Source organism: Triturus cristatus, chromosome 4_2 (assembly GCF_964204655.1).
Source record: "Triturus cristatus chromosome 4_2, aTriCri1.1, whole genome shotgun sequence".
Taxonomy (NCBI): Eukaryota; Metazoa; Chordata; class Amphibia; order Caudata; family Salamandridae; genus Triturus; species Triturus cristatus.
The window spans coordinates 732,786,686-732,858,774 of record NC_140586.1 but is presented as its reverse complement, the minus strand read 5'-3'; the positions used below and the strand labels follow the sequence as shown (position 1 = coordinate 732,858,774).

Genomic DNA, 72,089 nt, shown 5'->3' with positions numbered 1-72,089 from the left:
TCCTTTCAATCACATTACCTGTCCTGGTGGGTGGTGCGTTGTACCGCAGCTACAGTTGGGCGCCTGGGTTCAACAATGGAGTCATGAAATAGTACCTCACCGCGCATGCACTGTCACCTACAGGGTAGTGTGGAATGTGTATGTGTCAGGTTAGCATTGCCTTTACAGTATGCTTTAGTGTGCATGAGTATATTGTCTGACCTAGCAGGTGTCCCTCGCCATGTCTCCCCCTGGGCAGGCATGTGTGAATGCCAATGTATCTGAAGATGTGTGGATCATTGATGCTCCAAGGAGATTGCGCTGCGATGTCCGACATGATGTCATCCACATTGCACATTGGTTGGACGTTGATGGAGTGATAACAAGTCCGGTTACAGAAGCTCTCCTCATTGCCTGATGGTGGACATATGGGTCGTGTGTGCTATCCAGCCATTCATATCGCAATAGGGAACTGTGCAATCCTATATGAATGGAGTCTGGGTGGATTCCAATCCATTTGGGTTTTGGGGAGGCTGCTGTGGTCGTGGGTCTGAGTCATCATGGCAGCCAAGGAGGTCATCTGAACACGTGAGTGGGAGCCTAGTGATACCCCTCCCACTACTGCCACTACCCCCTGGACACCTTTGGATGCAAGTAGGTGCAAGCAACATTGCACCTGGACACGGGGACGGTGTTCATGGGTCCTCTGTGTTTGGCGCAGCATTGTTGTTTCCAATTAGGCTATGTGGTTGAGTTGTATCGCAGCGTTGCTCAAGTACTACTCATATGTGTCCTCTTGGGTGTGTCACATCTGACTGATGCGCAGGCAGAAGGCCATCTCCTGGACTCTCCTCCTGCCCTGGCCTGCTGCATGGGTCCTCATCCTCCTATCACACAAGTAGAGTGTCGCCTTTGTGAGCGTCCTGTATGGACTAATTGGTTATTTGCAATGACCCTCTCCAGCTCCATGTATTGTAATCAAAATATTTTTTGAAAAAATTATTTACCACCTGCTTATGTTTCTCCTTATTCTGCTCTTGCTAAATAGCGATTTTTGAGAAATTCGCTATTAGCGATTTTTGATGCATCCATTTGCGGGTAGATTCTGCGATTCCTTATTTGCTCCCGCTGATCTGGGTGCCGCTGATTCCGAATCGCTATATCTGGGATCCCGGTATTTGCGATTCGGTAATTTTGCGATTTTCATTTTTTTCCTTGATGCATGGGGATTCGCTTGCATGCGCTCGCAAATAGCTATTCGCTATTTTTGCGAGCTGCTTTTGGCTTGATGCATGTGCCAGTAAGAGTTTGAAAAATAAAGCAAGATGTATTATGATCCACCTGAAAAGGAGAAAAAGTGATGGTTTGGAAAAATCAAAGACCTATTTAAGAAAGATAAGTGGATTGTAACTAGAGAAGGACTAATACTTCCTCCGCTGAAAACGCCTGCATCCTTTATGGTGGCGAAATAAGGTTATCATACATGCATTTAGTTGGAAAATTGGGTAAAGTATACCAAAGATGATGGGAGTACTAGCGTTTCTGGAAAATAGTTAATTTAGCCTAGCTGTACTACGAAATTTAAGAGATCGAATGATGAGATTAGACCCGAAACCCAGACCTACCCAATTTGAGGCATTGACTGAATTGGAGGAAGAGATGTATGAAAGAGAAAGGCATTGGAGTGGTAGAAGGTATAATTATGTATTTGGTAGACATTATGGTCAAGAAAGTCATGATGACAGAATGAGAAGATGGCGAAATGCGAGCATGACTGAAGGCATGTTTCCTTTGAGAAGTGCTACAGATACAAGTGATAGAAAATGTACGGAAAAAAGAAATAATACAGAGTCAGAAGGTTATAGATATGGAGTGAGTGAATCTGAGGATGAAGTGCTGGAGGACATTTTTTATAAAAAAACACCTCCATATCAACAGGATTCTGTGATGGTGATGCCAAGTGCACCGCCAAAGGAAACTGTTACAAATAAAAGTTTTGAACAAATGCAGAATAATTTTGGGAAGACTAATCCATTTAATGATTCAGAAATGTCACAAACAATAAGATCTGATAATGAAAAGTCAGTCAAATTAGCTAGAACAACACAGGAATTAACTGAAAAGATTAGAGAATTAACAAAGAATATGGAAGCAGGGACTGTGCCTGTAACTATAGGACCAGTGATACCAGTTTTTGATAAACGAAAGGATAATGAGCATTGTCCCATATAATGGTGGTATGCAAAAGGAGAAAGAAAGGAGTAGTTCAGGAGAGAATGAATGGAAGATTACTGCAGGAATATCAGGATTAAGTACACCTAAAAATCTGACTGTAAACCAGAGTCCAGCAAATAAAACCACAGAAACCCCAGAGAAAATGGTAGATAAAATGAGATTAGCGACAACCCCTGTAGGACCAACAGCTGAAGAATTAAGTGATTGGTTAAGAAGTTTGCAGAAAAAGGACACAGAACCACAACCTTTAGATGTGACAAAATTAAAAGTAACTTTAGAAGAATTAATTGTAGGAACTATTCCCACTGAAAAATTAAAAGCATATCAAGATGAGGAATTAATGTTTTTATGTAAAAGTATTACTTGGAGAGCAAAGGACTTCGCATGAAAAGTTAGAAGAGACAGCAAGTGAAATGGGAATATATTTTGAAAAAATAAGGTCATTACAGAAGCCATACAGAGTAGATTTTACTGAGAAAGACATTGAAAATTTGAATACTGCAGGAAGGTTAACCCAAATTAAAGAGTTAATTGCATTATTGAGAAAATTGGGTAATGTGGACCGATGGAAAAGTAGATGGTTTAGAAAGAGAGAAGAAACTACAGACAAAGCCTCTCTAGCTTTCCCAATGAGAGAGAAAGAGCCAGTTGTAACAGAATGTCCCATGAGAGAGATTCCTGGAGGAGGATATGTACATGTTCCGTGGACTAGACAGGATATTTTGTCATTTACAAATGATTTTCCAAGGTTGAGAGAGAAACCAGTTGAATTGTATAGACAGGTAGATAGGTTTGTCAAACTTTCAAAAGTATTATGGATAGATCTGAATGGTCTTTTTGACATAATTGTACCTGCAGATTTATTGACAGAATGTAAGATCACTATAGATTGGCCAACACAAGAGTACCCTAGGGATCCTAAGACAGGAGCCCCAGATCCAGAAGTAGTGAAAAATACCATCAGGTAATTATGTTTTTGAAAAATAAAGTACCTCCGAAAGAAACTGATTGGGTAACAATTGACAGAACTCATCAGGAGGCTAAAGAATCAGTGCCTGCATATTACGAGAAGCTACTGTTAGCTTTTAAGCAATACAGTGGAGATGAGAAACTAAGTGAAAAGGATTTGAGTCATTTTGTTTACAGATTCGTTTATGGTTTAAGGCCTGAAGTTAGCGAAATGATTAAACAACATACAGTAGATTGGCAAAATAAAAAGATAGACGAAGTGTTGCGTCATGCAAAATATTTTAGTGATGAAATTGAAGCCAAACAACGCAAGTTGAAAGAAAAGGCAATGTGGGCACAGGTTAAAGTAGCGGAGCGACAAGAAGCCCAGTTAATCGAACAAGCCAATGGAACAGGGCAAGCAGGACCAAAACCTAATATTGGAAAGGGAAAAGGGCAAATTAGCATAGATGAAGCTAAAAAGAAGTGGCCATGTCATAATTGCGGAAAGTTAGGACATTGGAAGTCCAAGTGTAAATTGCTACCGAAAGCTAATGGTGATAATTCATCATTAAATCCACAGGTGCAGAGTGAGGTGAGTTGCCAACCGCCGCGACAGCAGCAGGTTGTTACCCAACAGTGTCAGGTGCCAAAGCCACCTTTTCCACAGAACCGAAATCCTCAAAGATACAGTAATGAGACAAGATTCTACAATGAAGAACAGGTAACAAAGCTACCGCGCGCTGGTGCCATTTCGCAGTATTGGCTGCAACGCAATGAAAGTGAGTCAGAGGAGAGCTATTGACGGTGCCTAGGAGAGGAAGCGGAGTGCGTACTTGGCGCAACTCTAGAAGTAGACCAGACTGGACCCTTTGTGGATGGAAAGGTGAATGAAGTAAATGTTACTTTCCTAGTGGACACTGGTGCTACTTGTTCAACTGTTAGATCAGCTGAAGTGAAAAATCTTCCTCTCTCAGGTGAGACAATCCAAGTGGTTGGAGTTTCTAATAAACAGATAAAAGCCCATCTTACCGAACCTGTCAAGGTTAGAATGGGGAAATGTGCTGATATGCATCGTTTCGTAGTGTGTGACACTAGTCCTGTAAATCTGTTAGGAAGGGACTTACTTTGTAAAATAAATTGCACCATCTTTTGTACACCTGATGGTATAGCTTTTGAAATGCCAGATGACGATGTTCTTTATAGAATGACAATGGCTAATCTAGAACCAGAACTTACTGATGCATTTGTTGTATTTCACCCAGAAGGAATACCTAAAGAATTGAAAGAAACAGTGAAAACAGAAGTGTGGGATTTCACAGGAGAAGATGTCGGATTAATGAAAAGGGTAGATCCTGTGAAAATAACTGTAAAAGAAGGAGTGAATTATCCGAATATTCCTCAGTATAAATTAACACCAGAAATAGTTGCAGGAGTAACACCTGTAATAGACAGAATGATTGAACAAGGAATTCTAAGAGAGATAATGAACAGTCCATGTAATTCACCGATCATGAGTTTGAAGAAGCCAAATGGGACATTTAGAATAGTGCAAGATTTGAGAAAGGTGAATAAAATTGTTAATCTTTGCTGTCCCATTGTGCCAAACCCTTCAGTAATCCCTATATCAGATTCCCTATGATGCAGAATGGTACACAGTCATTGATTTGTGTCATGCTTTCTTTTCTATTCCATTGCACCCTGATAGCCAACCAATTTTTGTGTTCCGGTTTGGCGAGCGGATTTTGGCATGGTGCCGTATCCCTCAAGGGTATACAGAAAGTCCTACAATATTTAACCAGATCTTAAAGAAATCATTGGATGATTTAAAAATGCCAGAAAGTTCAGTGCTATTCCAATATATCTATAACCTGTTAGTGGCATCAAAGACGCAAGAAGCTTATGGTGTTGACACAATTGCACTGTTAAATCATTTGGCCGATGGAGGACTTAAGGTATCACCATCGAAATTACAGTTTTGTCAGAAAGAAGTACAATACTTAGGTCATAAGATTGAAAAAGGCCTGAGGAAAGTAACATTGGATAGGATTAAAATCATTAAAGGAATGAGAGCCCCAATGACACAGAGAGAAGTCAGAATGTTTCTTGGAATGGTTGGGTACTGTCGCCAGTGGATTAGTAATTTTTCTTTGATTGCAAAACCATTGGTACGTCTGACAAAGAGTGATGTGAGAGATCCAATTGAGCTGAATAAAGAAGAGATGAAATCTTTTAAACAATTGAGAGGCAGCTTGTGTGAAGCACCGGCTCTTGGAATGTCTGATTATGAAAAAGAATTTGAGCTTTTTTGCAGTGAAAGAGATGGGTGCGCTCTTTCCGTATTAGTGCAGAGACATGGAAAATTGAGATGACCTATTGCCTATTTTTCAGCTGTATTATATCCAGTAGCTGTGGCATTGCCTGGATGTTTGAAAGCAGTAGCTGCAACATGTAAGAGTTTAGAACAAAGTGAAGGAATTATAATGGGATATCCTGTGAGAGTGTTTGTTCCACATGATGTGGAAATCCTTTTGTCAAGAAGTAAAACACAGTTCATGACGCATATTTGTCTAGCAAAATCTGAAAAAGGTGGTTTTGGGTGCTACAAATGTGAATCTTGTAAGATGCACTAATGTGAACCCATCGACATTACTGCCTGATGCTGTGGATGCGGAAGTGAAGGATGATGTTGATCATGATTGTTTGGAAGTGCTTGATGTTTGCACCAAACCACGTCCTGATATAAACGATATGCCTCTGAAAGAGTCTGACTATGTGATGTTTATAGATGGGTCATGCCTAAGAACTGTAGAAGGGATTTTAAGTGCTGCAAATGCTGTGTGCACTGTAGCAAGCGTTTTGGAAGCATCTTATTTGAAAGGAGTACGATCTGCTCAAGTTGCTGAGTTGTTTGCACTGATTAGAGCATGCAAGTTGGGAAAGAATTTGCGAGTCACTGTGGTTACTGACAGTCAGTATGGGTTTGGAGTGGTGCATGACTTTGGGCAAATTTGGTCCCAAAGAGGTTTCTTGATGTCGAGTGGAACTCCAATTAGAAATGCAGAAATAGTTGGCAAGTTGCTTGAGGCGATACAGCTGCCTAAAGAAATAGCTGTCGTGAAATGTATAGCACACAAGAAAGGAACAGATTATGTGTCAGCCGGAAACGAGTTTGCAAATGACATAGCTCAATACTGTGCTCGAAATTTGACTTCATTGAATCGTAACAGGGAAAAGGAAATGGATTTATGTCCCTTGCTTTTTACTAACACAGTAAGTACATGGGATGAAGTGAAACAGTTACAGGAAGAAGCAGGGGAAGAGGAGAAAAAATTTTTGATAAAATCAGGATGCACACAACGAGAAGTAGACAGAGTTTGGGTTTACAGAGATGGAAGACCAGTAATGCCTTATAGCATGATCTCTACCATGGCACGGATGTACCATGTGCAGGCACACATAGGAAGGGATGCCATGATTAGACTTTTCAAACAAACTTGGTATAATGCCAAATTTCAGCTTATAGCTGAGAGCCTTTGCCAGAGATGTCTCATATGCCAGCAATTTAATCCAGGAAGGAAAACTGTGGTGAGCTTGGGAACCATAGGATGAGAGGGAGGTCCTTTCACTTGTATGCAGCTTGATTTCATTGAAATGCCTTCATGCAACAGGTTAAGATATGTACTGTTGATTGTTTGTCTGTTTTCTCGATGGGTTGAGGCTTACCCGACCAGAAGAAGTGATGGAGTTACTGTCGCAAAACTCCTACTGAGAGAGTTTGTTCCTAGGTTTGGTTTACCAGTAACTATTGAAACAGATAGAGGGACACATTTCCAGAATGAAATTATAAAATTAATTTGTGAAGCGTTAAATATACAACAAAAATTGCATTGTGCCTACCGACCAGAGGCTTCTGGAGTGGTGGAACAAATGAATAGCACCATAAATAACAGACTGGGAAAAATGTGTTTGGCCACAGGTCTCAAAGGCCAGATGTCTTGCCTCTTGTCTTACTGAGCATTAGATCAATTCCTGATAGGAAGACTGATCTGAGCCCCCATGAAATAATAATGGGCAGAGCAATGAGACATGTTTTCATTCCTGTCAACAAACTGCTGCCTATATCTGATGACTTAATCTTGGATTATTGTAAAGGATTGGCTGATATGGTACATCCTGTGTTTCATCAGGTTGGACCAGATGTGACCACTCTGGAAAGGAAGTCAGCTCATGACTTGAGTCCTGGAGATTGGGTCCGCACAAAAGTACACCGAAGAAGAAATTGTCTGGTTCCACGCTGGGGAAGACCACGTCAAGTGATTCTGACAACAACAACTGCTGTGAAGTGTGCAGGGGTGAAGAACTGGATTCATGCCAGTTACACTCTTCGAGTCCCAGATCCGGAAGATCAATCTGAAGACCAACATCGGGAAGTATCAGATACCAGTTCAGAATCAAAATCAGAAGAAGCAAAAACAAGACAAAAATCAGGAACAAATGAACAAGGCCGAAGTCAAATTATTGGGCAGGAAAATGTACCACTGAGACGACGCCTTGAAATTTCAGATACTAGTTCTGAATCTGAGACGGAGCAAGCAGGAATACGAAAAAGAACGAATCATGAAACTGGAGAAACTGAACAAGTAATCTTTGACCAAGAAATCCCGAGTACAAGTACAAGAGAAATTCCTCCAGAAATTATAGAGATAGAAGGAGAGGAAATAGATACAGAGAGTGAGGGTGAGGTGATTGCGGAAGAACCCCGAGGAGGTTTAGGGACACAACCGAAACAGATAGAAAAAGGGTCAGATAGTCAGCAGGAAGATTGTATGAAAGAAACACGAGGAGGGATAGATTCAGACAGTGAACCTGAAATATTGAGGATAAAATCAAAGGAAAGCGATATCCAAACAGAGACTGATTCAGAAGAAACTGAAACAGGACATGAAGGGGGAAGACATTTCAGAAAAAGGGAGTGGAAATCCGAACGAGAAGCGAAAGGATCAAAATTGAAAAGGCCATTGAAAGAAGACATTTGGCCCAACAAAATCAAGAAACTGAGATACCGATTGACAAGAATAAAGCATGATAATGCTGAACAAGTGGATGAAGTGTCCAGTCAAGAAAAACAAGAAGACACGGATCAGAAGCACTTGCAATGTACAAAGAGGATAAAAAGGCCTAACCAGAAGTACAAGTCACCGGAATGGACATGTGTGGCCCTTCTTTATATACAAGAGGAAGCTGATAGCCAGGAAAGTCCGAGAGGGACTGTGCAGGAGGCTGACAAGGAAGAAGAAGGTTCAGAAATCTTGAGAGTAATAGTGTCTGACACTAGAGAAGAAACGGATGACCAAGAAATTCTGAACAAAGACTGTGAGCCCATGAATAAGGATGATTCATACATGAATTAAGAGACAAAAGAACTCTGAAAGGAATTGAAAAGCCCGGATAAGACACAAGACCAGAAAGAACCAAATAGGCAACTAAAGTTTTAGGTTTAGACAAAGGTAAGTTTTTGAAGAAAGAGGCTAAGTCAAAAGACACTGATCATTCACAAAATGGAAAACACCGTGAAAAGAAATCCAACATGTGGATTTTTTCGGAGATGGTGTAAAATGTGTTTTTGTTGTACAGGATTATTAATGCTTGTTTGGATTATATTAGCAATGACAATTTCATTTAGAGTAACATTTGAAAATATAGACAGACGCTCAGTGAATGGAACTATTAACCAAAATTCTGATCACAATCATATCACAAAACTGGTAGATAGAACAGAACTTCATAAAGATAAATCTATAAATGATTTTTCTAAGAATGTTTTCGCAAAGTTATTATATGACTATGTAGAAACAATGGATGTTAGAGATTGTTATGTCTGTATGCAGTTACCTGCATCTGTATCTGAAAGTGTCACTTATCATCACCTTCCTTTAACATATGGAATAACTTGTAGTGTACTGGCCAGTTTGTCTTATAAAACAGGCAAATTAGAATATTATTACACTGACATAGATAATATTTTCTAACAAATTCCTGTAGTTCCTGAATTAAACAAGGTGAAGCCTGGTAAAACTCTTGGTGAATTTTTCTTAGAAACAAGAGAACTAACTTTAGAAGAAGTGTTTAAGAATAACCGTACTTGTAGTTTAAGAAAAGAAGAGAAACTTTCCTGAATATGGTAGAGGAGAGGAGAATTAAAATGCAAAAGAAGGTGACTGGGGAAAAGATGGACACATCATTTTGGGATTTTGGGAAGGACAATCATTTAAAATGAGAAATAAACCCGGCAATGGCTTTAGATTGGCCCCAGAAAGGGAAATTATGCATAAATAGAGATAATACTGTATATGATATTTATTTTGTAGGTGCAAGTGAGTGCCATGATTTATACAAAATCGTGGGAGGATGGGGATTTAAAGGAGGAAAAGATCCAGTATTCCCTGGAGTATATTACATTTGTGGAAACAAAGCTTATTATAGGTTGCCGGACCATTGGTGCGGAACTTGCTACGTAGGCCTGGTCTTTCCAAAAATAGTTCATGTGGAAAGGGGAGAAAATGGATTGCACGAAATAGGTAGACAGCTAACACGTAGAAGAAGGGAGAATTGGTCAGAAATTATTGGTGATATTTTTGGAGCACTGATACCAGCAGTTGGAATATCTATGAATGCACATAAAATCAGAAAATTGTCTACAGTTGTGGATCGTTTATCAACAAGCAGAGCTGGAGGGTTCTTAATGGTAAATACCGAAATGGTTGCCATGTGAGCTATGGTAATGCAAAATCGACTTGCCCTTGACATTATATTGGCAACAGAGGAAGGACTCTGTGGAATGCTGAAAGTACAACATTGCTGTACTTACATTCCTGACGAAAGTCAGAATATAAAGAAATATATTAAGAATATAACTGAATTGCATGAAGAAATTGTTCCAATGGCGGTTGACAGAGTATGGGAGAAACTTGGTAAGGGTTTTTCCATTATTAAGAATTTATTAACAAAATTAGGTAGCTCCTTTGTTGGAAAAATACTAATACCTGTGACTTTCGTGATTATTCTAGTGTTAATATTGAGATTAGGTTGTCTGTGCATAAAAAGAAGAAAACTACAAAATAAGATAAAAAGAGAAAACAAGAAAAAGAAAGAGAAAGAAATAAGGGAAAGAGAAATAGAAGAAATAGAATTAGAAGAATTTAAGGAGAATGTGCACAAGAAAACAAAAGAGAACGGTATGGAAAACACTATTGTTTAAACTAACAAATGCAAGTGGATTCGAATAAAACCATTTCCTTAGATAAATGTAGTGAAATTAGTGAGTAGTGGTGATGTTTAAAAATCACCAAAGGGGGGATTGATGGAGCAGGTAAAACACAATTTTATATACCTCCACTAATTTGCATGAAATTAGTTACGTAATCATTCTAAAATTAATTTACATAACATGTTGGCAGTGGAAGTAGTATTAATCAATATTTGCACCTTGATAAACACAGATACACGTGGGACTAAATTTCAAATTGCATGGCAAAATTAAATAATTAACAATGGTACGCAAACTAACCTTAGATTGTGATGAAATAGTAAAATTGCATGATTTATATTGCTTTGTGATTGTGTTGTGGCTTAAAGTTATCGTATGGTAAGTATTACCGCTTTAAATGTTGCTGCAGCTAGGAAAATACTAATATATAATGGGATTAGTGCAGGTTTGAACATCAGAATCTTCATTTCTACATTTTAATTGTTGCTATATCTATTTTGCTCAGTTAATGTTCAGGTCTACTAGGCCGCAGGACTCAAGATGGCGTTCTCTGAAGCCGATGCCACCCTGTGCGCGCGATGATTTCTGCGCATGCCCAGATAGCTTTGGAGATCACTAGGCGACATGAACTCCTGACATCGTGTTCCTTGACAAGGACGATGTGATGTGGATTTGACTGCGAGCCAGAAGATGACAGATTGTGAACTAAAGAAAAGACAAAGAATGAACCTGTCAATAAGACCCTTCTTCCTTGAAAAGTTACATATACTGTTCCATGTATGAGAACCAGAGGGAAAGTGACAATTTATGAACTTTGTGCAAAGTCACTATGCAGAACCAGTTTGCTCTGGGAAAAGTGCAATGAACTATTGATAACCCCGGACTGTCCAATCAGAACATTTGGTCTGCCCCTAAAGTTGCCATATTTTCTATGAAGTAAGAGACAAGAGGGTATAATAACCCCTCATCAGTTTCAGTGGCGAGTTCGGCTTCTAGGTTAAGTTTGGAGTTTAGAGCTCAGTTCGGTGTTGGAGTTTTCCAGAAGTCGCAGTCGTAGTGGGTTGGAGATAGTGGGTTTGGAAAGAGTTTGAGAGCTGCAGTTTGGAGTTGTGGCTACGTTTGTCTTTGGTTTATTCTTATGTGGACGACCTGAAGCTATTCGTCATCTATTTCTTTGTTAAATGATTTACTGAAATTTTCTAAAAATTCATGCTTTAATGTGATTTTTAAATGTTCAATTATTCTTTAATAAATCTGAATTAAAATTATGAATTGCCGTACATAGATGTAAGGATAAAAGAATTGCTAAAAGATTTAGATAAACAAAATTGTAATAACAAGAAATGAGTTTGTGGTTCTTAAATCAATCGCTGAAGATATCAAATGTTTTCTAGACTTTAATTGTATTTTAGCTGGTTCCAATTCACCATCAAGCAATCCAACTAGTTGGTCCATCGACCAAACAGTGGAGTACCTTGATGATAAAGTCAGGATTCTGAAGACTGTAAATAGGATGTATATATCATTTAGTAGAAATTGAGTCCTGACAGGTAATAAGGTACCCACTTGGTCCAGCAGCCTTTCTCCTGTGTACAGATTTGAGTGAGTTGTGTGGATGAGAAGCGTGTTGGTGTTATGGGCCCCACGAATGAATGAATGTATGAATGAACTGTTGTGAATTAGAATCTGTGACATAAGGAGATCATGTAAATGTTGTCCTCCTCGCTGGATCATCACACATAAGCAAACTGAAAACTTGGCAGCTACGGAGAGACCGTGACAAACATGTTGTGCACTGGCCTGCAGGAGCAGGTTACTGGCAGTGCATACTCTGAATCACACAAGATCAGTCCCTGTCGGCTGAAGTCTGCCGAGGAATTGGGTTTTGCATGCAGGAATTGGGAGGTGGGAGACTATCCTTGAAATCGGTAATCTCCCGTCTGAATTGGGAGGGTTGGCATGTATGAGTAATTGACTGTGATAAGGATGGTGTAGCGTCCTCCCCAGCTTCAGAGCATGTAAATTATTATGCCACCCACGGAGCTTGATATTACGTGTCTTTATTCCTCATCGTGTAACCGTTAATTGAACATTCTACATCATGAATTCTATCACCAACACCCAAACACTATTCTATGGAGTCCGTCGGGAACCATCAGGGTTACGTCGTCTCTAACTCACAGGATACTACAACACCCCTAAGTCATTTTGGTGATAGAATCAATCACCCAGATTTTGTCATGTGAGGTTGCAGAGATACAGGAGAAGTGTCCATGAATGACATTGGTTTACAGAGACACAAGTGCAGTCGTTGGGCTCTCAGGATTCTGAGGGGGAGAAGTCTCACTTAAGACATCTGGGGCCATATGTAGGTAGGGTCACATTTACCGACTCATAAATACCGAATTTTACCGATTCGGTATTTATGAATCGGTAAATGTGATGTAGGTAATCAATCGGTAATATTTACCGATTCGGAAAGGGTCGGTAATTTAGAATCTGTATTTACCGATTCGGTAATGATGCATACCTTCCCATTGATTCCTATGGGCCAGGAGGCCCATAGGAATGAATGGGAAGCCAGTTACCATTACCGAATCGGTCAATACCGAATCGGTAATGGGGGAGGCAGTATCATGGGTGGCAGGGTGTCACATTGACACCCTGTTGCTCCCCTGATTCGTCCATGTGTGCACATGTGGTGCACATACATGCCCTAAGGGCATGTATGTCTGCCACATGGCACTTTGACATCAGCAAAATATCACGTTTTGCTAGGTATTCGGTATTTATCACTAACCTATATTTGGTTGTAAATACCGAATTCTTTTTCCTAGTCATCACTCATTTGAGTGTTACCTACATATCATTTCAGGATTCGGTATTTACCGAATCGGTATATTTACCGATTCGGTAATTTTACCGATTCGGTAAATTACCGAATCCTGGAATATGCCCCCTACATAGCAAATGCCTAAATACCGGTCGGTAACGGGATATTTACCGAAAATCGGCCGTTACCGACCGGTATTTGGCTTCCTACATATGGCCCCTGGAGTTGGCAAAGTTCGAGGTTGTTGTTTGAAATGTGATGAATCTCGCGTAATGGACTTTCCGGGACTGTGAGCAGTCACCATGTGTCCTTTACTAGTCATAAACATCAGTGGAACAGCGTCAAAAGGAGCATCAGACTTGCGTTTTCGTTTCTGTCTGACAAGGACTCGGTCTCCTGTAAAGAAAGTATTCCTAGCACATCACCGTTTGTCTGCATAGGTCTTCATTTTGCGTGTGTGGTATGAATCTGTTTGACGAAGTTCACCATCATTAACCAATCTTGTAGTGTTCCATTGTAGCAACTTGGTATGCAGCGCTCTCAGGAACTTCAGGGTTGAGGTACTTTCACCCATAATTGAATGGGAAGTTGACCAGTAGGCACGAAGAGTAGAATGAAGAGCTGATTTTATTTCAAGCTTTTCCAGTGCAGCACGCTGAACAGTCTTTTTAGGGAGCTCTTAAAACACTCAACAATGCCTTTTGCTTGTGGCCGAAGAGGTGTGCTTTTCTGATGCTTGATGTTCAATGAGTAAAAAAGTCTTTGAATTCTCGACTGTTGAGGGGGGGCATTGTTGAACTTCAGAACTGCAGGAACACCCCATGTTGCAAAAATACCATCTAGCCTCTCAATGACTTTTTTCTGAGTAATTGATGAGAGGTCTTCTACCAAGGGAAAGCGAGAATACTCATCAATGACTACCATTAAATGATGTCCATTGTCAAGGGGCCCAAAGAAGTCAACAATGATTTTCTCCCACAAGTTTTTGAAGACCAGACATGATCAATGAATGCTGGGTTGCTTTGGGAGATAAACAGTTGCACAAATGACAGGCCTCTAATTCCCTTTAAACGCTTTTAAGATGAGAAAACCAAACTTGGCCTCAGAGAGCTCACTTAGTGGTGACAATTCCACGATGTCTCTCATGTACCACTTTAACTAATTGCTGGCTCAGACTCTCTGGTATGACATTTCACGAACCTTGTGAGACGATCCCTTCTTGTATAATGGAAAGTTTATTTTTCACATTTAGGAACTTCTGATGTTCACTGTCATTTGTAAGACATTGAGTGTGCTGATTCCAGGTTTGATGTGCAATAATGTCTTTGAGTATTAGCATATCACTGTCTGTGCTCATGGCAGCAATGATCTGTTCCACTGATATAGCGGCAGGTGTAACTGGGCTTTATGATGAAGTTAATGTAGGCTTCAGATGTTTTGGAAGTGGTGCTCTGATAGTTTACAGGCACCCATGAAAAGTAGTCAGCAGGGGTTTGATCTTTCCCTGGTCGGTGCACAATAGTGTAGTCATATTCCTGCAATCGCAACCCCCACCTCACATTGCGAAGGGGCATCTTGGTTTTAATATTGCCAAAGATGATAAGCAACGCTTGATGATCTGTGACATTAGTGAAATGCTTTCCATATAGAAACACATGAAAATGTCCACAAGCCCATACCACAGCTAGGCTTTCTTTTCCAGATTGTGAATAGGCACGTCCAGTTTGTTCAAACCTCTGCTAGCATAAGCCACAATATGCCTTTGAGCATTTGGATTTCCATTGTGTTGGGCGAGAATTGCGCCCAACCCTACCGTGCTAGCTTTAACAATTATTTCTGTATGTAGCTTTGGGTCAAAGTAGGCTATTTGAGTGGCATTCTCTGTTGCATGTTTGATTTTCTTGAAGCTTTGCTTACATTCATGAGTTTCTTGAATGTGAATTTACCTTGAAAAAATAAAAGACAAGAGGCGTTTGGTAAAACAGGAACAGTTGGTTTAATTAAACGCAGTGGATGGAGAGCAGGCAGCATAGTCGGGGTATGAAGACTGTCTCAAAGAACATTGGTTTCAGCAGTCATTTTATACATTACATGTTAATTCCTTTGGAGACAGAAATCTGGGCCTAGTCTCAGGGCCATAAATCTGGCCATTTGATAAGAAGCTCAGGTAGGTCTCGACCTTGTGTGGACACAATGTGGGCCCAGTGGATACGTGTCCAGTTGTCTTGCATGGGGAGCATGTGATCACTGCGTTCTGATTGGCCCAGTGTTCCTAACTTAGTGTGGCGTCTGACTTTATGGTGTTTTGGGAACGTGCGCCCCTCCGGCCAAATGTGTTTTATTGGGGCCAATCTCCTGAGACGATTGTTGTGTCGCTGCCTATCTGTGGGATCAATCTGGGTTTTCCTGTTTGCACATTTGTCTATAGGTTACATGTCACCCCACCTGTGATCTGTTCCTCAGTTGCTTCAGGTCTAGGTTACAGGGCCTGCCTGACCATGTACTTCTGACTCAGGGTTGAAATGGAGGTCATATCAGGTGAATATATCCTGACATGCATTGATATCGTATTTTCCAATAATAACACATCACCATTGAAATAAAGCATTTGGTTATGTTAAGTCTCTTAATAGGGCACTTACTGTGGCAAAATCACAGATGTACCTAGAGCAGTAGCTGACCATGCCAAGAAAAGAGAGTAACACGGTAACATCTTCTGGGGGACAGGTGGCTGATAAAGCCTGTACTTTAGCTGGATCTGGAGTAATTATCCCATCAGAGAAAATATGGCCAAAGAATTTGAGTTTTGTTTTGTGGAACTCACACTTCTCTGCATTCAAAGTGAGACCTGCATCAGCAAGTAAACGGCACACTTTTTGGTGACTCCAAATATTAATATATCATCACTGTAATTGAAAGCATGTGTGACAGGCTGTATTATATGGTGAATTACAGCTTGAAACAGTTCTTTAGCTGATGACACGCCGAAACGTAATCTCTTATGTCTGAACAAACCAATATGGGTAGAAAATGAATAATGTACCTGCAATCTTCTTCTAATATTCTTTGTTCAGATCAAGGATAGAAAAAACACTGGCACCATTCAGCTGGGTGATCATATCGGCAATGTGTGGACCTGGAAGTCATTCTCTCTACATTGCCTTGTTAGCTTGACGCATATCAACACAGATGTATACAGTTCCTTCACTGTCCTTTTTAGGCACTACTACTATGGGTGAAACCCATAGTGTCGGACCAGTAGATCGCTCAATGAACATGCTTTCCTAATATCGCAAGTTATTTTTCAACAGCTGCCTATAAATGAAATGGAATTCGACAACGTCACTGAGCAACAGGATGAATGTACTCATTAATATGCAGCTGCACTTTCATTGTCTTACGTTTCCTGGTCCATAAAAAAACAATGGAAACTGACTCACTATTTCATGACGAGCATTTATGTTGTAAATTACAGATAGAAGTTCCATTTCAGTAGCAGTACTGAAACTGATGTACATGCATTAGTGCTTGTACTTTCGTCTTTTTGTGCTTCATGGTTACTACAAATGAACCTTGACTTTTTAATAGCATAGGTGTAGCCCATGTATACAATTAAATCTTCGACGATGTGAGACGGGGCACTGGAGCTAGTTTGTTGTATTTCTCCTCAAGTGTGATGTTTATCAATGCACCAATGTCTATGAAAAAAGATAAGGAACAGATATTCACCTTTAGCGTGATTTTAGGACAGTATCTAAATAAATTGTGTGAATTCAAATGTCGATCTTTCTTCGACTTACATTTTTTCTTGCATGCATCCAATCCGACATGCGCATGTTTCTCTTTAGTTAACATCGATATCGCACATCCATCTGCTTCACTGTCGCTTGACAATGATCAACTTCGTTTAGTTTCCATTTGCCTCAACTGATATGGCCACTTGGCCTTGTGAGGGTGAGTATAACATTGCTTCTGGAACGTTTGGCATCCATTTTGTTTTCTCAACGTAACACATTTCGTTTTTCCTTTGCTTTGCAGACCATTACAAAATGGTTCTCTTTCCCTCAGTCCTTGTATACTTGTCCAATGGCAGGACAATTTCCTTCTTGTGGAAAATAAAAGCCACGTCAGAAGCATAGTTTCTTTTTCTTTGGCGACATCACTTTGTGGCCCTCAACATTGTGTCTCTTCTTCCTTTTCATGTTCAGTGCTGACTCACTCAGGCACCTCCACACTCCATGTCAGTAGCTTGTCGATCTGCATGCTCTTTGGCTCATTGGCGGCTACCATGTATGTCTTTAGCAGCACATCAACCTCATCTGAATGCCTCATGTGGCCCTGACACAGCTCCTTTCCAGCAAAGACACCTGTCCCCATAACCATGGCATGCAGTGTGATTGGCCTCCTAGGCTGTTGTTTTCTTTTCCTATGCCTTGAGCACGTTGACCTCAAAATGTGACTTTGCTACAGGGATCTCATCATATTCAGTTTAGTGATGCCTTCTGTTTCCCCCAGTAACTGTGTGGATGAGGATGGTAAAGGGGAACAGCATGAGAGAAATCTTGGCCGAAACACTCTGTAGATTGAAAAAACATGAGTTTAAAGATTTCAAAAATAAATTGCCTACTAAGAGATATTTCGACACAACTCCTATAAGCACATTTAGAGCGATTTGAGCAAAAGAGTCTTTCGAGGTTTTGGAGTTCTTAACCTCACAGTTCCTGGACAATGAAGTGGAAGTCAGGGCTTGAATCTTACGAGGCATTAAGATGAACAACTTGGTGCGGCGCATGATTTACAAGCGCTTTACCTGGTAGCTTTTTTTCATGTGGATGAAGTTACGTCACCTTTGAACCGGCAGAGATAGTGCACCAAAACTCTACTCCCTGGTTGCACCCACGAGAGGTAATGGACTACGTTCAATCACACCTCAGACAAGCATTTGATAAAAACGTGAGAGCGTGGTTGCGCTCAGAGTGGCCAAGACACCAGAGGTGGATCCCACTATGGTGACATTCTTAAAAAAGTATTCTAAGGACCCCAAAAAGGGCATTGATGGGGCATGGAGTACATGCCAGGATAAGCCCGTAGAAATGGCTGGACCCCTGACAAAGATCCTTGACCAGGAAGAACTGATTGGCTAGGCTCAACGGGCTATATGCCAACTCAGCAGTATTGGATTGGGATTAAAAATCGGCCAGGGCAAGCTAAAAAAAAGTGGCCCACATTTGCATATTGCCTTTCTGCAAAACACTGCCTCGGACACATTTTATTAAAAAAAGGGGTTGAAGGAGGGGTGGTAAAAACAAATGCACGGATTAGTTTACACTGGTGAAACACACCTGAAAGTGAGGCCACTTTTGCTCAGACCCCCTGCCCTGCTCAATATGCATATATTAATGGGCCAACCCAGCGAGAGAAAGGGAGTGACACCTCTGCCATTGATAAAAGGGAGGTAATGGACGCCCATTTACCTCCAGAAAGGCCACTCAGGCACCCACTGGGACGCTGGCGGCATCAAACAACTCAGAAACCGCCCACATTGGCCCCCCAGGCTGCTCTAAAAAGCAGCCCACAGCTGGGATTCGGATACCGGCCCCTCGGGAATTGCCCAAGTGCCCGCGTTATCAATCCGACGCTGCAACTCGGCAATGCGAATTGCGCCATTTCAAGCAAAATGTCTCAATTCTTTTAAAATTGGATCCAAAACTGGCAGAGCTTTCCACTTCAGAGTCCGGCCCCTTGGCTCAGGGCCTTCTTTTTGGGCACCCGCTTCTCAAAGAACTCACCAAGTTCATGGCTACTTTTAGCGGACTTGACAAGGCGCAGGGGTCCCTAAGACGTACCTTCCATCCAGTTTTTGGCAGGGCCGGACGATATCAGGGACGATCATTCGGCTGTGGCTACAATCAGGCTGCCCCTCGTGGCCAGTACCACCAACAACGCGGAGGTTACCAAGACCCCCAACAATGGCCCCTCCTTCTACCCGACTAGATGGTCCAGAAACCGCTTTAATAAAGCCAATTATGGGGGAAATCAGGGTTGAAACCAAGACACCGGAACCACAGGTGAGACTGATTTTGCGTTCAGCGGTGAGGTTGGGGGGCAGGATCCAGCTTTTTTTTAAAGAATGGCAGGCAATCTCTCAGGATGCTTGGATCCTGGAGACGGTTCAGGGATACAAGTTAGAACTCTACAGTTCCCTCTCCCAGACGTCCTATCCCCTTCACATGTATTTTTCCCAACAAGGTCAAGACTTGATTTCTGCCTAAATACAATCTCTTGTAGAGAAGAGAGCCATAGTCCCCACAGATTCTCACCCCAGGGGGTTCATCAGCAGCATCTTCTTAGTCAAGAAGAAAGGGGGTGGATCCAGACTAGTTTTGAATTTCAAGGAGTTCAATGGTTGGTTGGTCTATAGGCACTTCAAGATGGAGGGGATCTCTCTTCTTCACAACCTTCTTCAAGGAGGAGACTGGATGGTCCATTTGGCCCTGAAGGACACATATCTGTCCGTTCCCATTTTCGCGCCACATCGGCGATTTTGGTCACTCCTCTATGGAGAGCACAAGCATGAAAATGTTGTGCGCTCCCCCGATCCTTCTTCCACATCAGTGGAATCTGTTGCTGGACCCTCAGGGATCTCCGCATCCATTGATAGAGTCAGGTCAACTATCTCTGGTAGCGTGGCGAGTCCCTGGCCTTTCGAGTGGCGCTCACAGGTTTATCAATGAGGCATGGTCAGCCAATACCCACAAGCGATACTCTTCAGCTTGGAATCAATGGTGCGGCTGGTGCAGTGAACAGGAGGTTGATTCCGTTAACGCACATTTTTCCCTAATTGTCAACTTTCTATCCTCCATCGCCTCTTCTTAAATGGCTTATAGGACGGTGAATAATTTCAGGTCAGCTATTTCGGCAGGTCATGGACTAGTAGATGGTAAACCAGTGGGTGAACATCCCTTAGTATGCACACTTCTTAGAGGTATCCGAATGGTAGACCCCCTTCTCCGAAATACTCGATTTTATGGGATGTATCCATTCTTCTAAGATTTTTGGAATCTTGGCCTTCCAAGTATCTATCTAGGAAACAATTATCAGTCAAGTTGACCATGTTGCTGTGTCTGGTCTCTTGTAAACGATTATCTGATGTCCGTGCACTGTTTGCACATTTTTAATTTCTCTTCCCCGGTGTCAAGACAGCCTCTCCATGAAGCAACTAACCAGCAGCATGACTGAGGCCATTAACATGTGAACAACTGGACTGATACCTGACTTGCAGGGCTGGTTGACTTGTAGCTGCCCTGACTGTGCCCCAAGCAACTGAGAAAGTGCCTCTGCCAATGCCCCTGCCTACGTTATGACGGATGCCAGCAGCATTTAATGGAGACAACAAGCAGCACTGAGACTACTCTGACACCGCCAGCATTTTCTACTGAATAGTACGGTTGCCGCAATTTCCAAAGAAATGCCTGCCATTTGTTTATATAGTTTTAAGGCTCAAGTGTGGCATAGTAAGTTATAAAAATAGTCTTTATAAGGTGTATTCATTTTTATGATGCCCTTTCTGTCTTTGTTTACTCCAATTATCACCCACAGATCATTAACTTTGCAACTCCAAAACATTGCAAGATGCCTTCCGCTTATTATTATTTTTTAATTTTTTTATTTGAAAGTACAAAAGCCGATACAAAGGTAGAGAACAGTATCAAAAACAACTTGACCCTGCCCTCCCCTTCCTCCCCTTCCTCCCCTCCCCCCCCCCGTGCTAAAAACAGCAGGATTGGCTCATGGTGAAGAAAATCCTAATTCATACAAACAGTTTCTAGTTATTTCTAAAGTAGTCAAAAAAATAAAAAGAGAAAGAAATAAAAGTTGCATTGTACAAGGCATAGTCTCATGACAAAGGCTATCAATTTAGTAGCTATACATTTAAGCACTACATGGCATGAACAATGTTAACAGAATAGTGTCCCTATCATAAATTCCCTAAGAGTCAAACGGAAAGAGCTTTCCTATCCTCGGGTGTCACATACATTCCAGATTCGTAGAATTAGTAGGTCATCCTTAGTAAACCAGGGAGTACTAAAAAGAATGAGAAACATGAATTAATTCTTACTTTTCAGAGACCCCAATAATTGTATCTTTCCAAGCCAAGCAGTTAAAGGTTCCCAGATAGTGAGGCCCTTCCTTTTTTCCTGGTTACCCTTCCTGGAAAATATAGCCTTCTCCATATGGCAAGTCAATATCAGTCCGGCCAGCCAGTGAGAGAATAATAGGGGATTTGGGTCTATCCAGGATGAAGCTATACAGATACGTAATATGGTCTGGTCATTGCCACAAAGATGAGTGCACCTCCGCTCTTTCTACTGATCTTATCTTGCATTCCTAGTAGAACACTCGTGGGAGTTAACTGGATATCCTAAGAAAGGACTTTGGTAAAAAAAAGTCTTGTATCTGTCCCAGCAAAGGTGTGAGTTAGGGACATGTTGTGAACATGTGTATTGAGTCTGCGCCATACTCTGAGCATCTAGGGCAGAACGTTCCTGTCCCCGTTCCCCATTTGGCAACTCTGCTAGGTGTGGTATATAAAAAAAATGTGGTCTTATAAAATTGTGCCTGCAATTTAGCAGATAGTAGATTGCCCTTGGCGGATTGCACGGCCTGATTAAAGATGTTATAAGGAATATTCAATTTTGCCTGCCATTTATTAGCTATGATAAGTATATCATCGGGCATTAGACTAATTAATGTAGTATAGATAAATCCAATCCTAGGTAAAGTGGGATTTTTTTAATTTATTGATAAGGTCCACCTTTGAGAATCCAGCAGGCCCCCCAGCCTTGCGGGTCAGAAAGTCTCTTATGGCAATGTATTTAAAAGTCTCTTGTTCCCTCAGATGATATTCAGTTTTGAGTTCAAGGAATATTTTAATACCATCAGTAATTATCAGGTCTCCCAATTTTAGGATTCCTGCTCTGACCATTCTTGAAGTTAGGAGGTCTCAAAAATTGCTGGTAGATTAACATTTTTATTAATGGGAGAGTAACAGTTTAGTCTACCCAGCCCTACGGTTTTACGGATGTTGCAAAAACCTTTATAAGTACTCATCAAGGTCTTAAATCTTACCCGTTTATAATATCCAAATAAGAGTTGCCGCCAGAGACATCCACGGGTCTCTTCCCCAAATAACAATTGGAAGGGAGACGAGAGACCTGCATTTGGAGTGTATGATTGTTATTGAAGCAGCTCCGCGCTATACTGTAGGACTGAGGCCCAATAATAAAATCTTAAATTTGGGAGCGCCCAACCGCCTCTTTCCCTGGGAAGGGAAAGCTGCTTGAAAGCTTGCCTTGGTCGCGAGTATGCCCAAACAAATTGGGAGAAAATCTGGTCAAATCTCTGAAACATTGCTTTGCCAATCTCTAAAGGGATAGCCCTAAAAAAGTATAGTAGTTTAGGGAAGTAGGTCATTTTAATGACATTAACACCACTTCACGATAGTTAGGTGCAAATTATTTAACCGTTTGAGCGCCCGTTTAGTTTCTGTCACCAGCGGTATCAGATTTTCCTCTACTATCTGGTTGTTGTTAGCAGCTAAAGTAACCCCCAAATATTTCGCTTTCTGAACCACCCAACAATCCACCTAGTTAATTTCATTGTTTACAATAACCTGGGTTTTGCCTTGGTTAAGGGCATACCTCGAGATTTTTTCAAACAGTTTTGCCTCTTGTTCTAGTGCATTAACTGCGCTTAGAGGGTCAGGGGTCACTACCGCCAGGTCGTCAGAGTAGGCCATGATTTTAGAATCTAGCCCAAGTCTGCTCACTGCACGAATAGATTGATTGTTTTCTATTACCTTTATAAAAGGATCTATATATAGTGCGAAGAGCAGAGGTGAGCACGGACAACCTTGGCGAGTCTCCTGTGAGATTTTGATCTTCTCCGTCAGTATCCCATTGATAGATATGATAGCTGTGGGATTGAGATAGAGAGCTTGTATGGCTTGGATTGCCTTAGGCCCAAAGCACATCTTTCTCATGACGACCCAGAGGAATACCCAGGAGACCCGATCAAACGCTTTTACAGCGTCGAGCATAATTAATGAAATCGGGTCTCCTGATACCTGAGCTGCGTCCATTAAGGTGATGGCCCTACAGATGTGTTCCGTCGTACTTTTTTGGGGGGAGAAACCTGTGTTGCCACTGCGACACCAGGGGCTCTATTCTTAGGGATAGTCTCATTGCGAAGATCTTAGCATTAAATTTAGAGTCGCAATTGATTAAAATTAATGGTCTATAAGATCCCATTTCAAGTGGTCCTTCTTAGTGAATATTATATTCTTGGCGTTGGACCAGGAAGCGGGCGGGGGTGCCCCGTTCAAAATAGAAACTACCAATAATGTAAGAAGAGTATTTAATTGAGAGGCGAATATTTTGTAGAACTCAACCGGGATGTAGTCAGCACCAACCGCTTTCCCATCAGGTAAGCTTGCCAGGGCTTTAGCCATCTCATCCCATGCGGGAGGTTCCTCTAGTTGATCATGATCTTCTACACTGAGCTCTGCTAGAGTGATTTGGTCGAGATATTCCAAACTTTCTTCTTCTCTCAGGTTTAATGGCCCTACATTGTCCTCAGAATAGAGATTCTGGTAAAATTCACAGAATGCCTTTCGAATCTTGGTTGCATCTTTCGTGATCTCTCCAGAGTTAAGTTGGATTGAGAGAATTTCGCTGGCAGACACCTGTTGTCTGATTCTGAGGGCCAGTTGATGACCAATGCGGTCTCCACATTTGTATATTTTCTCCCTGGCGGAGGCCCATTTCACGGTGGCTTTCTCAGCAAAAATAGACCCTATTTCAGCCTTGCTGACTATTACTTCAAGTTTAGCAGCTTTAATTTCAGCTCCCAATTGAACTGCCAAGGTTAATTTCTCCTCAGCCTTTTTCATCTTATCTTGCAGCTTCAAGAGTTGTTCTTTTATCTTTTTTGTTCTTCCTTATAGAGTACCGCAAGGTCTCCCCTCGGACGCCCGTCTTCATTGCATCCCATACAATCCTCACTGTTGCGGACCCTATAGTGAGCTCCAGAAACTCTTTGATCCACCCCAGCATATATATTCGATATCCCTCATCATAGAGTAAGGCTTTTACAAAACTCCAGTTCGAGGTTTCCCCCTAATACTCAGCCCACTGATGTTTAAAATGAGAGGGTTATGATCTGACATGAATCGTGGGGCGATCTCTATAGAGCAATCTTGGAGTAAAGAAGAAGAAACAAAAAAATAATCTAATCTTGCAAGGGAGAGGTGCGGGGCTGAAAAGTATGTATAGCCCGGCTGAGTAGGTTTTAAGGGGGTCCACACATCACTAAGACCATGAGTTTGTATTAAATTGAGCAAGGCTTGAGATACTTTGGGCTTTCTACCTATATAGGGCCAGTGATCTTTTGCTTTCCAATTGCTAGGTAAGTTGATGTTTAGGTCCCCACATACGACAATTGGAAGTGGCCAGTGAGCGAGTTCTCCTGTGATCCAATTAATAACCCAGAGATCGTCAGTGTTGCTCCCATATATAGAACATAATGTAAAAACCAAATTAGGAGGAAGATGGCATTCCACAATAACCCATCTACCGAGAGGGTCAGATTTCACCCTGTTTGAATTCAATGGATGTCTATTTTGTACCAAAACCCCTACCCCTCTTGTCTTTGCCCCCTGTGTGGTTCCTCCAATAACCCTACACACCAAAGAATTCAGTAGATGCTTCTGGGATCCCTTCACATGTGTTTCCTGAAGGGTAATTACTTCAGCTCCCAGTAAGCGCAGACCCTGAGCTACCTTCTGTCTTTTCAGGCTGTCATTCAGACCACAGATATTTACTGACACAATTTTTAAAGAATATTGGTTGTTCATACTAAATACCTTTTTGTTTTTTGTTTTTCCCCTAAGTAGTCAGATTTGACCAACATACATTTTGTGTACCCCATATTATCATTATTTTTATTTTCTATGTAATGATACCTCCGAGAGGCTCTGAAGACTCCTCCTTACTAGTGCCACGTGTTTACTCAGTTTGTACATTTTTCCTTTTCCTTTTCTCTTTCTCTATTCTTTGTTTTTTCCTTTCTTTTTCTGTATTTTAGTGACTCCTAACAGTATCATACTTTCAAGTAACGTGATCCCCACCACCACAGTGCAGTGACCCCCACCAACCCCCCTGTCCATCCCTCGCCCATAAATAGAGCAATCAGGGAAACCCTGAATGATGGTTGTCAGTGAGAGCTCCTTGCCGCTAGGCCGCACCTTATATTTTAACAAGAGAAAATATCAGCCTTGAACTATTTGTGCCATATATGATTGAACACAAGGGGAGGAAGGGGAAAAATGCCTAAGATAGTGAAAAGAAACGCAAAGTATAACCACAGGTCATAACCAATAAAAGAGAGGCCCCCAACCCCTAATGGTCTATCAAAAAGCCCCAGAATGCATGTCTGGCAAATAACATCCCCATCGACCAGGTGTAATAAGGGAAAGGCATTCCATTGGACTAATACTTATTCGCTAACTTAGCATGTCTTATTCTAGTAGATTTCCTCTAGCCTTTACTTGCTTCCTTTTTAGCTTTGACCTCCCCCAGGAATTCCCCTGCCTTGACCTCAGACACAAAGATCCGAGTGGACCCATTCAGGATAACTTTTAATCTGGCAGGATTCATTAAAAACACTTGGGCACCTAGCTGCTGGAAGGGGGTGATTAGTTGGCGCAGATGCTATCTGCGCTCTACCGTTGTGTGACAGAAGTCAGGTTTAGCAAAAAACATCACACCGTTAGCCCCCTTCAATGAGTTCGGACGGGCCTGATCATAGACAAATTGTCTGAGAAGAAAGTTCCCAAAGAACACTAGGAATGCCCTGGGTTTTTCTCCAGATGAGCTGCTGCCACTTTGACGTTGTTTCAAGTTGAAGAGGAAACGATGCGCCTGTTGGACTTCGTAGTCCCAGTTCCAGTTTAATTGATCCGGGAAGGTTTCACGCAAAAGTTTCACAATGTAACACCTTGGGTCATCTCTCTCGACTCCTTCCGGGATGCCTAGCAGGCGGAGATTGTTCCTGCGCTGCGGATTCTACTGCTCCTCCATTTTCATCCTTATATCCATCAGGCATGCATCATGAGCTGACCCTTGATCTTTTAAGGCAGTTACTTCCGTTTCTAGACTCTCTGTGCGGCCTTCAACCATGCTGACACGATCACTGATGTCGGTGAATATTTTGTTTAGATTTCGCAAGCCCCCTTGAAACTTTTAGCAGCCCCTTAGCTGCTCGGTTATCGGAGCGTAACTCTTCTTGAAATTATTTAATAGAAGCTAGGATTGAGGCTAAAGAGGGTTATGTCATATTTTCTGTTGTTGGTTTAGCATTTTCCCAGATTGAAGCCTGTTCTGCTTCTTCGCGAAGGGGATAGGACATTTGCGAGTCTGAATAGTCCCATTTGAGTTGACTGCGTCTCTTAGGTGGATTTCTGATTTTCTTCTGACGCTGCACAGTTCCAGTGCCTTTAAAGGGATCGATGCTGATGTCTTCGCTTGAGCTAGTTTGGTCTCCATCAGAGATCGTCAGAGAGCCGTCTGAGACAGAATAGAAGTTTTCAACATTGATCTCTGGGGTCCAGGGGGCTCGTAGGCCAGGATTAGATTCTACACCAAGAATATAATCCGTGATGCCTGCTGCTAGGCATTTTGATCCAGTCTCGGTTTCCACCGTCTGCATGGCGGAGCCCGAAACTAAGGAGAGTGAGAAGACGGAGTCTGAAAATGACATTAAACCTGAGTCTGATATGGATCTAAAAGCGTCTTCAGTAGGAGGAATATTAGAAGATAAGTTGACAGATAGATTCACTGAGGCCAGCAGTCCTTCTGTGCTATTTTGATCTTCCGGCTGCTCGCTAAGGGAATTAGTTATCTCATTTTGTACAAGAGGGCAGCTTACTTTTAAAACGGTAGGCTTTGGTTCAAGGTTCAGGTTACTTTGTGTTTCTGCGAGTGAGCTGTCTATTTCGAGCTCAGCGGGGGTGTAAAACAGTGTCTGAAGCAATGTCTGATATAAGTGGTGGTGCCTTGAGTCCAGTGAACATTTTTACAATAGTTGGTTGAGAGCCCTCTCTTGCACCCCCACCACCCCCAAATCTCCTCGTAGCTCTTTTGAAGCTGTTAGCCACTCGTTTACCTTTAATCGGATTGTCTGACGTCGCTGTTTCCCCAAGAGCAGTACTGACTTGCATGGGTTGGACTGCCTTAGATTTGTTGGTTTTGACGATTTTGGCGCCTTTAGATGACATCCTTAAGCTCTGCTGCCGTCTTCTGACAGGTAGTGCGAGTGTGAAAGATATCGGAGCGAGCGCGAGGACAACAAAGTAACACAGTATCCAGTGACTCAGAAGCGAATGTAGCGCTCTTCCAAGAGTGGCAAATTCACAGCGATTGTCAGTGCCCTTAGTGCTTCCACTAGCTTGACAGTGGAGCCGAATCACTTGCGTCCTGCTCCCTCCCAGGTTCAGCATCACTGGTCAGTCCGCATAGCCGATGGTCGAAATGCACGGCGTGCGCGGCTGAGCGGTGTAGATTCACGCTGAAACCATCTTGCCCGGAGCAGCCGCTTATTTTATTTTTTATAGTATGTACTGATTAGGGGGAAAATTCTGGCTTTGGGTGCTTTTCACAATTTTTGTATCAACCAGATCAATAAAATACTGGTCATGCCAGTAAAAAAACACGACCAGGTAACCAATCAGTACAAGAAAACCTAACTGTGAACTGATGCAGTAATAGTCAGTAATAATAAAAAGACAATAATCCAAAGTGGGAGATGTGTGACTCTACAGACTGAGCAGCATTTAGGCAAGGCCTGGCTGGAGGTTCTTATTGTGTGTGCGTGTGTGAGCAGGGGTTGGGGAGGGGGAGAGACCTTAAGTTATAAATTAGAGGACATTTGTGTCAGAGGGTGGCTCACATTCTCACGTCAAATCTCACACTAATGTACGCAATCGTCAGCTGCTACCTGTTGTGTGCTCCATGTGAATTGTAACTGAGGATTTGGCCTAACGGCTAGGGCGGTCGACCTCGAATCTGGGGAACCGGGTTTGAGTCTTGGCAATGACGCTGAACATCCTGTGATTCTGGGAAAATCACTTAATCTTCCCGTGCCTAACAAAAAATGAATGTGTCCTCATGTAACGCAACTGGTGCTATGTAAAGTGCTCTGATACCCGATACCGGGTCAAGTTTGCGCTATAGGAAACTCTGTTAAAAATATATATATACGCGTTTTAATTCAAAACACATTGCATGCTGGGACTAGTAGTTTTCTCTTCTCCTATCATTCAGTATAAGCATACAAACCCCAGCATACAAAGTACACCTTGTTGTAAAAAACAGAAACAAGACTTGTGTGGTAGACTGCGCGTGTGTGACAGTGCGGACCTGGTGTGTCTTGCGGCGTGATTGGTTTCCCTCTCGCTAGTTGGTTCCACCTTGAGACACACCACCATCACTGTTTAGATTGAAGAGTTAAAAATTTGCTAACATTCGTGACAAGAATTTTCAATTCTATTAAGGACAACGGAGGCGAGGATTATGCTTCTCATTTTCTTTGCTTTATTACAGCAGCCAATAAAAAAACGATCTTTTTTATTCAGTATGTCATTATAAACCACAAGTCCCATGAGCACTCTGTACTCCATAACCATAGAGACTGTGTCTATATAGGGGAAACATCCTTTACCACGCAACCATTACAACGCGGTATGGTTACATCTTGGTTTTAACAATGCAAGTCGTTACACCGACTTGCACTGGAGGGCGCTGTAGGATAAGGAATAGTGTGAATTACTTTCCAACACCTTCCCTACTGTACGTAGACTGGAGTTGGAATAGTAATTCACACTATTCCTATGTCCAGCGCCCTCCAACGCAAGTCGATGTAACAACTTGCGTTGTTAAAACCGCGATGTAACATACCGCGTTGTAATGGTACGCGTTGTTACAACATACATCCCTATATAGTAACACATCGAGGCACACACGTCCTCTTTCTTTGCGAAACTGCAACAGGTAAGTCCAACAATGTCAACTTAGCACGTTCTTGACATAGTCCGTGAGGAAACTTTAGAAGAACCAAACATCCCGAAGACCAACAGGGAAAACTCGGGTTCGACGGACCAGCTCCTGCTTGATAACTCCAGTGATGAAACACCATATTCGTAGAAGAAGACTCCTTTCCGCGGCAACCTGAAGCCAACATGTGCGAATCTTACTTTTCATTCGAATCTGAAACAGAAAGGAAACTACGTAATAATGATCATCCCCGAACTGTGTGCCAACAGCAACTCATATCACAGGGGGGAAAAATATCCAACATAAAGTCATTAGAACGCAATATATACAGCAAGCGTATTTTCAAATTTTTATGAAACACATAAATAAAGCCATAACTGCCGGGTGGGATAATCCTTGCCTCCGTTGTCCTTACTAGAATTGAAAATTCTTGTCACAAATGTTCTCAAATTTTTAATTCTATGCCAGGATCGGAGGCTCCGATTATGCTTGTTTAAAGCTGAGCCACCACCACTGATGCAACATCCACAATCGGTTTGTAATAGAAAGATTTAAATGTAGATTCCGTTGACCAGTCGGCTGTATTCATGATGTGAGAGAGGCTTACTCCCAATGAAAAGGATTTAGAGGCCATTGCGCCTCGAACAGAATGGGCATCAAATTTAGATATATCAATGCCTGCCTCATTCATGAGCCAACGTACCCATCTTGCTAAGGTAGCTGGAGTCACTGGCCTGAAAGGCTTTTGCAATGCAATAAACAGTTGACCTTGCATATCAGAACAAAATTCAGAGGTACTTACCTCGTACGCTTTTAGGCATTGCACCACACATAATTTGGGGTTCCCTGGAAACATAGGGTAAGACACCGAGGTAGAATTACATTTGGTGCGTCTAGAAATATTAAAAGTGACCCTTTCCGGGGAGAATCGACGACCAACCAGGTCTAAAGCTCTGATGTTGGACACTCTCTTGCAAAAGACTAGACATAAAAGCATAGCTAACTTGGCTGAAAGCTGCTTATGTGATAAATACTTGTTCGCCGGCCAAGCTTCTAAGAACCGGAGAACTACTGATACGTCCCACAGGAATTAATATTTTGGACATGGTGGTTTGACCATCCTAATACCTCTAAGTAAATTACAAACCAAGGGATGTTCCCCCACAGGTTTGCCCTCAAGCTGAGTATGCCCTGCTGAAATCGCTGACCGAAAGTTATTGACTGTCCTATACGCAGAGCCCGAGGAAGCCAAAGAGGCTAGGAAATTCATGACCATGGAGACATCGGCTGTAGTGGGATCGATATTCCGTCGAACACACCAGCTACACCACTTGTTCCATGCTGATGAATACCGCTTGTGGGTATTGGCTGACCACGCCTGTTTGATGAATTCAGAAGCGTCCGCCGAAAGGCCAGGGACGCGCCATCTGACCCGGAAACTCGCCACACCACAAGTGGCAGTTGACCCGCGTCTATTAGAGGATGAGGGATCTTGTGAGGATCCAGCAACAGATTCCAACTCTGAGGGAGGAGGACCGGTACAGCACAAGACATTCCCAACACCATCGGGAACCATGCTTGTGCTCTCCACAAAGGTGTTACTAACACCAGTTCCGCCCGTTGTCGCCTGGCTTGGGCCGGGACCCTGGTGATCATGACAAAGGACGGGAAGGCATAACAAAGGACTTTGGGCCACGTCTAAAGAAACGCATCCGAGGCCAGAGCCTCCGGATCTGGGCGCCAGCTGTAGAACTCCGGGAGTTGTTTGTTCAGACGTGACGCAAATAGATCCAACTGACAAGGACCCCATAAGAGGTTCAGCATCCGGAAAACTCGAGGGTGTATCCGCCAGTCGCTGTAATCTCGCAGGTAACGGGAGTGCCAATCAGCTACTTCGTTCCTGCGCCCCGGGAGATATTCTGTCACCACCGACAGTCTGTGTTGCAGACAGTAATGCCAATAATCTTTGGCAATTTCCGCCAGAATATGAGACCTCGTACCTCCCAGCTTGTTCACGAATCGCACCGCCGACACGTTGTCCATCCGCAGTAGGATGCAACAGTCTGTCTTCTGTGGGAAAAGGCTGCGGATGGCGAACAAACCTGCCAGCAACTCCAGGCAGTTGATATTGAGAGTGAGCTCCTCCGGAGACCAGCGGCCCCCGTTGAGATCGGACCGCAGCGGGCACCCCAGCCCCAGCGGCTGGCGTCCGATTCGATCACCACCGCGAGTTTCGAGCCAAAGATGGCTCTCCCATTCCACGACTCCATGTGATCTAACCACCATAACATCTCCAACCTCGCGTCCTCTGAAAGAGGAATCTGTTCGGCCTTTGCGGAGATGCTGGATCTTCAAGCGTAGGAGTGCGCGATAGTGAAGGGGACCTGGGAAGATTGTTTGGATCGACGAGGCCAGTAACCGCACTACTCGGGCAATGGACCTCAAGGACACAATCTGCCTGCTCACAATCAACTTCAATTCTCTCTTGATCGCTCTGATCTTGTATGAGGGAAAGAGAAGCTGGCAGCTGCGGGAATCCACCTGAAACCCCAGAAACTCTATGGATTGCGGAGGGGTCAGGACTGATTTCTGGGAATTCACCATGAATCCCAGGCTCTGAAGGAGATGGATGGACCATTCCAGATGAGTAATCGCCAGCTGAGGGGACTGCGCCTTGAGAATGATGTCGTCTAGATAGACGATCAGTCGCACCCCTCGCGCGCGCAGGGACTCTACCACTGGGCGAAGGAGTTTCATGAAGCACCAAGGTGCTGACGAAAGTCCGAAGGGAAGGACCATATATTCGTAATAGACGCCTTGCCAGAGAAACTGAAGGAAACGCCGATGCGGGGCGTAGATGGGAACGGATAAGTACGCGTCCTTTAGATCCAACCGGACCATCCAATACCCTTCTTATAGAAGATCGCGTAGCAGATGGACGCCTTCCATTTTGAAATGGCGGTAGACGATCCACCCATTGAACTCTTTGAGATTCAGGCCCAACCTGGACCCACCCACTTTCTTCTCGACCAGGAATGCATTGCTAAGGAAACCCTGAGGGTGACATTGAGTGACCGCGATCGCCCCTTTCGTCAGGAGGGAATTTATCTCTTCTGAGATAAAGTTCTGATCTAGTTGGGAAAAAATTAGGGGGAGGGGGCGGAGAGTTTGGGAGGGTGTCTTGTACATCTCCCGCTTGTACCCTTGCACCGTCTCCAAGATCCAAGGATCTTGCGAGAGGGCGCGCCATTGTTGTTGAAATAACTGAACACTTTCCCCCAAGACCACTTCTGAACATGGAATTATTCTCACCTGTAGATCTGGCATCCTGCTGATTTCCATGGTTGCCACCGAACCGTCCCCTGCGGAACCGGTTCCCCGCCCTTCGTGAAGGATAGAAGTTTGGATTGCCGGCGGAGTTGTCTTGATAACCACCTCTGTGGTGTTGCTGGCTACGTGGGGTGCCTTGGTTGTTTCCTCGGCCGAACGACCACCCTCAACTTCATCCGGCCCTGATGAAAACCGGTTTGAAGGCTCGGCGAAGAGATTCTTGAGCCTTGTCCAGGCCACTAACAGTGGCCACGAATTTGGTCAGCTCTTTTATAAAAGGTTGGCCGAAGAGGAGACCTTGGGTCACAGGACCTGCCTCTGACGAGGATAGCTCAGCCAATTTAGGGTCCAGCTTGAGGAAAATAGACCTCCTCCTCTCGCTGGACATGGCAGAATTGGCGTTGCCTAACAGGCACACCGCCCTTTGGGCCCAACCAATGAGGGCATCTGGATGTATCGGTGTTCCAGATTCCTTAGCCTGGAATCCCATCTCCAGGATTTTTGTTAGGGGGCCTGAGAGGTCCAGCAGTTTATCCTGGCATGACCGCCAGGCACGGTCTATGCCTTTTTTGGGATCCTTGGCGTACTTTTTTAGATAAGTGAGCATAGTCGGATCCACCTCAGGTGTTTCTGCGACCCGAGCCGCCAGATCAGGTCTGGGACATTCCGACCGCAGCCGGGCTCTGACGTCTTTATCAAAGGGTTGGCGGAGGTGGGACTGAATGTAGTCCACCACCTCTTGCGGCGGGAGAGTTGGGGTGGACAATGTCCGTTGTTTCAAAGTTTAACACCTTGGGTTGCGGAGGCTCGATATGATGCTCCTTCCTGAGCTTTTTTGCTGGTTTAGGACTCACTTCCTCACCCGAGTCCGTGTCGGTGTTGGGGGAGGGTGAGGTATCTCCCTAATCGCCGTGGGTAGACTCCGTCGGATCTGCTCTCGCGACATATGCGTGGTCATTGGCGAAAGCCTTGGAGAGTAGTGCAAAATCCTCAGCATGAGGGTTGGCAGCCTTGGTCTCTTTAGCCTTTTTATGCCCGGGTGCAGCCGGGATCCATCCTTGCTGTATGGCATACTTAACAAACAGAATAAGGGAGTACTCCCAGATGACAGAGAACTGTCTTTAGGATATTGGCATGAGGAGTAGGTGAAGAAATAATCTTTCTTAAGAAGACCCCTCACTCACCAACCTAGTTGGTGACATGCTTCATCATCGGGGTCCTACCCAGATAGCCGAGTGCCATCCGGGTGTGCTGCGACACCTGACTACAGTGGAGCTGGGTTTTTTTTGGGGTGAATAGTGAATTTAAAATAAAAATTGGCCAGATTTAACCCAATTGAGAATAGTTTAATCTAGGGTAATTTGGACAATGATTAAAAATTAGTGAAGATACCACGAAAAGTTAAATTGACCTATGGAATCTTAATAAAAAGTGAAAAAAGTGTATTGCAGGTCTACATGTTTCAACCATTAAATCGCTATTACTAAGGTTTTCGTCAGGACCATAAAAGCATGACCCGGGAGGTGCACACTCGCTAAGGTGTGCCCTGTCCACGGTCAGTAGTACAAGCCTAACCCGTTACACACGGTTAGGAAAACCTTTCTCCATGTTGTTGAAAGGAAAAAATCTGTAAAGAAAGCACAGACGAACACAAGACAAACATATAAAAATACATACAGTCGTCATTCTGTTCGCACAATCAATACTCATAATAGTTGCCAATAGAAACCGTGTCAATGTCACAGTCGTGAAATAGCAGACGAACTCCATCGGTGGTGAATGTGTGTGTTCACACAATCACAAACATATTCAATGCAGGCGATCAGTAATCACACATCAAGAACAGTAGTGAATATCGACCAAACACAACTATTCAATCCACACTCATGCGAGTCTCAAAGGAGTGGGCGTCTATGTACTCTAAAAAGAGTATAAGTATACTAGTGCACCAGTATAACCAAAGGGTAAAACGGGAAATATCCCGATAACCCTGGTTAAAGTGAACCCACGCATAACTGAAATATAGTGGTGGGTGAAAAGCCACAACCTCACTTGATGCGGAGGGCATGCCGCTAAAAACGAAATGAATTTCAAGATCGCTTAGCGTGGTGAGACGTTTAAAAGATGTGATAAACCCACGATCGAAAGTGAAGAGGAGAGGGGAGCGCGCTTACTTTGAGGGCAGGGTTCGCACACCTCAAGGGAGACGGGATCACTCGATTTGTGATTTCAGATCTAGATAAAGGGAAAAATGTTAAATGTGCATTAAGCAGTATCAGGCATGCTTAAGCGTGCTTAGGGAGTCGCTACCGCACCAATGTACTCACTCAGACCCACAAATCGATAAGCGTATTAGCCTAGCGGTGATCGGTCCAGTCCCCCGATGGAGAAGTCCCCGGACTGCGTCTCGCTATTGAGGAGAAGGTTTCCGGGTCACGTGGGGGGACGCTTGCGTGCAAGTCATGTGGTACGCAAGACAGCCAATTTCCTTTGGCAGCGTAAAGCCGAACAATAAAGTTACACTCACATTAAGCAGGTGACAACAAGGAATGTGCTTCAACATTTTAAAAAAACCTTTAAAGGAGAATCAGCAAGGTTGATAATAATTATTTGTACATCCGGCAAGCTGGAAGCGTCTATGTGATGTAATAAACCAGTTGTTCCAAGACACGGCAAAAACGCTCGATAATTACCAATTGTGAATGCTGGAAACAAGGCTCAAGTTGTATGGTAAAACACTGTACTACCACTAAAAATGGAATAATTCAATGTAGAGATGAAGAAATGATATGTTTAGCTCATCACAACAGTATTACAGGGAATATCAATAGAGATCCAACAAAGAATGCAATAAATCCATGTTGAGTTGAAGAAGTCATTGGCTTATCACAGCAGTACTACTGCAGAAAAATATTCAGAATTCGGTGGGGATACAACTACGGGGGTATAATGTAAACATTACAACGCACCATATAGTACAGATGTGATGGGTGAGCCAACACTGTTCAGTCACAACTGGTAGTGATCTGGGACAATCAAAACGCGCATAAAATATCCGCGTGGAATGGCTCATTGATTCTAAGGTGTATATATACTGTCCAATCTAACACATCTTAGGCTCTGAAATAAATTCATGCCAGAATGAACTCTGAGATCATATACTAGAGTACTGTACTTCAGATAATAAATAAATAACAGGTGTAATAGTTAAGTAGCAAATGGCATAAGTCCATATAGCAATCTATATACTTATCTTGTTAATACAGTGTTCCAGGGAATATTCTCATTAAGGCCATTCGTGTGGGTTGATAACCTATACACCCACCTTTGTTCCTTTTCAAAAAGCCTCTGCTGTATATTACAACCAGCTTTTATTTGTTCGATGATGGTCCATCGCATGTCATTTGTGGTATGGTTGTTTTCAAGGAAGTGTTCTGTTAACTTGGTCGTGACCCTTTTACACCTGATGTTACTACGGTGTTCACAAATTCTCTGTTTTACTTTCCTTGTTGTCATCCCAATATATCTGAGATTGCACGGGCACCTAATCAGGTAGACCACGTTGGTACTATTGCAATTCGTGTGCGTCCTTTGAGTCCAAGTCTTGCCTTGTTCCAAATCGAGAGTTTTTGTATTACTGGTTAGGTGGCAAACACTGCAGTTACCACACGGATAGTGGCCTACGATGTCTGGTAGTCCCCAGGCATTCAATACAGTTGGCGGATTCACCTTTCCAGTTGAAGTAGGACGGGTATTCACCAACGTATCTTTTAAGCTCCTTGCTTTTTTGAATGAAAAAAGGGGCTTCTCCCAGTGTAAGTTGCCAGTGTTAATAATTGACCAATGCTTGTTGATGGATTTCGTCATCATGTTAGATGCTGTATTGTAAGTCGTTACACAGGTCAGGGGAAGTTCATTTTCTGGGAGATTCTTTGGTTCCAGGAGAATTTCTCTCGGTTGGTTTCTTGCTCGTTTTTGACAATTGTAGATAATTCTCTTAGGGTAATGGCATACTTATTCAGGTGGCGCTTAAGGGGAGCAATAGCCCGCACCAGGGCAGAGTTCACAGAATGCTGCACACCAGCATCCAGGGCCTCCACGAGGTCCAGCTCTAGGGAGCTTGACGGCTCTTCATAATAGTAGTCATCCTCATAACAGTAGTCCGCCATGGTAGGGTGGACGGTACCAATTATACTCTGGTAATAGAACAGAGGAGTAATGGGGGAGAGGCACAACACCAGGCAAGCCAGGCTAGACAGCCAAACAAAGTTCAGGAGTGGAGGGAGGGCCTGCCTGTACCAAAACCTCTCTAGGCAGTGCCTATGCAGAGTTATACAGCCCACAGCACAAATAAGCTTTGGGCGTCACTGGGGGCACAAAATACACGGCCTTTATTTTTCAAAACTGCTGGTTTCCCGCTCTGATCAGCGCCGTAGCGATCGCGGAGAAATTGACAGAATAAAATGGCCGCCGCGCATGCGCGGTATCGGCCGCCCGTCAACACAGAAATAGGACCTAGCGCGATCATGACGCGCGGTCCTTGAGCCCCCAACACTCCCGCTCTACTATACACAGACTAGGGCGACTCGACTCCCTTTTTACTGCACCCACAAACAGAGGCGGAAACCAGGGGAAAAGCGGGCGAGCGGGCTCGGCGCTGCGAGTACCACCGCTTCAGGTACGCGTCAGAGGCGAGCCCGCCAGAGCGCGAGCGCGCGTTATAAAATGCCAAATTTACAATCAGACATCATATACCCTGAACATAAATGCGCAAATACAGCGGGACAACACTACTGGAACACAATCAGATATCATATACAATGAGCATAAATATGCCAAATACAGTGCGGTGCCCCCAACCCATACACCACTAGTGCTAGAAAAGTAGTAAGGGAGAGGCACTTAACTGACTGCGGAGCAGCAAAGAAAGAGGACGTGTGTGCTCGGTTGGTTACTATATAGACACAGTCTCTATGGTTATGGAGTACAGAGTGCTCATGGGACTTGTGGTTTATTATGACATACTGAATAAAAAAGATCGTATTTTATTGGATGCTGTAATAAAGCAAAGAAAATGAGAAGCATAATCGGAGCCTCTGGTCCTGACATAGAATTCCTACATTTTGTTCTGATTATATTTGGCACGCGGAAGTGTCAGCCGGAACTGAGGATTGCCGGTTGTAGAGTCAGTTGACTCTGTGGCTCCTGCTGACCAGCGGCCATCTGTCGCGGGCGAAGTTTTCTGATAATAAATCTACGTTTCTCCACTGGTCTCTCTATTCCATTTCACCATAAGTTGTGATCAATAGTGACCTTTCACTTTAGATGCTCTGCAGCAGTTTCAAGATATTTTTAAACCTCCTCGTAGCTCAAAAGGATGTAATGCCTAATATATCAGTTCCCACAGACTTTATTGATTAGTGTAAGTCGTGAGAAAGTGGCACTCTACGTGTCACACATTTGTCATGGAATGTCACTCATAAGGACACTGAAGCCATGAAAATGTCACACATTAGCCATCTAAAGCACAGATCTTCATTCTGTGGGGCGTGACCCTGAGGGGGGCCCTGGAGTCCTGGGAAGGGGGTCACGCATTTCCAGGCCTCACTTCTGCCTGGAATCTAAATCATCTGCTCTTCTTTGTGGAAACTGTAACGCTTCATTCCGGTGTTTAAAATGCTTCAGTAGAAGTTAATTGAGTCTCCTCTGCTGTGAAAGGAAGAGGCTGGACAGACAGGTAAAACAATCCTTCATGCCAGGTAGCCTGAATAAAATGCAATTGTGTGTAAGTAGTTAATCTGTAAATGTAAAGGGTGCTTGGGAGCAATTCTGGCTTTAATTGCTTTGTGATGAAAAAAAGATTCGTTTTTGTTTTGGGTGGTAGTAGGAAGGTTAACAACTGGGCTGTGAAGTGGATGCTTTTAATCATAATTTACACAGAGCTCAGTACCCCTGAGGTGGTGTTGAAGGGACAGTTATAAAAAAATAAATCATCACTTATCAATCAATCAATGAATCATAGTATTTGTAAAGCGCGCTGCTCACCCGTGAGGGCTCAAGGCGCTGAGGGGGGGGAAGGGGGGGGGGGGGGGGAGTTTCGCTACTGCTCGAAGAGCCAGGTCTTGAGGATTCTTCTGAAGGTGAGTAGGTCTTCGGTCTGCCGTAGGTGGGTAGGTAGGGTGTTCCAGGTCTTGGCGTCGAGGTAGGAGAAGGATCTGCTGCCGGAGGTTGTTCGTTGGATGCGGGGGATGGCGGCGAGGGCGAGGCTGGCGGTGCGGAGCTGGCGGGTGTGGGTGTGGAAGCTGAGTCTGCTGTTCAGGTAGGCTGGTCCGGTGTCATGGAGTGCTTTGTGTGCGTGGGTGAGGAGTTTGAAGGTGATCCTCTTGTCGACGGGGAGCCAGTGTAGGTTTGTCAGGTGGGGGGTGATGTGGCTGCGGCGGGGGACGTTGACGATCAGTCGGGCAGGGGCATTTTGGATGCGCTGTAGGCGTCGTAGCTGTTTGGCTGGGATTCCTGCGTAGAGTGCGTTGCCATAGTCCAGCCAGCTGCTGACGAGGGCCTGTGTCACCGTTCTTCTTGTTTCGGTCAGGATCCACTTCTAGATCCTGCGAAGCGTGCGGAGGGTGTTGTAGCAGGAGGAGGAGACGGCGTTGACCTGTTTGGACATGGAGAGGGAGGAGTCGAGGATGAATCCTAGATTGCGTGCGTGGTCGGTGGGTGTCGGTACTGTCCCCAGAGTGGTCGGCCACCGGGAGTCGTCCCAGGCCGAGGGGTTGGGTCCGAGGATGAGGACCTCCGTCTTGTCCGAGTTCAGTTTCAGCAGGCTGCTCCTCATCCAGTCGGCGATGGCCTTCATTCCATCGTGGATGTTGGTTTTGGCGGTGCGTGGGTCCTTGGTGAGGGAGAGAATGAGCTGAGTGTCGTCGGCGTAGGAGATGATGTTGAGGTTGTGGTGGCGGGCCACTTGTGCGAGGGGGGCCATGTAGAAGTTGAACAGCGTTGGGCTGAGGGAGGAGCCCTGGGGGATGCCGCAGATGATGTCGGTGGCTTCGGATCGGAAGGGTGGGAGGCGGACGCTCTGGGATCTGCCGGAGAGGAAGGATGTGGTCCAGTCGAGGGCCTTCTCTTGGATACCGGCTTCTTGGAGGCGTGTTTTTAGAGTGCGATGGCAGACCGTGTCGAAGGCGGCCGAGAGGTCCAGGAGGATGAGGGCTGATGTTTCGCCGTTGTCTAATTGGCGCCTGATGTCATCTGTGGCGGCGATGAGGGCAGTCTCGGTGCTGTGGTTTCGTCTGAATCCGGATTGGGACAGGTCCAGGATGTTGTTGTCTTCGAGGTGGCGGGTCAGTTGCATGTTGACGATTTTCTCGATGACCTTCGCCGGGAACGGGAGCAGGGAGATGGGCCGGAAGTTCTTGAGGTCCTTGGGGTCCGCCTTGGGCTTCTTGAGGAGGGCGTTGATTTTGGCGTGCTTCCAGCTTTCCGGGAATGTCGCTATTTCGAAGGAGATGTTGATGACCTTCCGTAGTTGGGGGGAGATGGCTGCGTCTGCCTTGTTGAATATGTGGTGTGGGCACGGGTCTGTCGGAGATCCTGAGTGGATGGAGTTCATGACCTTGCGTGTCTCGTCGTCGCTGACGTTGGACCAGGAGGTAAGGCGGTTGGCGTTGTTGGTGTTCGGAGGAGGGGTGGAGTTTGGCGTGGTCGGGTCGGTCGTGGTGTTGAAACGGTTGTGGATGTCAGCGATCTTGCGGTGGAAGAAGATGGCCAGTGAGTCGCACAGTTCCTGTGAGGGCGGGATGTCGTAGGTGTTGGCGCTGGGGTTGGAGAGTTCTTTAACGATGCGGAAGAGCTCTTTGCTGTCGTGTGCGTTGTTATCCAGGCGGTCTTTGAAGGAGGACCTCTTGGCTGATCTGATGAGGTGGTGGTGTCTGCGGGTGGCGTCCTTGTGGGCTACGTGGTTGTCCGGTGTACGCTCGTGGAGCCATTTCTTCTCCAGTTTCCGGCATGCGCGCTTGGAGGCCAGGAGCTTGTCGGTGAACCAGGTGGCTCTCTTGCTGGCGTGGCTGTTGGAGGGTTTCTTCAGTGGGGCGAGGGTGTTGGCACAGTCGTCGATCCACTGTCTGAGGTTGCAGGCTGCGGCGTCTGGGTTGGTGGGGTCGGTGGGAGGGTTCTGGGAGAGGGTGGTGAGCAGCTGGTCTTCGGTGATATTGCTCCAGCCGCGGCGAGGCAGCTGTTGGGTGCGGTGGTGCGTGGTTGGTTTTTTGAAGGTGAAGTGAATGCAGCGGTGGTCGGTCCAGTGGGGTTCGGTGGTGTGGTCGAAGGCGACATGGGTGCTTGTGGAGAAGACGGCGTCCAGCCTGTGGCCGGCGGCGTGGGTGGGTGCAGTGACGAGTTGTCTGAGGCCGAGGTTGGCGATGTTGTCGATCAGCGTGGTGGAGTTGACGTCGTTGTTGTTCTCGAGGTGGAAGTTCAGGTCCCCGAGGAGGATGTAGTCCGTGAAGGCGAGTGCTGCGGTATTACTAAAATTTCCATTTTGTGAAGCTCTGTTTTATACAAAACTATTTGCACAGTTTGTAGCAGCCTATCTTATAATGTGTGTAATGCAAAAATAAAATAATGACTTACACATTCACAGTGCTTTCTGTCATAGGCTGTGACCTCGTAGCACTAAAAATACACAAGTCACTATTCTCCACTGCGCCAACATCCATGGATTTTGACACTGCCCCAGATTTAGAAAACCATGTAAACCTGGAGCAGTGCCAAAACTTTACGCCTCACCACAGCAAGCGTAACGAGGAGAAATGTTTTCTTTTTTCCTTGTTTTTTTCCTCTCTCCATGTGTGTTGCATTCTGCAGCTCACATAGAAAGAGGAAAACGCCTCTCTGGATTGTTTTTGTGCAGGAAAGTGCCCCTTCCTGTACAAAAACAATCCTGCCTACATTGGCGCTAGGCAGCAATTTGTGCGTCAATTCAGGGGGAAAGTACAGGAATGCACCATATTTCAGAAATAAGGTACATTCCTGCCCTTTCACATTGGCATAGGCCAGTGCAGCAAGAAGACATGCCGTGTTGCCCTTTGACAATTCCTCATAAATGAGGTCCTAAATGTTTTGCCACACTTTTATAAACGCTTCTACGCTCACTGACCTTTGGTGTGATAAACACTGTTTAATATTATTTCCCACTGTAAAAATGATTTGCTATGGGTATTGGGGGCGTTTATAGTTGTCGATGATGAGGAGTACGAAGTGCTAGATATTTTTGTCAGGGGGGTCCTTACCAGACATGCCAACCCTCCCGGTTCAGGCGGGAGACTACCGATTTCAAGGCTAGTCTCCCCCCTCCCGATCCCTGCAAGCAAAAACCCGATTCCTCGGGGTTTCAGCAGCCTGGTATTGTGTAACATGCTAATTCTTCCAGCAATAGTCAGATTGGGATGCAGGGGCTCTAGAAGGGGTGAAAAATCCAACAAAGACCCATTAACAAGCGAATGGTCTTTTAAAGACCTGTGAAGTACTCTGGGGCGGCTGTGTGTGTGCCTGGGCTGGGGGGTTATATGCACTGCCAGCAACCTGCCAGGCCAGTGAGTGCAGAACACTTGCATCACCCTCTCTCTGCCTGCCATTGCGCTCCATGCTTCTGAAAGGTAAGACAAATATGTGCATTTGCGTTTCAAATGTCCGATCCTGCAGCAGCACACTTCCAAAGCCCATACATGACAGTAACCCGATTCAAGGCCCCATTCTCCCGATTTTTTTTTTAAAAATCTCCCACTTTGGTCTTCTGAAATGTTGGCATGTATGGTCCTTACGCCTAAAAAATCTTGACAGGGGGATCTCAGCATCAAAAAGTTTGAAGACCTCTGATCTAAAGCCTTGGCAGCTATGTTTTGGTTCGCTCATCTAGTCCATTTTCTATGTTATATTCAACATGCTGTCTTTTCTCCCTTTGTCTGTTTTCTATTTTAATGACCCGTTTTCTGACATGAGACGCGCCTAGCTATATTTTCCTTGACCATACCCCTCGGTTTTCAATAGTCCATTTTCTATTTCAATGCATTCCAGAGTACCTTCGTCCTATGTCTATTGCCAATACTTGTGCACCAAAGGGGTGCGGATAGAGCAGAGCAAGTCACGTGCTTTTACGTCACCGTCTCTCCCAGGTTTCTCCTCCTGTATCGCCATCTTACTTACCGCGTGTCGCTGCGGAGGTCTTCGGTCACAGGTCAGAGTGGTTTTGGGTTGTTTGTTGGTGATGTTGGGCGGGCCATTGATACTCTGGGTAAGAGGAATGCTCCTGTCTTAAGTATGAGCGGCACGCGCTGCAAAACGGACGGGAGTGTGTTCTGGAGCCTGCAGCCCGAGAGGAGGAGCTGCCGAAAGGCCTGTCACTGAGCCCCGTGAGTTGCTCTCGTTAACCGGTTACTGGGCTGTGGTGCCCCTTTCTTGGCTGCCAGCTTCGTCCTTCTCTAGAGTCCTCTCTGTGGTGCCACTCGTTTACTCTCGTGTCCTTTGCTTATTCTCTACCTTTCCCCACCAACACTAGTGTTGGCCCCCTGACCATTCCTTTACCCCACTGTCGTGTGCGTCGCAGTCCGCCCTCGACTCTGTATTTTTCTGGTTACTTTCTAACCCCTTTCCTTATGATAGGGTGGCTAGAGTTCCCTAGATAGTCCCGGATATCTCTGTCTATCCCGACGCATTCAATTATAATAAATACTTCTGTTTCATTCCGTAGCGTTTTAATGACTGAGTTTCAGAGGAGACAATCTGGGCCACAGTACATTGGTGCTGCAAAGGGTAATTTAGAGTATATGGGCGTGTGTATGTGTGTTTAAATCTGATTTTGGGTGTGTATATGTGTAAATAGGTACACATATAGATACTTAGAAAGTAAGTTTTACACATTTTAAACAAACATGCAGGCTCTTTTGAGGCCTCAGACAAGCATTGCTTTGCAATGTAAGGCAGATGGACAAGTACATGTCCCAGTGCAGGGTCTGCTCCGTGTTGATTTTTGGCACATTCAACAACTTCGGTGGTGGGGCCAGGACAAATGGAGCTGGGGCATTAACGTCAGCTGGACTCCATTCAGCGACTCCACTGCTCTATTTTGGTAGATGATCCCGAGAGCAAGCACGAGTTAAATATTGTGCATGCTCACGTTTCATGAGTAGCGACTTTAATTGTTTTAAGGCGTTCCCTACCTCGCCCTTTTAATGCCGCGAGCAGATATTGGACAATTGTGATCGACGTTTATCATGCAAGAACCAGTCTTACTGTCCTTAATCTATACATCATCACAGCATGGTGGAGGAGGGGTTATCTAATTAAACATTGCTTTGCATATTTTCTTCAGTCATAACCAGGGTGGAATAATTTAAATGCTGTAACAAGTCTGTTAAAGGGGTCCTGGTTACTCGTTTTAGTTCAGCTCAAGTCATTCTCATTGCGATTCCATGGTGTGTTTCTATGCCCCTCTATCTGCAGGTTTTATAATGTGCTTTCTAGTGCTTGAATCTTTGTTTTTAACAATGGGAAAACAGGACTACACATGCAGAACACAAACAAAAACCCACCGAATGATTGCATGATGAGACACCCACACTATATTTTTCATTGGGTCTTTAAAACCTTCTGAAATGTAATAATGGGCACTGCATCTTAAATAGTGAGGGTTTTTTTAAATTGTTTTATGTTTAGTTTTAATTCTAAGGCTCCTTCGTTACATGTTGGTCGGAATAGGGTGAGGTATTTACCACGTGAGGTAAATACTGCATCCTGAGTTTTTAAAGAAAAATGTAACATAACATGCAAAATCAGTTCTTAACACTCTGAATTCCACATGTTTCGCCTGTTTTGTGAGACTTTTTTCCCCAATAAATTTCAGCAGTTTTGACCTGACAGATTTTTTTTTTTGTGGGCAAACTGCTAGTGTTTGCTAATAATCACACCACTCCAAAATCTGATCCCTATGCAAACCCTGATCCGCAGTGATGGTCCATGTCTTTGTAGATGCTGGGCAATAATGGCAGTGTTTTTTGCTACTGTAGACCTTCGGCTTCCAAGGTTAGAACCAACTTTTAGTTTCTACTTCTATGTTTATGGTCTATTCTGGTTTGTTCTGATGGTCCCCTTACTTTTGCTTGAAGTACCCCTGCACTTGTCTTTTAAGTACCACTAACTCTGCCAGGTGCCTATTACTATCAGTTGTCCCCTTTAGCTGTACTTTGCTGACTGCCCTCCTTCATTTTGGTTTCCTTGCTGACTGCTCCCTTCTTTCACTGGTTTCCCTTGATGCCTGCTGACTTTTCTCCTGATGACAACCACCCTAACAGTGACCCACCCCCTTTTGCTGGCTGTTACTTCCCCCTTTGTTGCTTGCTGATTGCTCTAGCTCTCCTCCCTGTGCTCCTTGCTGATTTCCCTTTCTGATATCTTATCTTCACCTTGCTGTTGGGGCCAATTGCTGGTTTTCCCATTCCATCTGTGTGTCATTGCTGATTGCCCCATCTCCCTCTGTTACCCCGTGTTTTTCGTCCTTTGTGCTACTTGCTGACTCCCTCCTTGGTACCTATTGCTAACTTAGCCTCCCTCCTCCTTTTAGTGTCGCTTAAGGACTACCCCCTTAGTGACTCCATCTACAGACACTGCCAGTACTCCCAACTTGGTGTTAATTTTGCATGCTTACTTGCAAACCCACACCTTTTGAACTAAACGTGTGCTACCTCTCTATATCACCACTGCTGTCTGTGCCCTAAGTTTCAAATGTACTAATTTATGGTAATTTCCCCCGTTACTGGTGGTAACCTTTGCTATAGCGCAGTTCTTGAGATTGTTTCTCCATCCAGTCGATCGCGAGTTACCAGTAGCTCGCAGACACCTTCAGAGTAGCTCACAGCCTTGAGTTCATTTTTAGGTCTCGCTGAGTAGCGCACATGCGCTGCTCGAAGAGAATTTAGTAGGTGAATTTTCAAAGTGCTGCTGGCTGGCGATAAGCTTGCGTTCACGTGAGCGTGCGCAGCCAGCAGCTTTGCAATGTGTACAGCCGTGATCACTTTCGCGCGCGCAGCCTACTTTCACTTTTCGCGCGCGCACCACTCGCGTTTCTTGTTTTGCGTTGCATCTAGATTAACGAGTTTGGATACAAGACATGCTGCCACTGTGGTACGCAAAGATGGTAAGATTGAAAGCAGCATATACATTCTCTGCGTGACTGCAAAAGACAATACAAGAAAAAGGTTACAGGTTACTCTAGCCATGGCGTGTTCTGAAAGGTGCTCTCCCTGATTACAGGCTACCTCTCTAATGGACCCCTTCCAGATTAAAACGTGTATATATTGTATGTGCTTTCTTTAATTAAATGTGCAGTAGCCAGGTTACCATATACATTATACCTATCTCTAGTCTTCAGCAGTAATGCCAACGTGGTAATGCTTGTTTTATTGGGCTCCATCCTGTGACTCCTTGACAAACGTGAGATGTATACTGCTTTAAGATCGCAATGGAACTTTTTTTTCATACACGTTTCACTGGACACGAGGGCCGAGATCATCATTGGATACTCAGGCGGAAATTCGTATTAATTTTCTGGCCTTCACACCACTCTCCTGTTCACCACTGTCTGAGGTGTGGCATGGATGCTCTAGCAAAATGGCGGCCAGGTGGAGGGCATGCTGTTGCCCATCACTTTACCTCGTGGTGTGCTGGGAGAAATCGGGTGGGTATATCTGATCCTGGCCAGTGCTATACTGAGGTCAGGAACACCGATCCTTAAGCACATATCCACTTGTGGGTATGTCCTCTTGTTATTTGGTTGTTCCTTCAACAGTGTGATGTCAACATGTTCTATTGATCCATCTCTCACTAATTGCCAATTTGGCCGTGGTTTTTGAAACACCTGCTGTTTTAGACTTGCCCGGTGTGTTTGGTATAGATCTATATTCCCGTAAGAATTTTTAGAGCTTTTTGCAAAGCTTTGTGTGGGATGTGATTAAAAGAAAAAAAAAGAAGGAAAATGGTATGTGTTAAAAGGGTGGCTTAAGCATTGAGGCTATTTTAGGCGAGTGCTTTGTTTAACATTTTGCGACCTGAGCCCTGGATTCTTCTTTGAATATGAGTTCACCAGCAAGCACATCATTCTGTGTCCAAAGTTAGTCCAGCAATCACTGCCATTCTTTGATTCAAAGAAAAAGAATTCTCTAGGACTGCTTCAAAGTGGAAAACATCTATTTAATAACATTGCAGAGTTGATCAACAGCTGCTTCTTCAATTATATGCCCCACCAAATATATGGGCGCTATATACTATAATATAATAGCTGGGTATTAACCATCAGAGCCCAATTGACTGAGACTAGATTTTAGTCCACAGTGTATTTCACCTAAGGAAACAGTTGGTGTTACTGCATATTCATATATATAGATAAAAATATTTATTGTTGTCCAGAAGAAGGTTGTTGCGTTTTACCAACCCACCGAAACGCGTTGACTATTTGTTTTCTGTAAGATTTGAGGAACAATGAGCTACATAGAAAAAACAAGCATTGGCATAGCCAATAGGTCTCGCCTTTGGGACCTTATGTTTAGCCATGCAACACTTGATGTTGTTGCACCAAGGATATTGTGCTGGATAAATAAACACTTATAAGGTCCCAAAGGCGAGACCTATTGGCTATGCCAATACTTGTTAAATAAGCACAGGGTCACATTTTCCTTTTAAAGTTAAGGAAAGGCTGTTTATTTTTACATTATCATCAGTCTGCAGATAGCTGTGCCTTATAATGAGCAGTGATCAGTCATATTTATGATCCTGGCTGGGGCACAGAGGTGACAAACTAAAACAGACTTATTTAACTATTAAATAAGTCCTTGTCAGCTCAAAATTGGAGGGTGACAACAAAATGTTTTTAAATGGGAGAAAATTAAAATAAAGTCAACATAATGATCAAGTTAGTTCTCCATTTAAAATGTTTCCCATTTCAAAGTGTCTCATTAACGAGCAGCAGGCCTCGTGCTCCCAGGAGACACCGTGCCATATTTTTATGAGAGATTTTTGATGAGTGAACTTAAAAGTGAAGAGAAATATTTATATGAAACGTTAATCCCAAAGGTTTTTCTTCACTTTTAATTAAGGCAATAATGTTTTATGAAGCATGTTTCTTAAATTTAAATTCTTCCCATTTAAACAAATGGCTGTATTTTTCTGTTATAAATATGGCACCATGTCTACAGGCCACTGAGTGTAAGACGCCAGCTGTTTGTAAATGCAACACTTTGAAGTGGGAGAAAATTGAAATGATTAATTTTATGGAATCCATATAAACAAAGTTAGGTCTTCAGTTTAATTTTGTCTAATTTCAAAGTGTCTCCTTTACACACGCACTTGCTCTCAGTGGCTGGAAGACATGGTGACATTTATAACTGAAAAATGCAGGCATTATTTAAAATACAGAAAACTGATCACCGTTATGAACATTTTAGCATAGTTTTTTTCTGTACTTTAAATTCTTTTCCTTTAAAAATTTGTTGTATATTTGTTTATACATGTAATGGTGCCACATATAGTGAAAGGTATGTACTGGGCCACAAGTTCACTACTTTTACTCTGCAAGTTCCTGTGTGGATTTTCTCTATTGCAGTTTCTCAGGCATTGTTTTCTGCCAAGCAGATCTTTTAAACAACTAATCTGTTAATATTAATATGGATACCTGCAACATAAACAGTTGTGAGTCACAATTTCAGTGTCTAAGCGGCGTAGCAAAATTAATTGCAACCATGTAAACCTTTGCAAAAATTGCAACTTATCAGCATGCTTGCGTTCAGTAGTGGGCTCCTTGCTTTTAGAAGTTGCACTGTAGCAGTGTGGTCTAGGTAAATGTAACTTTGAGCTGATTGAACCACGTGAATATGCACCAATGCTAGATGACAGCTGTCAAAAGACTGACCTTTTGAATGCCTATTCAGTCGTTTGCGTTCAAGGTTTCCTTTACCATGTCGAGTTAGTGTATTGAACTTGCGTTTAATAGCCTGAAGCCTTTACCTTTAAACAGTGGAGCTTTATAAACGCAGGTCCATTTGAGATTTGGTGTCACAAATGTCTGAAATACTATAAGAATCTGGATGGCAAGCTGTTATGAGAGATGCCTTTACCTTGGACGTGAAGTACACAGAAGTAGACATTCGGGGGTGGAGGGGGGTATTCGGCACCATAAAATTTGGTGGCATTAACTTTAAGTTGAATTTTATTGTATATGCCTTCAACATCTATGTCTATTGGCCTCTATCAGTTTTATCTTGATATGGCTCATAGAACCATAAAAATACATAGCATAAAATGAATAATGTATTGACTTTGTATCAAAGCAGTTGTAAATTAAGGTTGCATGATTTCATAAAGTGAGAAGCAATAAAACAATTATTTTGCAGCAGTTAAGTATCCAGCTATTAAATTGAAATCAGTTATTTATGCGTAGAGAGTTTACAGTAGTAACGCTACAGAAAAATAATCCAGCCCCATGTTCAATACATATTAACTAAAACTCATCAAAAGACTAAGAACAAGATACACATGTGTGTCGCTGTTCCAAACATTACTTACCCTCCATATTCCTCAGTCTTACTGCGGCCGAAATTAATTTGTGGACCATTATGCAGACGTATTCAGTTTCAAATAAGCAGGGGTGTGAAATTCCTATAGCCTGACGCCCAGGACATTGTTTGGGGTCAAGTACAGCAAGTGTTCATGTTAATTTTGTCCATGGGGCAAATAGGTCCAACCCACTGCAGCACAAACCCTTTGGCTGTCTGTTTGCAGTACCGCATTATGAGTCAGGGAAGAGCATTGTCTGCAGTTAAAGTAATATTTGTGGCCTTATGTTAATGCTGTTCAAACTTTTTATTTATGGTTCATTAATGCAAAGCCTTTATTTTTAGGGTGAGCTCTCTAAAGAAATGTAAGGCTTAGACTGCACTACTGATAGTGGTTCCAATATAAATATGTATACCCACAGTTGCAAAGCTCAATATAAGGCTACGTATAATGCTCCTTGAATGCTCTGATTGAAATATTTGCAGAAGTTAGAAAGCAAGATTGATGATACTTTACTTTCAAAATAAAATTTTCGCTAAAAATTGTAACTTGGGGGGGATATTTTGCCAAAGTACTGTGAAATATTTAGGGCCTAGTTCTTTGAAGCATCATTTAGTAAAATTAATGAATGTGGAACTTGTAGAGTGCACTGTCCCTCTCAATCAAGCATCCTGGGTCTAAGCTTCGAACCCACACGTGGAGGTACTGCAAGAGAAAGCAGTTCTCTAGAACAAAAAGGGGCAACCCAGACAGGACAGTAAATATGTAGACGGTGCTTCCCCTGGGAGACCACCTTTTACATACACTTCTGCAAGAGAAAGAAGGTCAGATGAAGGGGTTAGATTAAGGAGTAATGGAGAATCTGGGGCCAGGAGTTTTTTTTTTTATTAGTTTTTTTAAATATGGCTTCAGTGTCTATGAAGTGGAGAGAGCTTGAGAGTTGGTTCCAGGCTTTGGTGCCTAGTACCATGAAGGACTTTCCACCCTGGGTTTTCAATCGAAAGAGAAAGCTTCAAATGATTAGCATTGGTTGATCTCCGCACCCTGAGTCTTGCAGTGGCTGAAACAGGCAGTGAGGTATTTGGGTCTGGTGGGCTCAGCAACCGCTCGTTCTCTATTGGTTTGTGCCGCACTGATGCCATCTTTAAGGTCTCCCTGCCCGACCCTCTCACCTCGGAGGACCATTATGGAGGCTGCTGCCCATCCGCGCAGCAGAAACACAGCGGAGGTGCCAAATGCAAGCCTGTCTGTGCCTGGACCGTGCCCAGCACCAGGAACACTGTATTTCCACCTATCCATTTCAACACCACCGCGAGCTCCCTCTTTTAGCCCCCGGAAGCTGCAACAAATGCTGCCTTTCCTCCCCAAGATCCACTGAAGGATCCTTCTCCTGGCACCGCTGCCAGTTCACCTGCAACACCAAAGCCCTCGCCGCACCTACACAGCCAGCCTCCAACCCTTCGGAACAACTCGGTGCATGCTGTTTAGCGCTCGATCCATGTGCAAGCTCGCCATTGAAATCTTGGACAGCATCACCAACTCCACCCGATGTGATCACTGAGACGTAGCTCACGCCATCCTCCTCTCCAGACGTGGCAACTGCAACACCCCACTGCTACACGATGATACAGAGAGACTGCACTAACAAATAGAGGAGGCATTGCAATCCTCTACAAGGAGGCCATCCTATGCACCACCACCGAAGACTACATTTCCTCAACCATGGAACACCTTAACTTTCTTATCCGAATCGACTTGAACACATCCGTCGGAGGACCCCTCGCCTTCAGGCTCACGCCCTGGCTTCTGCTACGCCATCTCTGAACTCATTGTCTCCACCCAATCCCCCCCCCCCCCCCCCCCCCCCCCCCCAGCAACATTGGAGGCCCAAATTATTAAAGTCACTAAAGTACGCCCGTAGCGTATGTCCTTGCTTTAGTGCAGATTTACGGCTTTCGTGAATTCACAAGAATTGACAGAAGTAGGACACATCGCCTAGAAAATATTTGTGGACTGCATTTTAGCACGAGCAAATATGCATGTGTAGATTTGCTCATGCGAAAATCTGGGCATTTACAAGTTCGCTTTCCTTTCAGCCACTCTTTTCCCAACCTTGGAAGAGTTTTTATCTTGTCAGGAGTACATTGCCAGCCTTTCTCAGTATGGGAAAAGGTTTGAGAAGACATTGTGAAATCCCCTTAAACATGCAAGTTACGTTTGCAAGCTCAAAGGGGATGTTAACCCTGGAACTATTGCTCACTGTTGCCTCCAGCCCCAGTATGTAGATATGCGGAAAGGTGGCAATAGAAGGACATTGCTAGTATTTAAACCCTAGTATAGTATGAGCCCTGGCATAATCAGAGGGGCTGTAATGAGATTGTTGAGAGAGAATTTTTCACCGCACTAAAAGGACCAGCGTTTTTTTTTGTTTTTACATTACAGGTAGACTTATGAAGCAACTTGTCCCATGGCCAAGTAGGTATTTTATTAACTTCCACACCTCTGTAAATTACAGCTGGTCTGCACCTTTCTGATCAAGGACTTAAGTAATGGAATTAAGAACTGTTTCCTTGGCACATGTACAGTTTGCAGCAACAACAAAGTAACATTGAATGGTCTGACCGGGAGTCACAGGGGCATGTCTAACAACTTGGTTATCAATGAGTATCTCCTGGATAGACCAGTAGATTTGGCTATGTTCAATCTAAACACTAGTAAATAAGATCGTTGATAGTGATGAGGTAGAGAATAAAGGAGAGGCTCCATTCGATCTGTACTAGCTAGAGTTTGATAAGCAGCCACTCTCTTCCTGTTATGCTCTTGGGCATTCCCTTCTCCCCCCCCCCCCCCCCCCCCACATAGTGAATAAATCTCTTGAGTTTAGCTTTGGCTAAGGCAGTAATATCCTGTGGGCTAATAAAGTTCAGCCCTCCCTAACCTAATTAATTGATCATTAACATAACTCAGCCACTGGATTCTGTGTGCCTAATGAAGCAGTCTGTGATTGTTCTAGTTGAGAAGGGTTTCATGTTAGACCAGATGGAGAGCCACAACATGAGTGGAGCCATCTTAATACGGCACTCCAAGTACGGTAGATCTAGCGCTGTGGGCACACTAGTAGAAACGGATAGCAGTCTTCTCAAAAATGCATCAAGACAAAGCAACATCGAGCTTTGTAAAAATTATCACACCTAGGGGTTTGGAGCCTAACTTCCCAGCAAACTTAAAAATTGCCTCTATTGTTTGTTCAAATTGGGTTTTCCTAACTTCTGTTAAATGCACCCAGGTACATTTGCTGTCAAAAGGCACCTCCCAACGTGAAAGTTGGGACACAGAAGTTTGTTTGTTGCTGTTGATATAATAGGCTTTCAGGTTGCTTGTGACTCGCCCACAATGTGTATGCAACTTAGCTGAATTGGTTGCCAGTGCTAGGTCGCTCATAAACTGGACACATCAGTCCAGTACTCTCTGAAGCCTGCACCAGTTCTTGACAAGAAGGTGCAATCGTAAGCATATAACAGTGCAGAGAGACTTTCTTGCTACTACCCTGGGAGTATCTGCCTCCCCTAGTGTTAGGAATGTTTCATGGATGTTAATATATAGATAAAAAAAGAAAGGGATCCAACACACACCCTTGCCTCACCACGCTTGATCTTAATCGGGGAAGTGCGTTCAACATTCGCCCCAAACATAATTCACCCAGTCCAGTCTGCATGTAGTTGGCCTAGAAAATGTACTAATGGGGAACATTTCTAACAAACTTCCCCCAGAGCTTTCCTCTGTTGACCAGTCAAAAGTGGAGCTAAGGTCCAGCTACGTGTAAGCAATCATTCAGGCACTGTATTCAAGTCAGTTTATTGTATATGGCTTCAGCAGCTATTAAGGCCATTGGCCACTAATTGGCTGGATTCTCTGCTGATCCCTTATTTAAAATAGATGGAGGATAGTATCTCAAGGATTCTGCGATGGAGTTGAAGGATAGATATTGACTAAACAATGGAGTCACAATTTTCGCCTGGAAGTCAATATTTGTTATTAAAAAAAATGCAGCAAGTATGCCGTTCGGACCGGATTTGTGATCTGACTTTTATTTATTTTTTAATTCGCTTGTGACGACTGTTGTAGATCCGGCCACGGAAGTCAAAAACTCCATCTAGAAGACATCTCGACTTTGTAGGTTTTCTGAGGTGAATCTATGCTTGTTGCAACAAAATAATGGGTTATTTTACTTAACATTGTCCTCTTCAATGGATTAAGCCGTATCTGATTTACAGTTTAACTCTGACACAAATACTTCTGGCTTTAGCGCCACTAATATAAGACGTCGTTCTGTATAAATCAGATTGAATGCTCCTTGCTAGTATATTTGATTTCTTGCTATCTGATTAACTTGATAGCCCAGATAAAGCGGAATTTCGAACTGCGAATCACATGTTGACTTTTGTGGAATATAAACTTGTATGCTATTGAAAGTATGGATGCTTTCTTGGAGATGCTCATGTTCAGTGACATTAATGCTAATTGAAATAACTTATTTGGCAACAATTTTGCTTCGCAAATTATTTTTTAATTAGGTGGTAACTGATAGAATGCAGACAGTCTTTACCGTGGTAAACCATTGTCGCTTACGTCTTTCCCGTATGTAGTCTGTAGATTTTGTTCCAATGTGTGAAAGGTGATCAGTACTAAAGGCCAAATAGTTGACAAAAGGAGTTTAGATGTGTTCAGATTGACCTGTGCGCACAACTTGCCCTGCACATATGCACCTACTTCTGTGCGAAATACGTACTCTGTTGCTTGGTGGTATGGCAGGTGCAGCCATCATTCACTGGAAATGAACTATGAATGGCACACCACCTGTTCCCTGACGTTAGTCCGGGAAACGAGCAGGATTGCTGCGAAGGAAGGCGGGACGCAGATGAGGCAAAAATGTCTCCTATCTTTGCATACTCCGTTCTCTACAACTCATGAAATGCGCAAGCACGGTAACGTTCCTGCCTCCATCTAGTGAGTGCAGATGGCTTGTATTTCTTTCTCGTACGTGTGCACTGACACATGATCTCACAGGCACTGTCGGTAAAGGAGTGGGTGCCTGCTGGACTGAACGCTTTAGTGATTTGACATGTGGATTGTTGCGAGCCAGTGGATATTACAGCATCAGAAAAGCGAATGCCAGAGTTGTGTTCACTACTGGACATCCACTCACGTGCTGGGAGTGAACCTTCAAGCCATTGGCATGTATGTGGGCGTAGCTCAGTGAATATAAGCGAAAGTGTACAGACGTTAATACAACAAGCAATAACTTGTTCTAAAACTGCTTCCAGATTATGTTTGCATACCCCACGATATTCGTAGCTTGTGTATTTGACACGTCGGCCGTACGAGACTGATTTAGGTCTCCTTCCCTGAATTCTGCCCTTCAATGAATACAGTGAGGTCTTCTAGTCACTTGTCCTCTTGTATTAATGTTTTAGACTTCGAATATGGTTTTTAACTCAACTGTAGGTTGCTTTTGTTACTGTTTGTCAGAAGATCAAAAACAGCTGTCGATTGAATGGGCATATAACAGATTTGTGAAGAATAACATTTCAAATATGTTGTGATGTTGTGTCTGTGCACGGCTTAATGACTTGTATTGAGTTGTATACAATGATTCTGTCGTATTTTTATACATGGATTTGGAAGTTTATAGAGAAGGCCTCGAAAGGGGTTCCCTTCACTATATGCATTGAATGCACGGTGTACACACATACCTGGTTGGTAACTGTTAACCACATATTCAAATCTGTGAAAATTCTCCGACAGAACCATTGTACTGATTAAGTGTCGGGAATCTGAGGAACACTAGGGTTTGTTACCCCATTGTTGTGACAAATCTTGTACTGCATACTTTTTAGTTATTATATTTTGTGACAACTCAAGTTTCTTCTATTAAATTGTGCTTGCCTTCAGCATAATCCCGTTGTGTGTCTTAACTAAGACATGGAGTAACGAGAGCGGTATTAACAATCTTTTTCGTTTCAGATTTAATAATGAATCAAGAAAAGCTAGCCAAGCTTCAGGCTCAGGTTCGGATAGGGGGCAAGGTAAGGGCGTTATATGTACTGTTTATTAATGGTTTTAACCCAGTAAACATTTTTTTTACTGGGCCTGGTTTACAGAAAAATGTCTTGAGGCACGCATATAAATGAATACATTCAAAGCACCTGATCATATGGGTGTGAGAAAAAAAAACTATCATTAGTAGCACCAGAAAGCATGATTCTCTTTATTTGCCTTTTTATAGCCAACCAGTGGTCTAAAATGTTATGGCCATCTTCACCTAATCTTAAATTAGTTAGCACTGTCAGATACTTTGTAAGATACTAACGTATAGAGCAAATGGGCAGCGTTGAATAGCACGCTAATCAATTAATATTTTATTCTGTTGACACAAGTAGTCAAATGGTCATTTATTCAGGTGTAAAGCAAGACACCACATGATTCCAAAGTCGAGTTGATTATATAGGCATCCACCAGGTGTTTCATCACATACACTGATTCATGAGATCTGCTCAGTGTAGAGGAAGCGAGAACGAGGTAAGTATGCATCCGTATCTGACCGGATCCATAGTAAGGGCGTTCTCTAAGGTGTTTACAATTGTGTGCAGAGTATAGAAATCCCAGTAGTATGTAGGTAAAGTCTTGTCCAGCAATATCAAAAAAGATCGTTGTATCCTAAGCACTTAATGCATTTTGAGGGTTTTGAGCAGTCCTGTAGATTGGTGGTATGTTTAACTATAGCAGTGTAGTTAAAGGTGCTTCATAACTGTGGTATCTAACCATAACAGTGCACTCAGTAACCTGTTTTGTTTGCGTTTTGGGTGGGTGCAGTTATTCTCAGTCCCTTCCAAAGCACACGTAAGATTCCATCCCAATCTTAACAATCTTTTTTTTTTTTTTTTTTTTTTTCTATTCAGAAACTTTTGGTGTCTTAGTTCTGTGGGGGAAAGTTGCAGATACCGTGTTAAACTTGTGACTCCCCAGGTTAATGTGTTTGTCCATTTTAAATGTTTTAGGGATTCAGTTGTGATTCTAAAGTCCATTTCGGCTCACACCAATACACATTAGATGTAGGTGCTTAAGCTAGTCAGAAGCACATTGGTTTGAAGTGAGGGCCTACTTGATTTTAATAACTGTTTTACGGGGACATCTATTGTATATCAAGGCAAAGAGGATTTGTGTAATAAAGGTGTAAAATACTTCTTGGGAACCAATCCTCAAGGGTCCCACAAATTCAAATTATTTCAACAGTAGTCTAGAACTGTTCAAAAGCAGCTGGTGAACTAAAAATTGAATAACCTGCTTATAAAACAAAAGTAAGTTATGATCTTTAAAGGCTTTCAAATTTTTTAGCTCCAATGTTGCCTCGCTTAGTATGGAATTTTGCTAAAACCACTTTGTGGGTAAATTATTCTAAATACTAGGCCAAAACCTGAGTAGCAAATAGTTGTTCGAACAATGGACAGAGAGCCTAGCTTTAGGTGAGAAGTGTGGACAAATGTATATTGAAAGCAGGTGGTTCATTCACAACTGCCGGGGCCTGCAATTGGGGAATGACAGTTGTCTGCTTTCAGAGCAGAGTTCAATTTTAATGTGGAAGTCAGCACTTTCTATTGTAGTGTTTTCTGTGGTGGTTTTAAACGCATGCAGAAGCAGCTGTGACCTCTTTGGACTTGCTGACTAATACTCTTTCCTTGTGTTCACTCAGGGTACAGCTCGCAGAAAGAAGAAAGTCGTACACCGAACAGCAACAGCTGATGACAAAAAACTACAGAGTTCTCTAAAAAAGCTAGCAGTAAATAATATAGCTGGAATTGAAGAGGTAGTGTTTTTGTGACTTTTTTTTATACATAACTAGTGCAACTCTGTCTGTCTTGTCTATAAAACTGTATGCATGGCCGTATGGTTGTGGACATTTCTGAAAAGCACCTTGTTTAGACATATGCTAGTTTCTGCAAATCCTATTAATGTTAGGTGTTTTTGTGAGGAACCTGCTTTGGTGGTTTAACTCCACATTGTTTCTATATTTTGTTGAACGTTTCTTTGCTGTTTACTGCATATGAGTTCTGAAAGGGGATCCATCTAAGTTTTTCCTTTCACAGATATCCCTAGTTTGTTTACCCCTGATGTCGGTAACAGCTGTGAAATCGACAACAACGCACACAACAGCAAAGAGCTCTTCAACGTCGTGAAGGAACTCTCCAACCCCAGCTCAACACAGACATCCCGCTGTCGCAAGCCCTGTGCGATTCCCTCGCCACCACCTTCCACCGCAAGATCGCCGACATCCACAACGGCTTCAACACCCAGACAGCCCCAACAGACACACCAGACTCGCCGCACACCATTGACCACGACCCCCTGCCAGCATGGACCAACGTGAACATCGACACCATCAAGACCATGAGCACAATCCACTCCGGCTCCCCGTCAGACCCTTTCCCGCACCACATCTTCAACAAAGCCAGCAGCTCCATCGCACCCCACCTGCGCAACGTCATCAATCTCTTCTTCGAGACCGTGACATTCCCAGAGAGCTGGAAGCACACCGAGAAACGCCCTAAACCCAAGGTGGACCCGAAAGACCTCAAGAACTTCCGGCCCATCGTGAATACATGATAAACTCACCAGAAGTAGAAGTAATAGACAGTTAATTAGCATAAGGCAGATAAGAACATGACTGGGTTAAGAAACGAATAGTAAAGATCAGATCTAGGATAGGCTGGACAAGTTCAGCTTGTAAAACGCAGGAATAGGTGGACTACATTATTCTGGCTGTCTTTTGCTGAGATCCTCTTTTTACTGGTTGACTTCAACATCTCAATTTGAGTTTTCCTCTGGCTGTCCCAAACGGAGTTCTTGACAATAAGATGCATAAAAACATGTTACACAGCACGTTCAGCTTGTTAAATAAACACTAGGTACTATGTTTTGATGTTCTTTTGGGTAAAGAGGAAGAAACTGCACTATGACTATTCATGGTATTCTTTTCTCCAAGAACTAGCACTGGACTAGGACTTTTTATTTATTTTTTGGCGCCAGACTTGTTCTTCCCTTGTCGCTCCAAATGATCTTTGCTTAGCAAGTTCTCTATTTTCTGGTGTGTAATCTGTGCACAAAAAGTAGAATCGCAAATTACTTGCCTTAATCTCTTTACCAGGTTCAAGTAAACCATTCATTTCAGGCACTGGCTGTTGGCTTTCCATCTCTGTTCATTTTAGGCTGGTTCACTTGTCCTTAACCACTTCCTTCTTGACTCCTTTCGAAGAGTGTGCAGTATCCGTTTCAGTTAAGATAGATGTTGCTAGTCCTGTTACTTCAGAACTGTGCTTACGAAATACTCGCAAGTATCTGGATGACGTAACACTGGTGGCTTGCGATTCTTTCAACCTCGCCTCTGCTGTTTTTTATTGCATTTGTTTATGAATACTGACCCAAAGACTTGATTTATAAATGTTGCTTTTAAGTTTTGACTACCATACAGCTTTTTGTGGTCTGCTGGGCGAAAGCCTATTGCACCCAACCCATTACAGTGGCTTTCCTTGTCCAGCTGGTCTGTCCTTCCTTGGAACACAAACTATTTCCCATCCTATTGATTGTATGGCTCGTATCCTTTCACTGATCCATTTGGGGGGGCTACTTTTTTCTTCAAGCACTCCACAGGAGTGCATGATTTCTAGCTCTTATTTGGGTGCTGCTTCCCTTCCTCAAACACTCATTCCTCCACGCTCAGTGTTGCTCTCATCTTCGCTCCCCCCACCCTCCTTTGTTTTCCCCACCCCTTCTGTGTTTTTTTTTGTGTGGTCTGGTAGGGCTCTCTGGCTCCGCCTCAAGCAGGTCAATTCCTTCCCTGTTCCACACCCACTTGTCCATTGCTCCCAGCCCATCGGTCTTAATGTGTTTTTTGGGGGGGTGGGTGGGGGGGGGGGGGGTTACTCCACCCTACAGGATAGGCTTTTGTATTTGCAAACTTAATTTAAGTTACTAGTTCATTTTGGATTGGTTTATTAAACGGCATCTGCATCATTTTGTTGGCATGCATGAAATGACTCGGCCACAGGTGTAAAAGGGATATTTGTTCAGCCAAATATTGTTCGTCTTATACATGCTCTCACCTTTCAACCTCACTGATCTGCACAAAACAGTTACTCTGTCCAGACGCTGCTGTTCCTTCTGCATTTGTAGCCATGCATGTTTCGTCCTCCTTTTTAGAGTATGTCTTTTTGTTAAATATAACGCGACCTCGACCCGAAGGTATCTTGGCGCTTTACATGAGCTCCAGTTTTGTTACAGACTGACGCATACATTTTTGTTGGGCACGGGGAGATTAAGTGATTTGCCCAGAATCGCAGGATGTTGAGTGTCCCTGCCGAGACTCGAGCCTGGTTCCTCAGCTTCGTGGTCGACTGCTCTAACCATAAGGTTACATCCTCTCCCCACCTTATTTGTTATAACCTGTTTTAACTGTGTCATGTAATCTATCATCAGCTATGGATGATGTTCTCTTCTCTGAAATGAATCTATAGATTGCACCACTGGTAAAGGTGTTTCGTTCTCCAAGTTTCTCCTTTCTGAATCATGTGGGTCTGTGGCTGCACAACACTGCTCTCATTGAACAACATTGGGGTAGCAACAGTAAGGCCACTCATAGTATTCTGACCTGTAGAACTGTGACATTTATCACTCTATATAAATATGCATGATCCTCGATGTAATGTGTGCACCCACTGTCTTGTTTTATCTCTTAATTCTTTGATTGCTATTTTACAAAATGGGTAGCTCAAGTACTAACCGGAGTAAAGTTTGGTCCAATATGCATCCTTCAACACCTCTACACAACTTCTTCCCCCATTATAATTGCAAAGAAGTTCCCAACCTCTCTTCACTAGTGAACATGTTCTCTGCGTTAAAACATTCAAGAAATCTGCAGAGAAATCTGTTTAATTACACTCTTGGCAGTGTTTGAATTAAAGCCGAACCTTCTGTAATCTCAGGCACCATTATTTTGCACTAAAAGTTGTGAAGGGTTGCGTGGACAAATACTTCTGACCCCTGAGTAAATTGAACTGTGTTAAGGTATGCTGTCTTCTTTTATCACTGGGTCGTAAAAAGGGGAATCGTCTGTTCTCAATTGGTAGGTCAGGGCAATTTTTGTTTGCACTTGAACCTCGTGGTCACTGCATTGTCTCACGCCCTTTTAAGTCGCTGGGGAGCAGGGAGATGGCACTCAGCATGGTGCTTTAACAATTAAACATGCAAGTTGCACTAGCAATTCACCCCACTACAAAAATACCGCTTCCGTGTTAGTTATGCTTATTTTTTTATGATAAATTCTATTGGGCTTCTTATTTCTTGTGGTGGCTTCTGTATTTGGCACCTCAATAGCTTCTGCAACGGGTAGTGCACAGCAAAACTACTCTGTACTAATTTCAACTCCCCTCCCCCCCCCCCCCCTATGTTACAGGGGTGCTAGTTTTGCCAATTTGCTATTTAGAATGTTTGCCTGCATTATGAGGCCATAATGCATGATACTAGTCACCATAAAAACGGTACCATTTTAGATAAGCAAGGTGAATTGGCTGCTATCAGGACTGTTTAAAACAATGCAATGCTTCGGTCATTAAAACGTATTTCATAACTGTTTCAATATGATCTTTTATGACTGAGTTGATAAACACGTTGAAATTAAGAATCAATGCTATGTATTCTTTTGAATCCAACATTTGTGCCTTTTTTGTGTATGTTGACAGGTAAACATGATAAAAGATGATGGAACAGTTATTCATTTCAACAACCCAAAGGTCCAGGCTTCTCTTTCAGCTAACACCTTCGCAATTACTGGGCACGCAGAGCCTAAACAAATCACAGAAATGCTTCCTGGCATCTTAAGTCAACTTGGCGCAGACAGTTTATCGAGTCTTAGGAAGTTAGCGGAAACGTTTCCAAGACAAGGTATGTGGTGTAGTATCTCTCAATGTTCATGGTGGTGTTGAAGAGTAGGTTTTCATTGTGAACTAGCTCTGAATCTTAAAACTAAATTTCTCGTTAGTCTGGGCTTGTCAAGATAGATGGATTCGAGCACTGTTCATTTTACTTCTATCTATAGTGGTTTCAGCTCACTTTTGTTTAAAGTCTGAACATCTCTGGTATTGCCATAGAATGATAGCATTTTAAGACCCATATGGCTTAGTATACCATGGATTTGTGGGGTTAAACACATGTATTAAAATTTCTTTGTATTAGTGAACAGCTGATTACATGTCTTAACAAATACCTCATTTCTGCCTTTAAGAAGGCAATGTTCTTTAAGTTTTAAATGTATTTTGCAACGCTGTTTGTTAAAACTAGCGAAAAAGGGAAGATAATTGCTACAGGTATTTTGTTTAAAAATAGAGCAAACCTTTGGAAATGTCACTAGAGAATAGTCTTGATTTTTGCATATATATGTGTGTGTGTGTGTGTGTGTGTGTGTGTGTGTGTGTGTGTGTGTGTGTATATATATATATATATATATATAAAAAACTTCAAATAATGACGCTCACTCGGGAGTCCATTGCAACCATAGAGGTTTAATAAAGTGAACCGCTACGCGATTCGACACAGGAAGTGTCTTGATCACAGACACTTCCTGTGTCGAATCGCGTAGCGGTTCACTTTATTAAACCTCTATGGTTGCAATGGACTCCCGAGTGAGCGTCATTATTTGAAGTTTTTGATACAATTTAATACCGGCTTGGGTCACTACCGGAGGACGCTCCACCTGGCGACGGGACTGATCCCAGAAGGACCCACATTGTGCATGGAATATATATATATATATATATTCTATTTGTGATAGCTAGTAGATAATTAGGACTAACTTTTCCCATAGACAAAGCTTTTTTGTTTTGCTCATAATTTTGGTGCCGTTTGACGAATCTTCACAAAATGTTCCCCCCAAAAAGTGCCCTACTTGACCTAGTTCTGCATGGAAAGTTTTTGGGTAATCAGTCAAGCGGGGGCTGAGGAAAAGGGGGGAATCCCAAAACGTTTTTTTCCCCTCATGCAATGTCAATCAGAATTTTGCCCGTTTTTACACACGGCTATAGCCCGAACCACTGAATTACACTAAAATTGGCAGAAAGCTAGATCTTGGTCCAGAAAGATTATTTTGTAATTTGATGTAAATCTCATCCGTAGTTTAGGAGTTAAGGTGCGCAGTGTGGGGGGTTGGGTGCTTGCGGGAGGGTTGAATAATTATATATTACATGCGCACAAAAAATAGAAATGCTAGTGAAGTCTTATTTCTTACGACATTTAACCACGTTTTCACTCCCCACAGAAGACCCTGAGGAAAACAAACGAGTCTGGATATCTTTAAATGTTAATTTCAGAACTTTCTTGCAGATATACTTTTCTTTCTGATATTCTGCTTAATTTCACTTTAAAAATCTAGAGCTATTAACTCCAGGTGGTGATCCTGTGACTAACGGCTTAGTTCAACAGGGGACCCTCTGATACCTTGTTGTGTAACTCCAGGGCCACCATTGTGGCGTTTTTTAGGTGCTTCATAAGGATTTCATTTCTGACTCCACCCAATTTCCAAAATGTATGAACCCAGCTGCATGACTTGATGCATCCATGTGATTATTGGGCTGACAGATGTGGTGTTCTCCATGTATCCATGCTTGGGCATAAATGGGTAAAAACGAGTCCACTTCCCTCAATGGTACATATTACTTCGGATTTTGCAGAAGTACTATGCACTGTAGATTATTTTTGTGAAAGCCATGTGTGGTCAGTTCTAAAGTCAATTGCATTGCTTTGTACCGGTGAGGTTTTTTGTTTTGCAAACTTTATCATGGTTTTACTAAAGGTTTAAGGAGCGAATCTAAGCAAATTGTTCACAAACTTGACATGCCTATGTATAGTTGACAAAACCAAGCTCTTCTGCAGTGTTCAAGTTGCCCAAGCGCCCTTCTCCCCCGATCTGTGAATGATAGTTTGAGAGTTTCCGGATACTTTTTGTGATGGCAACTATATAATTAATCCTTTTTGTTGCAGTGTTGGATAGTAAAACACCAAAACCTGAAGACATTGATGAAGAGGATGACGATGTTCCAGGTAACTATAGAGCACACCGTTGACTACAAAATGACCACAGTTAGAAGGCACAAAGATTGTAGCTTAATTTTACTCAATAACCAAATAAAGCATGTTCTGTAATACTATCTCCCAAATCCTCTTGCATCAAAGAGACAAGTCTGTGAGAATAATTCAGGAATTTAGTGCATTTTCATTGTCCATGAACTATGGACATTAAAATGCCAGGCATCTACAGATGTTTGATGCTAGCATTCAATTGCTGACAAAAGCTATGAAATCCAGTTATATTGGTAGGCATAAAGGACTGTTTTGTATATACAAAACATGGGTAAGAAAAAATCAAATGTGAGGTCAACGTACTTTTCATATGAAAAATAGTCCCTCATGCAGTCCAAACAAATTAGAAGGATGCAGCCAGTTGGAAGATAGTGAGACTAAAATGCTCCAGCTGGATGATCTAAGATATGAAGATGTATGTCAGGAGTGAATGATTGAAAGTGCTTGAGCCAGAGAAGCAAGTAGTTATAGTAGACTGAACCAAAGCCCTTTTGAATATGTATAGAATACATTGTTCACCATGCTTCTAGCGCACCATTAAATGTCAGACCTAATGAGCACGCGACTTTGAAGATAAAATGTAAGTGACTTTTTATTTGTCAACTAAGATGCATGAAGGAGGCTATTACGATTTGTGAATCAGATGACCTGGTTGGTTTAAAGAAAGTGAAATCCTCTGTACTGAACTTTGTGCTGCTACAATTGCCTAAGTCTTTACACAGAACCTGAATGTTAAATGCTTTCTGGGGCTCTTCCTCTCAATTCTGTCTTAATTTAATGTATGTCAACTTCCACAAGTTGTAAGTTATTTAGCTCTTTCAACTAGTCTGCTACTTAGGAGTTCTTCCTTATCCGTTTCCTATTTCCTTTAACTTGTGCCACTGTTCTAAACCCCCTCCATATTTTCCCTGCCGGAATCCTCTAACCCATGTACCTTTTCACTGTCTTCTATGCAAAAACATGCTATACATTCCTGTCATTCCAGATCTTTAATTTTCTTCATATGTGGACTGTTTGGTAAACTATTGTCTCACGCCATACAGCTGTCTGTGGCAGCCTTTGTTTAAAATCCAAGGGATCTGGACTTGCGTTAACACTGTACAACTATCACCTTTCATTCACTATTTTAGACATTTACCTTATTGCACCTTACAACAGAAATACTGTTTTCCACCAGCACCGCTGCCTTTGAAATGGTCTGATCCTCCAGGTGCTCCCTTCGTTAGTTTTGGTCCCTGATCCCAACAATATGGAGTCCAGTTATTGTACTATCCACCCATCCATCTGCTACATTAGTTGCCACCCTTTTTGCAGGTATCCTGCATTTCACAGGAACAGTAAGCTAATCTCTACCTTTCACAATAACCTGAAAAGACACTGCAGGAGTACTGGTCCTACTGAATTTGTGGATAGTAGCAAACTTGTTTCTATTGTTCAATTTAGTCCCATTTGTTTGTAGTCTTCTTTTAAATTGCATTAAGCAGGAGTTTTTGTGGGTGATTATTTGTTGCGTGCACTGTTTTACACAAACTGTCATCTTGAAAATAAGGTGCAAGAATAGGATACAACTGTATTGATTAATTGCCCTGTTGTTTCTTTCCCCAGATCTCGTAGAAAACTTCGATGAAGCATCAAAGAATGAAGCGAACTAGATTAGTAATCTTACTTGGAAGCCATGGACTTGATTTTTATAATCATCTGTGTGGTTTCAAAGTTTTTCAAACATAAACATCACGTGTTAATAGTTCAGTAATATAAATATTTTGTATTTTTAAAGATGCTGTTTGGTCAGCATTTTTTCTGTCGATTGATTTTGCATTTTGCACTTACTCCCAGGATCCATTTTTTTGGTCAAAGTGAGAAATGCTGATAATGCTTGAGTTTTGTCTTCAGTGGAGAGCTGTTTGGATATAAATTGGGTTGCATTGAACTTTTCCCCTTGCATACATTAACGGATCTTAACTTTACTTACCTCCCAAAATATTGTACCTTTTTGAATGCAGTGGCCTTAACAGAGATAAATTGCGTTTTACTTTGTTACAGGCTTGTAAAAACGATCATAAACTCATAATGTTAAGACATTCACGACTTTGTTTTATTTTTCCCTGTTTAAAGGTATTTTAACTATTTTCAGCATCTCAAACGGCGCAATTTCTGTACCTTTAGGTTTGCGCTTGGGCAAACGGAAAATAAAATATTCATTTTTTTATAACTGGATTTGATCACGTGATTACATTGGTCAATGCATTTTGCTTAGACACTTTTTTCGTTAAGAATTTTTGTTGGCTTTAAAAAAAGCCTATTATTGCCCCACTGCACGTAACAATTGCATCTTGAAAATATTTCAAAAAGAGTTCTGCCTTTGGGGACAGAGTGTAACGTGGTAGGGAAAATATTTGTGACATTTGTTTCTTGTTTTGGAGTAATTGAGTGTTTGAGATGTTTTTATCAACCTATACCAAAGATGTGAACGGATGCCACCTCAGTCATCTGGTTTTGTTTCTTCAGAGACCACCCAGTGTCAAGACCAACAACCAATTGCAACATCAAAATCAGGCAGAGAGCATGCTCAGTAAGGCCTTTGGGGAAGGGGACTGGAGGGTGAGCCATGGATTTTGTAGGACTTAATTTAAGTGCATATACCTATGTCAAGGTAAAGTATAACATTTGTGCCTTTCTCGCTGAAACTCCTCTTGCTACTCAAGAGACCACACAGGAATATCTACAGATCTTTATATTTTTGTGACCCGTAATCTGGTTGTATAACCTTTACTTGGAAGAAGGAAGTTAAGGAGTGAAAAGCAGACCACTGAGAAGAAAGAGTAAGACCAAGCTCACTTAATCTGCATAGTTAGTTGAGGTGAGTAGGCAGTAGCCCCTGGCGCCATGCACCTAAGTTGACTACAGCTATCCAAGAAGCATCAAGGGCATTCTGGGCTCAAGGAACAGTTGAGGTACATTTTGCGAGTGTAATATTGGTGAGCTTGCACCATTCTGGGCATGCAGAGTACCCAGACTGATTCAATCTACACTCATCCAGCCCCAGAATGGTCAAGAGATTTTCTCTTTGTCCTGGGTTCTAGGGCTTTGGCATGTTTCCTGCAGATGGTCAGACCAGTTCCCAACTGTTATAAGCTAGTCAGTAGCTCTTAATTTACGTACAAATACGCATCTTACTTTTGGGTCCCCTGGTTTCATGTAGGGATTGATAAAGCCTATGAGTGCCCCCAAGCCAATTGAAAAACCTTACTACAAATCTGCTGTTTTTAAGATACGGGTCCCAGACGTTTTGTAACACTGGGGATGCTTTTGTGGTTACCTGTTTTACTCAAAACTTTGAGGAGACCAGTTGGGCCCTGGACTTACTGAACGGTGTCCAGTTGAATGCAGTGTATTTGAACACCCCCACCAGCCAACTCCCCTGGTAATGTTACAAAACCACGTTGTTAGGTTTACTAGTTTATTGTAACTGTTTTTGCTGTGAAATATATATTTCAGGAATTGCAGCACTGATTTGCCTAGCCTTGCACCCAGAAAGGCAGGCTGGTACATACGGGCAGCAGCCAGACTCCTCTTCATCTCCGTTCATTGGTTATTAATGGGTGGCACCTCTGTCATATTGCACTTCAATGGACAGTATTAAGACCTGCCGACTGCTGCAGTTAGATAAATGACTAAAGCTTCAAGGTAGTCGTGCCTTGCTTTTATTAAAATGTCTACATTCTCTTCCTATTGCCTCAATCTCTTTTGCAGCTCTTTGGTGCCTACAGCCTTGTAGGGGACGTTAGTGCAGTTCCAGGGTAAGAGATTAGGTCAACATAACCTCACAAGAAGACTGAGTTTAGCAGCTCTCTTTAAACCTTTCATGATCCAAGATATGTAAGGTTCAAGGGAATTGTTTTCTTGTTCAGATGTGGGTTGAGCTCATTGGTGAGCTTCACAACTTTCCTCAGCTGGCCTTAAGACCTAGACGTTCAATATAATCTCTTTTGGATTCTCCCTATGCCAAGAAATCCCACTTTGGCCAAGTGAAGTGTAATCTTGCCAGTATCTGGCCATAGTGCTTATAAATGAACGTAATGCCTGAACATAATCAAATAGTGTGATTTGTATCATTGGCCCAGAAGGTGCTAGCACCACCTGATGTATTTTATTTACCGATTTGTAAATAAAGTCCTATTCATCTTTAACCCCTTCGGTGCTCATGACGGAATGGTTCCGTCATGACCCACGGTTGAGCTGTGCTCATGACGGAACCATTCCGTCATGACCCCGCCCGCGCAAGATTCCGCCAGCACAGCGGCGGAATCTGCGCAGCATCGAAGGGGTTAAAGTTTTAACAGTGACTGGTCATTCAGTTTGTGTTATTTTACAATATACTGCTATATCTGAGCCTGTAACCCACCACCTAGAGTAAATCCAGACTGTTCAGCTTAACTATCCCTGTAGGGTCCAATGTGAGTAACTTGTTCGTCGTCGTTGTGGAAGTAGTATGTGACTTTATTGATCATGGAGACTGTACAGGAAGTGTTGTGATATCTTTGTATTTCTACTTGGTATCTCGTTTAGTGTTTCAGTGTTCTCATTGTGGTGCCGGTGATTGTCTGGTTCTTAGTAGAATTTCTTTAGTGAGTATGTTCTTTCTGGGGACATTTTAAACAGATTTTTGTGGGTTTTCCATAGCTTATATCACTGCTGACATGAGTGCATTGAGCAATCATGCTTTAGAATGACTTGTTTATAGGGATAGAGAGATCAGTACACAGCCACATCACACAACCAATTGTTGGCACTTAACATGCCTTTCTCCCTAATTTTCTCCTGGATCCATCAAGGGGTTTCTGGGTGTCACAATAGGACTCTGTAGAGACTTCATTTGATGCCTTTTGTTCCATGTGCCACATATGCTATGAACTACAGTTTACCCCATTCTTGGTATTTTGAAGTATAACTAAAGTAGCTTTGGTGATTTGGAAGACCGTGCTACCAATACTTTAGGCAGTATGTACATGTAACCAGTAGTACAGAGTGGCTTCTGGTTAATTCCTTCAGCTGTTGCCTCTTGTGTGTTTCATTGCTTACTATTACTTGGGTGAGCTTTCTGACCACCCTGTGGCATTTCGTGGAAAGTTGCATTATTTACTGTTCCTGTTAGCTTTTGGTGATGTGCTTCAGCGAAATGACACCATGTCCTCTTCATTCCTTGGCCTTGCTTGCTTCTGGTATGCTTTCTCTACTGCAGCAAGAGTTGCCGCTGCCTAGTCCTATAAAAGCATTGCACCTGGCAAGCAACTTTGAGACCGTCCACATACTGCTGCCGTGTTACTCCTGCAAAGGCAAAATGTCCTTCGAGGAAGTTGTGACACCACTCCGCTCCTCTCACACTGCCCGCATGACGCTCTGATTGTAGGCAGGTGTCAATTCCAGGGATTTAGTTCAACTAACTCCCCGGCCTCTGCGCAGCCCTATGCTTCTATTGTAGATTAGATCACATCACTTGCTGCGCAAAGTAGATAGGCCCTCCTTATTGCTGCTCGTGCCAATGCCTCTGATGCTCAAAATTGTTTTTAATTGTAGTTTACTATGCAAGCACTTCAAGCGCCTCTACTGCCCCCCTTCATAATGTCTGCCGGGCCACTTGCAGTACACCCCACGGCAAACACTCCTAAGCTCTCACTGTGATCATTATCTATTAAGTATTGACATAGCATTTAATTTGTACTCGTGGCCCCACCAGCACTTTTATTTTGATGGACTCTTGGTTTCTCCTGCTGACAGGGGTTCTGCAAGGTTTCACTGTGCTTGCTTGTTTTACCCAGGGTGGAGGGCGATCAGTATCATCATGTAAGTGTATCATCATGGTTGTGTTGGTTCCAAACCAATTCTGACTAATGGAGATTAAGCAAGGCTAAATGCTGTTGCTTTTTATGAACGGGCTGCTTTGGGATTGGAAGGCTGCAGCTGTATTCCTCCAGTTACAAAGCAGCTCATTAGGCAAGACATTCTACACATGTACAGTGGAATACACTGTGGTGAGCCTCTCTGGTCAATAAGGGCTCCGCCTAGCCTCACCATAGCAAATAACGGGAGCAATGGTGTTTGCTTTGAATTGCAGTGAGCATTTGTCCATACAGCAGCCTAAGCACATTGGAACTTAAAGGCTCGTGACTGAAGTGCTGTTGGTCTGATAATTGGAATGGAGGAAACCACTCTGTCTGCTACATTCCTTGCATGTGCTGGCCCGATTTGTTTCTATTCCCAGCTGTGACCAGCTGCTTTTCGACTAGTGTGCCTGGGTTGATCAATGGCAATCATTCCACTTGCCATGTTTTAGAGCTCATGTAGTGTTAGGGGCTAGGGCCTATTTACAGTAGAGCATGTGACAGTTATCCATCATGTATTTATAAAAACAAATATGCATGAAAACCTGAAATTGCGAAAGTCACATGCAATAACTTTAAATTCAATTGGTGTTCCCTGAAAGCAAAGGAGCTCTCATCCCTGGCCATGCCCCCAGATTGGATAAAGAATGGTAAATATAAGTCACCTGTATTACAAAAGCATCCCCTCCGTGTGTGCTCCTTTTTTGTGAGGTGATGTTTTTGCACAGTTTTGAGAACGTAATTCTCAAGAGTCCTTGCTTGCAGGACTTCTGGAGTGGGTGGCATGGCCATATATTTTGCAGAACCAAAGATTGCCATTCTCGTATATAGTCTATTATAAGTTAAGGTTTAAAGTCTCCTCATCCCTGCCATTTTCATGTGAGTATATACCCGTCGGAGTTGGAACCACTGGTACTAATGCCATTTTAATTAGATTTTATTCACCAATTTGAGACTGTCTTTGATTTCAGAAGGAAGGTTGAACAGTCTACAAAATAAAGCATTGGCAAAGCCGATGTGTGGCCTTGATAATGCGAGTGCTAAGCTATTAACTTGGCCAATGCTTGTTTGTAAAGCATTGATAAAATAATCAAAACCTAGCTGTAGGGAAATGCCTTTTTTGTAAGGTCATTCCCAGGTTTTGCTGCTGTTCTTTTGACTTGGGAGTGCACTGAGGCCTTCCAGAAAACCCTGGTGCTAGTGCCCTGACCCACTACATTTGTCGAATTGGCTCACACTAGTATATGGGACCCAGTGCATGCAAGTTGGGTCACCCCACGGATTTCAGCATTAGTGGTGCCACTCTGGGGGTGGCACGAGTAAAACGATTGACTTTGCTATTTAAACCAGTGGCAAAGTTAAGTCACCCTTATGGCAGACCTATCAAACCCTAAAGGCAGTGTGCAGTATACTGCATGGGCAGGACATATATTTAACATGTTTTTGACAGTAAAAACACAAAGCTTCTGTTTTCATGGTGAAAAATCTTGGTCACCCAAAAGGCGAGTACCGAGTTACACATGGACTCCTCAGTTGTGCGAACTCTGGAATGATGCGACCAAAGTAGATACTCTTCGGTGGATCTTTCATTGTAGTGTCCCAGAAATACAGTATTCAAAATGAATGTCAGATTTCCTTGGTGTGGTCAATTTCTTCAATTGTGTTGATGCTGTTTAAATGCTTTATACTTGTGCCTTTGTGTAAGCCTTGCCACTCAGAGCCACAGCTACCAAGTTTGACAAAAAATACTGGTCCTAAAGGGGTTGGTAAGTGTATTACATGGTGAGGTTGCAGAAACACACCATGCAATACTGTCTTTCCTTCCACGAACTGAAAATATAATTTACATCTTAAGGTGTCATGAAACTGAACATTAAATATTTTCAATCTTTTGAATCTGCATTCTTTTTTCAAATTTCATGCATGAAAAACTGAACAAAAAGTGAAAATCTGGTTGCAGTTTAAAGCAAGTACAGATATTTAAGGAAGTGTCAGACTTTAAAGGAATGTGCTTGCCTTTACTTTTCACATGACTAGAAACTCAAACAAATGCTTGAGCCATTTGGTGCTCTGCAGCATCCTTGGGAGCAGTTTTGTTCCAGGTGAAGGAATGTCTTTCCGCCCACTCGACCTTCTGACTCAAAGGCAGGCTGTGTGAATACAGTAGCTCTAGCCCACCCACAGTACCCTAAATATGTGCCAGTTGCTTCATGTGCAAGGCAGGAGGTGAAATATCTAGATAAAGCCTGCTTATTTGTGAAACTTTCCAAAAGGTATACCAATTGCTGTACTTTGTAGGAGCTGGGATGTGTGGAGCGCAGCAAAATAAGCATGGGGTTGAGAAAAAAACACTTGCATAGAGAGCAAGCAGTGCTGAAAGAAAAAAAGAATAGTTTTATGATGTCAGCTATGAAAGGATACACTATCAATTTGAAATGATAGTAAAGAAGTGGTGATCATGGGGAAAGGGCAAACACATGAATACAAACTAATAAGAAAAGAAAATGCGATTGACAAAGCCAATGTTTGATAAGCAATGGACTGGTCAAAGCCAAACATGTGTATTATACAGATCGCAAAAAGCTGTTTATGGGTGAGTCCTAAAAATCAATTTGGCGAGCTAAAGCAAACTCACGCTGTGATGGAAGGAATGCTTGTTATTAACCACTTGCAGTCACCTGGAATAATAGCTTTCACGACTAGGGTTTTTTTTTTTTAAATGC

At 43.0% G+C, this 72,089-nt stretch overlaps 1 protein-coding gene across 2 annotated transcripts; it reads left to right on the top strand.

Annotated features, from left to right (window-relative positions):
- The first annotated feature begins 42,803 nt into the window (after positions 1-42,803).
- Positions 42,804-65,565, top strand: BTF3L4 (basic transcription factor 3 like 4). 2 transcript variants are annotated; one of them, XM_085602623.1, is made up of 6 exons: positions 42,804-42,935; positions 55,325-55,386; positions 57,051-57,164; positions 61,093-61,294; positions 63,386-63,445; positions 65,090-65,565. In XM_085602623.1, the coding sequence occupies exons 2-6, from the start codon at positions 55,333-55,335 to the stop codon at positions 65,134-65,136; spliced, it is 477 nt and encodes a 158-aa protein (XP_085458749.1). In that variant the 5' UTR covers positions 42,804-42,935; positions 55,325-55,332; the 3' UTR covers positions 65,137-65,565. The 2 variants fall into 2 exon arrangements, with proteins under 2 accessions (XP_085458749.1, XP_085458750.1); XM_085602624.1 differs by having other exon boundaries at positions 42,906-43,110.
- The last annotated feature ends 6,524 nt before the right edge of the window (positions 65,566-72,089 follow it).

Bases quoted from the DNA above. Each gene is read 5' to 3' on its own strand.
- BTF3L4 (XM_085602623.1), top strand. From the start codon at position 55,333: ATGAATCAAGAAAAGCTAGCCAAGCTTCAGGCTCAGGTTCGGATAGGG. The intron at 57,165-61,092 runs GTAGTGTTTTTG...GTATGTTGACAG, and splicing joins ATATAGCTGGAATTGAAGAG to GTAAACATGATAAAAGATGA. The intron at 63,446-65,089 runs GTAACTATAGAG...TTCTTTCCCCAG, and splicing joins AGAGGATGACGATGTTCCAG to ATCTCGTAGAAAACTTCGAT.